Source organism: Myodes glareolus, chromosome 8 (assembly GCF_982192425.1).
Source record: "Myodes glareolus chromosome 8, mMyoGla1.1, whole genome shotgun sequence".
Classification (NCBI taxonomy): domain Eukaryota; kingdom Metazoa; phylum Chordata; class Mammalia; order Rodentia; family Cricetidae; genus Myodes; species Myodes glareolus.
Window position 1 is genome coordinate 20,375,729 of NC_142033.1, and position 72,089 is coordinate 20,447,817.

At 37.1% G+C, this 72,089-nt stretch overlaps 1 protein-coding gene and 2 pseudogenes across 3 annotated transcripts; all 3 read left to right on the forward strand.

Moving 5' to 3' along the window:
- Positions 1-14,368: 14,368 nt before the first annotated feature.
- LOC125402934 (UDP-glucuronosyltransferase 2B17-like) lies at positions 14,369-46,735 on the forward strand. 3 transcript variants are annotated; one of them, XM_085691693.2, is made up of 7 exons: positions 14,369-15,175; positions 16,617-16,765; positions 18,121-18,252; positions 25,338-25,425; positions 25,898-26,117; positions 27,426-27,507; positions 32,534-32,770. In XM_085691693.2, exons 1-6 carry the CDS (start codon positions 14,452-14,454, stop codon positions 27,487-27,489), a joined length of 1,377 nt encoding a protein of 458 aa, XP_085547819.2. In that variant the 5' UTR covers positions 14,369-14,451; the 3' UTR covers positions 27,490-27,507; positions 32,534-32,770. The 3 variants fall into 3 exon arrangements, with proteins under 3 accessions (XP_085547819.2, XP_085547820.2, XP_087765037.1); XM_085691694.2 differs by having other exon boundaries at positions 14,370-15,175; positions 27,463-27,507; XM_087908911.1 differs by lacking the exon at positions 27,426-27,507 and having other exon boundaries at positions 14,371-15,175; positions 32,534-46,735.
- Positions 18,259-21,521, forward strand: LOC148121125 (DNA-directed RNA polymerase III subunit RPC10 pseudogene; annotated as a pseudogene).
- On the forward strand, positions 45,827-46,735 carry LOC125402930 (sulfotransferase 2A1 pseudogene; annotated as a pseudogene).
- Positions 46,736-72,089: the final 25,354 nt, after the last annotated feature.

The following is a 72,089-nucleotide window of genomic DNA, read 5'->3' on the forward strand; positions in this document are numbered from 1 at the left end:
CATTCATCAGAAACTCACATGCATTTCTCTGAAAGAGAAGCAGTCTGTTCAAACACTTCAATTCACTGTATGAAGTGAATGGAGTGTTACTTCACTTTGTAAATGCTGTAGTTTCAGAGAAAATCACTTTCTTTTGAAAGTGTCTTTAAGCACACTGGACTGGCAGAAATGGTAAGATTGTTCATCATTTTATTTATAATAACATTTGAAAGAACTCCCTTCATATCTCGGCTGACAGAGATGTTAAGTAGCTGGACAGTCAAATTACCAAGGTCAGCAAAAGGCTCTAGGGATGAAAAGTCCCCTCCTTCATTAGAAAGAATCCATTGAAACCAGGACCAAGTATTTTTCTTATTAGTTTTCTGATTAGTCTGATTAGCAAGATTAAAATAATATCTTCCTAAAGAAGGGGTAAATTGAAAACCTGGTGCAATCTGCTTTGACTTGTGATCTTGGCTTTGACATGGTGTCCAATGAGGGGGGTACCCTAAATTAGGGACACAATAAGGTAATACTTGTTGAGCGGTGGAATTCCCTAATCCAAAGCGTGAACTTGAAGGCCAAAGCCCTTTCATTAACATCAATAAGGTAGTAATACTTGTGGCATTACGACCGCTTTTACCGCTGCCCATGCCTGAGGAAGCACTCATATTTATTGTTTTCAGTGCTTCCGTGAGCATGGTGAGAGGCACCTGATTATCGCTCAATGGGTCAAGCCAATTACCCACCGAGCTACTTTTCAACCATATACATGAGTTAGAATTGTTTTCAAGAGAAAAACATAAGGCTCCTTGAAGAGGAACATCAGTTGCATTATACATAGCCATGCTAGGGTCTAAATTTATGCAAGGTAAGCCTAATTCACAACTAGTAGAAAAAAAGAGAGGTAAAACTTTTGACATAGAATGAACAGGTATAGGAATTGGCCATGCTTTTGATATGGCCCACAAGATTTGTTCATTGGCCTGGATCAACAATGGGGACATCAGGACTGTCACCATCAGTAGGATCACAGTCTGAGGCTTCATCTTGTTTGTCATTCCTCTGTACTTGTACTTTTCTCACCAAGCACTTCGGTACCCAAAGAGGATCCAAATGATCCTGTGGAAAAACACAAACAGAGCCTCGTGCCCATGCCTCCAAGGGATCTGGGCCATGCCAGATCCCTGTCAGAGTGTCCTTCCATTTTATCAATCCTTTTAAAGGACTGGATGGGCAAGAATGCCTGTCCACTGCAGACTGATTGGTATAATCCAAATTTAAAAAATTAAGTGTAAACAAGGCTAAGGAAAGTATATTCTTGGGGGTATGTTGATGACCTAATCCCGCTTTTTGTTTTTGAAGCAATTCCTTTAAGGAACAATGAGCATGCTCTGCAATGCCTTGGCCTTGTGGATTATAAGGCAGTCCATGTATGAGTTGAACACCCATGCATTGGCAGAAGGAGGTGAACTTTTGTCCCATATAAGTGGGACCATTTTGTCTGTTTTCAGTTGGTGGGGTTTTCCCAGAATATGATGAAGGGTAAAATTATTCTTCTCTGTGGAACATGCTATATGCTAAGTAAAAAATATTGAGCTTCATTCCTTTGTATTAAGATCTATTTGTAGGCTATCAGCTTAAAAAATATATCTACACATTAAGGTATACATTTTAAATTACAAACAAAAGAAATAATACTAATGTCAAGTGCTTACTATCTGATTCAATTTCTGTATGTACTACTTCATCCTAGCTCGGGATTAAGTTATTAGGATTAATTAGGATACATTTAGGCAGAAAATCCTAATTATTTTTTGACTTAAAGTGTTGATACAAGCTGCCACATAGGCTAGATGGGTTCTCTTATACACAATTCCAAGAGGACTCAAATTATGTATTGAAGATTATTCGGAAGGGATAGGAAAACAGGGATGCAAGAAAAGGTCCAAAGTTAAATAATCCTTCTGCAAGAGCTTTAAAACTGGCAGAAAGATGAGTATCAGAAAACAGTTGGGGCTCTTCAGTGAGATGATTCAGTCCTACCAGGCAAAGGGATGTATCTACTCCTCAATGTTTATGAGAAGGAGTTTCTTCACTAACAACATGTTAATATGTGACCTGTGCAGTGTGGAAGAGGCAGAGGAGACACAGCCTATGGGAAATGACTTGCTCTTCGGGTAGGGCATTGGGAATGGTTATGGCATGGCCTATAAAACACAAGAGATTTGACTATTTTACTTTAATCTATAATGCAGGTTTTCTTTATATCTGAGCAATGAGAAAAACAGTGTAAATTATTGTCCTGTGTTAAAACCTCTTGGTTTAGGTCCTGATGGGGATATGTACCCTAACAATGTCCTTTTAAGAGTGACACTTTAATTCAGAGCAAAGAAACAATTTAAACTTTATCTGACTGCAACAAGGTCTCTCAACAATATTAAAAATTCCATTTAATGCAGAGCAGTGATGGTGTATGACTTTAACCCCAGCACTTGGAAGGCAAAGGTAATCAGATCTCTGTGCATTTGTGATCAGCTGGTCTACAGAGAGAGTTCCAGACCAGACTCCAAAGATACAAAGAAAAACCATGGCTCAAAAAAAGACATAGTTCATCCTTTTCACTTTTCATATTAAGTAAGGTTTCTACTACACATGCATATTCCAAGCTATTTGCAATGTTTTATTCACCATTTTGTGACATTAGAGGCAAAAAATGGAACTGAAAGTAGTTGCCTATTCAAATTAGGCCTGCAAATAGTTGATATAAGCAAGAAGACCATAATTTTAAAATCAGATGTCTACATAGTTAGAGGAACTGGAGAAGATGCGTTGGAGAGAAGTTTCAAAGTTGAATCATCCTTTAGGCAGAGAAATTTAACACTGGCTGATAGATATCAGAGCCCAGCAGGGTCCTCAGTAAGATGATTCAGTTTCATCAAAGGAAAAGAAATGTTTACTATTAAAGTTTATAAGGTTTATAATGGTGTACACAGAATACTGTCTCTAAAGAAGGGAGAGGTAGATAAAAAGAGAAGGAAGCAGCAAAGGAAGATGAGGCCCATTATCAGTTTGAATGGAATTTGCTACTCCAAACATGAGAATAATTTTCTTGAGAGACAATTTAAATAGCTCTGTTATTTTCTCAGTTACTATACGGAATGTCTTTGATAAACATGAGAACATGTCTATGAATACTAATAAAATTTTAAAAAATTGTTTTAAATATTTGAATAGTTTATTTGCCACTCCTAAATGAAACTTAACTTCTAATATTTTATATCTGCTTATTTTATTCTCATTCTATGACTATTTATTATCATATGATTGATAACAGATATAATCCTTTGAACAGTTGATCCTTTGTGGCTGTTTCTAATAGGCCCATATTAGATATGTTGATGTATCTATATATTAGTATGTCTCCTATACAGGTATTTTTCAACAAATTTTGCTATGATAAAACAATTTTTTGGTTGTTTTGTTTCAACTAAAACTTAAAGTCCCTATCATCTGTCTCATGGACTCTTGAAAACTAGAGCTCAGTGTACAACTTGAAGACAGCATGACAGGTTAGAACATGTCTCTACAAAGCTGCTCAGTTGTCCTGAAATGCTTCCAGACACCTTATATTGTCTCTCCTTCCTTTCAGTTATTCATATTGTAAGAGAGTATATCATAACAATTCTTACTGCTTATAAGATGTTATAGAGGGTCAAGTGAATCTAGTTGGTCTCAGAGAGTTCCTGAAATTTTCTGAATTGTTAACATCCTAGACTCAAGAAGCTGTCTTACAGGATAGGATGTTTTAGTATCACTCAGAACATCCTGACTCTAGAGAGCTTTCCTGTAGGATGGAATGTTTTTCCTCTCTCAAGATATTCTTAATCTTAAGGAACTTCCCTAAAAGATGGAAGGTTTTGTTGTAAAAACTGTGTTTTTAAACACTGTCTGGCCCATTATATCTAGCCTCTTCTTGGCTAACTCTCACATCTTGCTTTCAACCATATCTAGTATTCTGTGTAGCACCACGAGGTTGGTTGTGGCTTACCAGGAAAGATTCTGCTTGTCTAATACTGGCCACTTCATGGCAGCTCTCTATCTCTGCCTAGTTTCTCCCAGCATTCAGTCCTGTCTTCCTGGCCTATCTAAGTTCTGCCCAAACAAATGGCCTAGGCAGTTTCTTTATTTGACAAATGACAGCAACACATAGAAAGAAGACCCTCCTACACTACGATTTTATCTCAGAGAAAATTGCCACATGAAGACATCACAATTATCCCTCATAAAAGCCTAATGACAGGTGAAAGGTTTGGAGGGCCAATGGTCAGAGAAAAATAGCAGAAAGATAAGGCTGATAGAGGCCCATCCTTGGAAGTCATTTTCTCCTGTTATGTCACACATGTCTATTATTATAAACTCACTTTGTCTAAATAACTCAAAACAAGGAGCAATTTGTCCAAAAAAAGACTGCCAAAGAAAAATTTTATAGCATTTTCTCTCAAATTTCACACATAAAATCTGTTGGATGAATATAAATACACATTCTAATACAAGTAACACTCTGTTAGCTTGATTTAATGATGGGGAGAAGCCCAATAAAAACCACTTCTTTCCAGAGTAGAGACGTGGGAGAAATGAATACAAAAATCACATGACAGCACCAGGAGGGAATTTCGGTGATTATTCAATCTAGAAATCACCGTTGTTTATTTTTCAAACAGCTTTTATATAAAGGTAAAATGGGGGAGCTGGTAAATATTGCTTCATTAACAATCTATTGCTTAAGTTGCTTGGGTGAGTTCAGTCATATTTTACTCAAGTCCACTTAGTCAAGTAGGCAGAAAAAACCTCTTCCCCAGGTGACCTCATAGTTAAAATGGAAATAGTAGAATCATATTAGCATTCTACCTCATGATGGCACTGAGTTGACCCAACTTAAAAGAGGGCAGGCCACCACATTCTGTTTCTGGAGGTACAGATTTTGCCAGTTAGTCTCTCAGATTCTCTGACTGCCAGACAATGTGGGAAATGGGCCTGGATTTCTCAGCCCCCACATCTTAAAGATTTATTATCTGGCAGAATAAGTATTGGTTGTGGAATTGTACTGATAACATTAGAAGGGCCTTGTATATTGTCAGCTAGCAAGACAGGGAGATGGTTTATTGCACAAGAGTGAAGTGACACCTTTGGGCTCAGAGTGCTTCCAGTCAGAATCCAAGGTCTGTAACAGTTACTTGATGGTGGATACATTCTCATCAGTGAGTAGTCCTTCTGCTCCCTGGGGATGTAAATTTATGAACACTAACATATTGTTTCTCATGTTATTAGGTAGTGTTTCTGAGTATGAACTATTCACCCTCTTTTTTGGAACCAAATAAGGAAGGCTAGCTGAGTTCTTCATAGGAATGTAAAAGTTCCAACAGAGGTCAAAACAATCAGTCTAGCAATTGTGACAGCTCTGTAGGATAAGTAATTGGTGGATAAGACTACTTTTCTGCTTCTTTGGTCCTCTCTATAAAAAGACCCTCATGCCAGGATTTCTGAAAATTTTCCTATTGTTGAGCTATAGTATTTCTTCATTAATCTGCATATAATTAAGCTGAAACTTAAAATTGATACCTGGGCAACAGTGGAATAAAAAGGCATACTCATTTTTTCCTGAAGGCTCTCTACAGTTTGAACCAATTGGGATACAAAATTTTACTTCCTATAGAAGTCTGGAGGTAACAGAGCCCCCTGGCTTGTAAGACTGAATAAACTAAGCTGCTGATACAGTTAGCCAGCTACTTCACAGGTACCCTCCTAGGTAAAGTCCCAAGATGGTGATATGCAACAGGAACTGTAGTGAGATTATACAATTGAGTGGATTTTCCCAGTATAATATTCAATGTGATAAACTAATAAATCCGAAAAATGGGTTCAGAACTGGTATTAACCTATTGCTGTTTCTATTGCTGTGAGGAGACAAGATGACCATGGTAACTCTTAGAAAGAAAGACACTAATTTACAGTTCAGTGGTTCCGCTCATCATCATCGTGGTGGAACAAGGTAGCATGCAGGTAGACATGCAAGAGAAGAAGCTGAGAGTCCTGCATCTTGCAGTCAACAGAACTACTGTAAGTACATAAATGAAGAATTATATCATATTGCCTAGATATTTCTTAATCAACTAAACTTAGTAAACAAAACTAGCCAGCATGACTTCCTATTTTTAAAATCAATACACTTGACTTGCTCTGGGGACAAATCACAATATGCAGATAGAAAATTTCTGAAACAATAAGACAATAAATGGCTCTAAGGAAGAATCAGGCCTTTAAGAAATTAAAATTGTTGTGTTTTTATAAATATTATAATAAATTTAAAATAAGATATTGAGTTTATCATATCTAAAGAAAAATTAACCAAAAACAATATGGGATTAATCTATTATCATAACCCAACTTACTTACCCAGTGTTGATAACAGATTTTGCACAATAGATGTGGGATATATATTCTACCATCTGAGCATGTCACATTCTCCAGAATCTATCAATCATAAAGTAGGCTCACAAAACAATCCTCAGCAAGTTCTAAGAAACCTAAACATTCAATCTCTCACTATGTACAATCTTTTACAAATTCAATAAAATGGGCACTCTCACTTTTTTTGTGAAGTACCTTGGAGGTTTGACAGCCAGAAGAAAGACGATAGATGAAATCACAATGTTGTGAGTTTGGAAGTGTTCTATGTGACCTCCACAGATCCCATACAGCAAATAGCAGAAGTTGTGGTTCAAGGCTTCTGAATTTTAACTTCTGTTGCAGTTTGAGTTCGTTTCCTTGTGTTTGGTCTCATAGCACATAGTGTTTTCTTTGGTAGCAACTCAAGTTATGAATATCTCTTCATATATAATTCATTTTCCTTCCTCACTTACCTCATCTCATATTATATAGTGTGTGGATACATGTTTTAAATTAGGCTGTCATGTACTCTTCAGAAGAGTACGGTAAACAGACCGTCTTTTAGTTATCTGTATAACTAGTTAAAATTGCATATTAAAGAGACTTGGTTCCTTCCTTCCTTCCCCCCTCCCTCCCTCACTCCTTCCTTCCTTTCTGTCTTCATTCTTTTCTCCATTTAATCTTGATTTCTATTTCATTGTCTATATTTTCTACAGTTCTTCCCTAGAGGTTGGAGAGATACACTGGTGAGGCAACCATAGCACCAACAGTGACTGACTTCTCATTGTATGTGTCACACATGCCTCAAAAACATCACAGTTGCTTTTAAATAAAATTCTATTCCTATTCTTCTTTTAGTACTAAATATTGAAGTGCACTTGACTTGAATCTCTGACCTCTGTAGAACCATTAGAATGAAGATTATTTTGATTGTCACGAATTGTAGACTCTGAAAAACACTTAACGTTTATTGTCTAGGCAACAAATATTCTCCAAAGACAATTGGTAAACAATTACCTCTACAAAATAAGTATGGCAGGAGTTTCTCACAACCTGCTCCTCCCTATTACAGGAACTGCCACATTCTTTTTGTTCACCGATATTGTTGCCATTCAAACAAATAAGATTTCAGAGTTCAGATTCCATATTTGCTTTTAAAAGTAAGTCAGATGTGAAACATTCTCTAAATTTCTTCTACCAAACAACATATTCCATTGTTTTTTAATTTAATGTTATTCAAGTTCTCAGAACATAGATAAAACACAATCAGATTCTTCCCAAGAATAGAACATATAAGGCCCCTAGCACAACCCTGATGAATCATCATCATCTCACAAAACTCCATGAACCCAGCCTACATTGTTCACACTTTGTTTTTTTCATTTCTGGTCTTCTGGACTCATATCGAAGTGTCCCACAGAATTAGTTTACAGAATTATAGAGTCTTGCATTATCATATGTCCAGATTTTTCCATATTTCTTTGAAAAAGACCATAAGATGAAGATTTATGCACCTTAAAGAGAGGCTATCAAATTAAAAAGGCCACATATCATCATTAATTTCCTGTATTGACTACTATTCTCATTATCATAACCTAACAGCCTACAAAAAGTCTACTTAGAAGAAGAAGTGTTTACTTGCAAAGGCATTTCCAAAAAATATTCACCTTTTAGTTCCACAATATAAAAGGAATACTTCTTAAGGCTCTCACCAACATTAATATTCTCATGGATTCAATGATATGATGGACACCAAAAGCTCAAAATATGCTCCAACAAAAACCATTCCTGTTATATCTTCTTTTATTATCAGGCACTAGCCTTACGATGACACAAATAAGTGATGAGTGGATCTTATTTTTAAATAACAGAGACTTCTCAATAATGTCTTTTACTATGTTTAGATAGCTGTATGACCATCATTCTAAGAGTGTTTTAGAAGTGTCTGAACAAGAATCTTCAGCTGTAGTAAGTATTGATAATGGTGAATGTTTCTCTGTCCTACGCTGAATGGTTTGTGCACTTCTATTATAAGCTACTATTCAACTTTCTAACACTACTAGACTTAGCAAGGCATAACCAATTTTGAATATGTGAGAATTGTCATTTTCTATAGGTTATATAACATGTAGTCACCATGTTGAGTCCAGGAAGTTTCCTTCACGAATGTAATATGGTAGATAGGATAACAAACTGAAAGTTTACGGGATTGCTGAGTCTTACCAGGAGCCTGAGGTAAAACATGATGCAATTTAAAATTTTTCAGAAGATAATACTTGGAATATTTGTTGTTCAAAGATATGAATATGCACAGTGCTGATACCCATAAGTACAGGGTGATTATAACAGCAATGATTATCATCTGTGTGCTTAATCACTGGCAATTATCTCTCCAATAAAGCTTCAGTTTTCTCCTAGATTAGTAGTGATTTGAACAGCATTTTTCTGCTATTGATCTTCAATAATAAAACAATTTCTGTATACACAGGAAATGAAAGTGTTTTCACAGATCTCTGGGGAATAAGGTGTTGTGGTGTTTTCTCTGGGGTCAACGATCAATAGCACAACACAAGAGAAGACCAAGACTATTGCATCAGCCCTTGCACAGATTCCAAAAAGGTAAAATGAGGTCTCCAGGGAAGGCAAATATTTACTTAGTTTACTAAAGTCTTGAAGGAGCCTTTACATAAAATCAAGTATTATGATTGTCCTTAGTCAGGTTAGAAACAAAGATAAAGATAGTAGATTCTGCCGAATGTGTTTTTGATGACAATAACAGTGACATGAAACATCGTGATCACAGGGAAGCATGGTGAGTGAATGCAATCTAAACTTCTCTAGTCTGATGTTACTGGAAGCAAAATTACTCAGGGATAACAAAATTCTCAGTGGTCACTTAAAATTTTTCCTTGAGCCCTGTTTGAATCTAGACATTCAGTGGAAATGAAAGTTTATTTAAAAACTTTTTTAGCAGATTCAGAATAATATCTGTAGTATAGCATTAATTGTTTCCAGAGCTACAGTAGCATAGAGACTTCCCAGGTTTCCCTCCCCTCTTTATGAGAATGCTGAACGAGGATTGCTCAGTTACCACTCAGAAGACTTCTCAAAGAATGGAAAAAAAAAAAAAAACAGTTCCCCATCTCAGTCCCCTTGTGACCTGTTCATTGAGGAAAAAAAAAAACAGGAAGTATTGGCCATTCTACAATCTGTCAAACCTAAAACAGGACAATGTAAAAGAGAAAGTGAAATATTTCCCTGTCCTTATGGTGAACCACACACAGTCAAACATTGTCTATGGTACTTTGTCTCTAACCCAGAAGAGTAAAGTGTGTTTCATTTAGGAAGAAGTGGGAGCTAAGAGACAATACAGTAGAAATAGGACTGATACCAGGAAAGATGCAGCTGACTCTCTTCATAGGGTATAGGAAGATAACTTACCACATCTGAACTCTAATTTGGAGTACATAGGAACTATATTTTAGTGTTCTATCCCCTGAACATGATCATGTTCTATCCCACGAACATGTTCTATCTCCCTGTAATAACTCATTCTGGTTTTCCCTGTGATCCTGAAGAAATGTTTAAATTTATTATGGCAAACAGACATTGAACATGTAGGTGAAGCTTGCATTTATATGAGGGTAGTTTGGGATTTCTAAAATGAGCACCATTTGTGTGGTCTGGCTGTGGAACTGCTTGGCATTTCACAAAGTGCATTAACCCTGAAGTGTTTTGCCATCTATCATATGGGTCAGATGCAGCACCATTGGGGTTTTGAATGCTTTCTACAGCTACTGGCACTTAGGAGCAGTACAGCAGGTTCCTTTCCCACATGAAAGGAATATCCAGTCTCTGCAGCAGTGATATGACTTGTGTGATGAAGTGCTCTGTACTTCCTGTAATTCCTAAGTGAAACCGGTGCCTCAACCAACGATGAGTAATATTAGACTCATTTTTTTATATGTGAAAAAAATTATGTCAGTAGCTCTCTGTGGTTATTTTTGTGCTGGAGGCAAAATCTCCTCAATATGCAGAAGGGCACAAGCAAGTATGGGAAATTTTATGCCTTCAACTAAGTCACTGGTAGTTAGTGGACAACATAAACACATATACTCTGCGAGGTTATGGCCAGGATAGGATAGACGGAAACTCCATTCTCTGATTATTCATGGTGGCACCTTTTCCCAAAAACTTGTAAATGGAGAAAAATTGTTAATATGGAATATTTGCCAAAAATAAGTAATGAATAACAAAAAACAAGTGTTAAACCCTATTAAAATAGTAGTACAAATCAATATAAGTAAGATCTGTGCATTTTTTAAACTGACAAGAAATTAGTAATGGAAAATTAGAAGAACTGTAGTGAATATAAATAAAGTTCAATCATTCTTGCTTGCAGATGATGTATGAACATATAAACTTTTAAAAATATATTCATATTTCATTAACTCTCTCATGTGTGCACATAACTGAATATAAAAAATCATGATGATATTCGACCTGGTTATATGTAAAGAAAAACATAGATGGTGTTACCATACTCTGCCTTATATTTTGATAGCTTTTACTGTTTAATGTGTTTTATCCTGTTTTGAACACCGGTGATTCAAATGGCATTTAGCTACGCATTGTCTAATTCCTATAATACAATATTTTATGTTTTTATATCTGATATAAATCATTGTCTAACTTCTAAAATGTGTTTTGGAGATTTAAGGATATGAAACCAGATACGTTAGGTTCCAGTACCAGGATTTTCCAGTGTGTTCCCCAGAAGGACCTTCTGGGTAAGACTCTAGGAAACTTAATCCTGAGTAACAAGCTAAAGAGTGATAAGAAACAATCTGATTTGTTTTAGGAAAGTCAAAAATAAAGCCAACTTTTAATATTTTTTTTTGCTTGAAAGAGAATGAAATGTGAGCTAGTATTGTATCTTTGTATTCCAGGAAAAAATTGTGCATTGTAAAAGTATCTGCCTATTATATATAGGGAGCACTGTGTTCTTTTCTTGTCTTTTACAGATTCAGTTTTATACCTGTTCCCTTTTCTAAAGCAGTGATATTTCAAAAACCACTAAGAAACATTAATGATCAATGACATATTGCCAATCACAAAAAGTTGACAATGTTTATCATACAACAATGCAGCACACTGTTGTTGTTTTTTCACTACCGGGTTTCTCTGTAGCTTTGGAAATAGTCCTGGAAGTCGCTCTTGTCGACCAGACTGGCCCCAACTTACAGGGATCTGCCTGCCTCTGCCTCCTTACTGCAGGGATTCAAGGTGGGTGCCACCAATCCTGTCTACAATACAGCACTCTGATTGCCATGGTATTCCTGGATCAATCCAGCACTCTGGTTGTCATGGTTATCCTGAATGTCCTAAAAAGACTTGTTGTCAGTCTTAGTACATGAGTTATTAATTATTTTCCTTTGTGAAACACTTCATTTTTGAGGAAAACATATGCAGGTACTATATTCTCATCATATTTAGGATCATTTCTGTTTCCTTCAACTCCTGCTTTGCCCCTCTACCATATCACCATGCCACTGAGTTCTATTTTTGATGCATGTTATATACACGTGCTTAGGGCTGACAATGGAGTATTGCATATTAGATCAGGGAGGTCATACTGGAGAAACCTGGCACTCGCATCTTGACAGCCATTGATTGCCCAAAGTTTAGGACTTTGTGAAATTTTGCCCATCTATGTTGGCAGGTCAAATGAGGCAATGATTACGCAAGTCTTTTTCAGGCAATCACAATGGTGAGATTTCATGGAATTTATTATCCCTATGATATATATATCACCATTTTCTATTAGGCACCCTGGTCCCCTGGCTCTTATTCTCTTCTGATATCTTTTCCAAAATGTTTCCATTGCCTTTTATTTAGAAGTTGTGCTGTTCTAAGTGTACTTACTGGGTTTGGGAATCTAATGATCATTTATTCTCTTCCTTTTTGACCAGCTGAAGTTCTCTGCAATATTCACCACTTGCTGCATTAAAAGATTTTTGATGAGTTGTGAGAGCTTCAGTTACCTGTGATTATAATGATAAAGCTAGTAATAAAGTAAGATATTATACTTGTTTTGGAAAACAGCAGTAGGAGGCTCTACTTCTGGGATCTGTGATTTCTCCAGTCATGGACAGCTGACTCACTTTACAGAACCACTGGCCTCAAATCCAATTAGAGTTAGATTTATCTTGATTACACCTAAGATAAAAGTGTCACAATTTTGCTATTATGGATATCTTGCCATGGTGGTCATTGTTACAAGCCATAGGTCTGACAACTAATAGGACTACTGATTACATTTCTCCCTAGAGATCTTATGGAACCTCTTCAAATACTACGTAAATCCTCAGAGAGGAACTTTCTAGATCACTTGCTTCTCAATTGCTCTAGGTCCTAAGTATGAAGTGTATAATGCCTTCAGACATCTTATCTTCAAGATCTGGAAAGCAATCAAGGACAATGACAAGAATCTATATTTTTGGTAGGAATCAAGGACACCCCGACCCCACCAGACCAACAAATGAAAGTGAAGTTTTCCATTCCTTGCACTGGACATTTTGATAACAGTCTATGATTCCTGAGGCTAACAACATCCCTACATTTAACAAAACCTCTTCCAACCCGATGGACACAAGAGTATGCATGAGTATGAATGTATTCTTAAGAAAGCCTATATGACAGTGTTTCCCTACTGATTCTTCTAGTGACTTTGGTTCCATTTGGTACACTGGGGAAGAGGTAATGGAAACAAAAGAAAATGAAAGAAATGGATGACACTAAATCATGAACTCTTTAAGTTGATGAATTAAAACAAACATGATATTCTTAAACACTTAAGTTCTTTCCACAATGTACTCTGTGTGTTCAATTGAAAACCCCTTCTCTTTGTTTCAGTGTCATCATGTGCCACATCTGTCATTCATTCATAACTCCACTAATTCTCCTGTAAACCCTAGCATCACATTTAAAAGAAAACAAAAGGTGCAGCTCTCTCAGTTACACTACTTTGACTTCATGATTCTTGATGTGTGGCTTTAAAACAATTTAAATAATTCAATATAATTTTCAATGTTAAAAATACCCTGATCCTATGATCACTTGATTACAGATATTTACTTAAATCTAAGAGCTTGAATTAGTATATTTTTTGTTGTTCTTCTGATCCTAGGTCATCCAAAAACTAAAGTCACATGTCAAATTCAAGAATCTGCATGTGCAATCTTACAGAAACTGATGACCTCAGGAATTTTGGTCATAGCATTGAGAGGAAGGAAGGTAGATGCATGCACTCATCTACCTTTTAGAGCCTTTGGGGACTAGATTCTGATAACCAATTATTCAACTACTTCTTGGACTTATGAAAAACGATTGGACATGTAAGATGAACAAACTGACTGCTTTAGCAGATAATATCACTCAGGGTAGTCTATCAACTGTGAGTCAAACAACTCAATTGCTAGTCTTATATTACCCCAGGGACATGTATAAGAACAGGATCTTGTCTATCTTCTCCAAGGACTTCAGTCAACAGAGTTTGTTAGGTGCATTACCAAGCTATTTGAGAAATTATACATAAGTAAAAATGTTCATTAAATTCTTTTGAAAATTTCTTTAAAATGATATCAATAAAATACTAATAAGCTGTACAATTAATACATCTTTGGTTCTGTTTTGAGAAGAAATTTCTGACTATCCTCTAACTAACCAATGTTCTTGCTACTCTTCCAATATCTTAGAAACAGAACAGTTATGCAACCAGGTCATTGACTCCTGAATTTGCATCATTACAAAACATTTGTCATTAAACATTGACATGCAAATATGAATATTTAATATTTGCTTTTACTGTCTCCATTAGAACATCAGTTCAATGTGGTCATTTAGTGCCTTTGCCTTGATCAACTCCAGTTATATTTTAACTCAAGGCTTTTTCTTCTTAGATATCAGGATAAGCTATGACACAGGGGACACACTCTGAACAGAAGACTTTGATGACTCAGGATGACTGTGAAGTGGATGTCTGTTCTGCTGATCCTGCAAATGGGTTGTTACTTAAGATCTGGGAACTGTGGGAAGGTGTTGGTATGGCCAATGGAATACAGTCACTGGATGAATCTAAAGACAATACTGGATGAACTTGTACAGAGGGGACATGAAGTGACAGTTCTGAGACCTTCAGCTTCTATCTTCCTTGATCCCCAAAAGTCACCTGGTCTGAAATTTGAGAGTTTTCCTACGTCTATCAGTAAAGATGATCTAGACAAGGTTTTTACAAAGGCTGTGGATGTATGGACTAATGAAGTACCAAGAGAATTGTGTTTATCCTTCTCTCCTTTGCTACAAAACCTGTTTGAGGAATATTCTAATAGCTATCTAAAGATTTGCAAAGACACTGTTTCAAACAAACAACTTATGACAAAACTACAGGGATCCAAGTTTGATGTCCTTTTTTCAGATCCCATTGCTCCCTGTGGGGAGCTAATAGCTCAACTTCTCCAGATCCCTTTTCTGTACAGTCTTCGCGCCTCTTCTGGCTATACAATGGAAAAGTTCAGTGGAAGATTTCTATTCCCTCCCTCTTATGTACCTGTAATTATGTCAGGACTAGGTGGTCAAATGACATTCATGGAGAGGGTAAAAAATATGATGTGTATGCTGTATTTTGATTTTTGGTTGCAGATGTTTAACGAGAAGAAATGGAGTCAGTTTTACAGTGAAACATTGGGTAAGTTTTGTTTCTCCTCAGTAGTTCAATGACTTAAATTTCAAAAGTATTTAAATCTATAGTCATGTTCATGAAGTGCAAAATGAATTTGCCTTTTATAGGTGATCAAATGTAATATGATATTAGTTACCAAATGCACTGTAAAAGCTTACATTATTGATTAAAGAGAAGCAGACATCAGACCTGATACAGGACATTCTGCTGAGATACAGGGCTGCAAAGAGAAGCAAGTAGACTTTTCTTAAGTGGTCCTTCACTCATTTTCCTGTAATTTTTAATCTATTTTAATAAGTCACTATCTAGTTAAGCAAACTATAATTAATGTATATTAAGGAATGAATTGTTTTACACTTTCAATAAGTATATAAAATTGAAATTATTTTCTCTTGCATAGGCAACTCTCTTTATTTAACACTAAACTGTGGAGTCTGAAAATATAACCAAAATGTTCAGAGTTTCTTTCTGTTCATTTTGAGTACCTGAGTTCTGTTCCTAGCACCCACCCAGTCCAGTGTCTCAAAATTGCCTGTAATTTCTGCTTCATGGGACCTGTTGCCCTTTTATGATATCTGCCGATTGATGAATAAACTTACTATATATTTCCTCAGACAAACATATACATAAATAAAAATATAAATTATAAAATATTTTCTCTGTATTTCGTAAGGAATTCTTTACTCTTATAGATACTATGTTAGTTCCAAGACTTAAAAGTGGAACTGAGGTTTCTACTAACACCATATTTTTTATTGTATACTTTCCTAACATCCAACTTTTAAACACTACAGAAGCATGAATACACACATACAAGGTCTGTATTTTTTAAAGTCCTGTTTTTTTGTCCTCTTAAAAAATATTTCATAGCTTAGATTGGCCAAAATCTCTATTCTCATAATTTCTGAAAATATTGTGATTGTTTTTGTAAGATAAGCACCATTAAATTTCTTAATATGATACAAATGTAGAAGCACTAACCAAGAAATTCTACAATTCATAAACTTTACAGCTCCTTTAGCAAAACAAGGAAGAAGGAATGGCTACAAACTACAAGGATCCGGGGGAAGTCTGGCCATGGACTTTTGACTCTGGAATGTGTGTTTATATTTGCATTGTTCCTTTTAAAGATCCAGAGAGGAGTAAAATGTGTGCTCTTTAAATAGTGGCTTAGGAGGTATTACAAAAACTATTTCAAGTTAATGTAGAAACATTAATTAATTCTTACAGTTTGGTTTAAAAAAAGCCCAAACTGGCATTTTTGCATATTATGTGAGCAACAAATCATTACACTGCAAATTATGTTGCATATCAATAAACACTGGTTTTTAAATGCACATGTTCCATATCAAGCATATTTTCTTCCACCATTTAAGGAAATATGTTTTATATTCAAATGACAATCATTCAACTTTTCTCCTTCTCACTTGCTCATTTCTCCTTCTAGGAAGGTCCACTACCTTAACTGAGACAATAGGCAAAGCAGAAATGTGGCTCATTCGATCCTACTGGGATTTGGAGTTTCCTCGCCCAACATTACCAAATGCTGACTATGTTGGAGGTCTCCACTGCAAACCTGCTAAACCCTTGCCAAAGGTAAATACATTCTTTAGATCTCTTTCTTATTTGGTGTCCTTTCTAGTGAACATGATTCTACAGTTTTCATTAGATTTTTCTCCCAGGGATAGAGATATATAGGAAGTTGACTTAAGCATCCTACTAAGTAGGAGGTCAATAAACTCAGGAAATAATGTGATAGACCTGGGAAATATTCCGATCAATGAATTAAATATGGTCAGTTAGAGTACTTAGGTGGTTAGCAATTGGATAAAGTCCTTTCCTAGCAATTATGAAGACACATGTTTGAATCACAACATCCAGGTAAAAAGCTGGGTGTCCCAGCACAGTGCAATGACATTAGCACTGAGGTTGCAGACACAGGTTGATACTGGGAGCTTGGGGCCACTAGTCTTTTAAAAAATGATAGGATTTGTGTTCAATGTGAAACAGCCTCAAATCCTGTGTTGAAGATCATTAGAGGAAGACATTACATTTTTACTTTTGGCATCTATGTGCTTAACAAAGCCAAGGAATCTCCCCAGCAACCCCGACACACACACTTTCATACCCACACGTATAAGCACACATATGGGCAGAGACACATAAACACACATACACAAACACACACATTACACCCACGTATACACAAACACACATGCACAAACAAGCAAACACACATATAAACACATGACCAACGACACAGAAATTAAGTCAGTTAGACTCATCAATCAAAAACTGCTCATCACCAAAAGTTATGATTAACATATCCTAAGGAATTGTTTAATATCCGAACAAATAGATCAGACATAATTCTCTCCAACCAGCATATTTATATGTTAGCTTTGAAAATACCCTATTCATACACAATATCAGAAATTTTTTGTATATTTTTATCATGCAGTTATGATTATTTCACAGATTCAAACCATTGTATTAATCATGAAGGAAGTTTGTAAAAATTACCACAATGTACATAGTATAACTGAAATATTATTTTATCAAGCACTAGTTAATAATATCAAATCAGCCATTATATAAGTAAAAGAAAATAGCAAGCGAAAAAATAACAACCATTTCTGTAAGCAGAAACTTTGTAAATGAAACGACAATTTTTGAATGCTTATAGAATATGCTTACATTTTTGAGTTTTAATTTTGCCAGAGAAAAATATTTAGAATATCTGTTGGACAATGTGTGAGTATAGTTTGTGTGGATGATTACGAAGTTCAAAGTCTTTGCTATTGACATGTTGACCTTTTCTACATTTTAACATCACTATACTAAATATTCTTATAAACACTTCAGTTTTTATTCTCCTAGTTCTTCCATTAATGTTTCATAAGTGATTATTCTACAACTGTATTTTGTCATGAAGAAAATTCTCTTCACAGGAAATGGAAGACTTTGTCCAGACCGCTGGAGAGCATGGTGTCGTGGTGTTTTCTCTGGGGTCAATGGTCAGCAACATGTCAGAAGACAAAGCCAATGAAATCGCATGGGCCCTTGCCCAGATTCCACAAAAGGTGAGGGGAAGTATTCCATGGGAGGTGACTCTATACTAAGTCTGTGAACGTCCTTAAAAGGTCTGATTATAGAAATGATTGTGTGAAAGGTAAAGTTTTAAGGAAGCTCTAATTTTCCTTAGTCAAACAGATATCCATAACAGATGTTTCAATACTGCAGAAGGTGTTTTTGACTGAGAGTGAGTTGGATATAAACACAGTGATCAATATGGGCACATTCTGAAATTCTGGCATGATGATGACATTGCAATCAAGAGTGTGTAGACATAGCTAAATTCTTCAGAGTCACTTGTTCTATTTGTTCATTACTTAAAGTCACTGCAAACATTAGATTTTCAGGGGTGAGTTAATTTGTATCTAGTATTTCTACTAGAACAACAGTAAGCAGGTGTTGAAAAAGTTTGAAATGCAGCATGACTCTGAATCCTAATTTTGAAGTAGGCCTCTTCAGTGTTCAGTTGAAAGGGCCATTTAAAGGAGGGGAGCCTAGGCTCACCAACTGTCAAACAAAGTAAATTTTTGGCTAATTGAAAGAAAATGCAATAAAGGAAAAAAGATCTACTTTTTTTGTTTGGCCTGCCAGTATTTGTAGGAGAAATATCCAAAGGAAAAATAGAAACGGGTGCTTCCCTCATGGTGATGTCTGCATCATAAAAGATGAAACTCACCTCTCTGCTCTTAACCAGTCAGAGTGAAAGTCCTAATACACAAGGAAGAAATAGAGAGCTTGTGTCTAGGACACTACACAATATACAAATGCCTCTTTTAATTTAAAATCAAATAATTAGAATTCTTCTGTTACCACATAGGTTATGTTAACCAGGAGGGTCCCACGGGTAGGGAATGAAGGGTGAAGGGAAAACCATGCAGCCAGGTCAACTTTGCAAAATTAAATAAGGACCTTAGCAATTTTTCCGAAGTTTGAAACTAACTAATCAAAGCCCACCCAAGGGAAAGACTTCCTCACAGGCTCTAAATTATTTGCTGCATAGTATTGACAAATAATAGGGGATTTTGTTCTATCTTGGGTAAATACAATCCATTAATATCAAAATGACATCCCTTATGGTTGAATGAAGGAACAGAAAAGCTAAAATGCATCTTATTATGGGGATGAATGTGTATAGTAAAAACTATTTTTTACAAATGTAAAACTATTAAAGGCCACTAATAGCTGTCTTTAGGTAAACCAGCCTGTAAAGCTCCCATTGGCCACATAGTGGCATTAAAATTTCATAATTCAGAGCTCCAGACAGTAAGAACCTTTATGTTCAAACTGTAGCAATGCTTCTCTTCTTTCCGAGCTGAGGAAACGGGCTGATTGTGGAGGAAGGAGAGCGTTGCCATCGCTTTGCCTGTAACACTTGCCCTTACGTGCATAATATCACATGCAAGGTAAAAAACCGAAAGTATCCAAAGCTGAAAGAAGTGGAGGATGTGCTTGGTGGAGCAGCTGCCTGAGAGAACGTGGACTCTACCGCAGAGCCGTGTCCAAAATGTGAACATCCCCGTGCCTATTTCATGCAGCTTCAGACCCGTTCTGCAGATGAGACAATGACCACCTTCTCCAAGTGCCACAATGCTCAGTGAGGACATCACTGGAGAGACTAAGGGCAGGACTTACTCAGCTGCAGCCCTGAATTTTGTGTGCTGAAGGTCTTTGCTGTGTGATAGGAAGCTAACTCTTCTGTGGTGGAGGACCAGGGTGAAACAGGTCATCTGCAGGTCAGCAGATAAAGACCTTAAGGCACAGGGGCCTCCGTTCCTTGGGAAATTCACATGAGGATATTCACGTGGCTTCAGGTTCTATTCTATTCCTTCATCCTTTGTATTGATATAGTGGGTACTACCATTAGAACTAGAAACTTGGTTTATAGCCAAGGATAATCTTGAACCCTATCCTTCTTGCCTCTGTCTCAGAAGTATTAGAATTATAGGCATGTGAACTATGTCCATTCCACTCAATGCTGGGGATTGAATTCAGCCTCATGCATGCAGACAAGTACAGATAAGTAACTCAGTCATCTGAGCTAGATCTTCAGCCATTTAATCTTTAAGATAATTTTTGTTTTTTTTCTCTCTAGAAAAATTATAAAAATATCCATAAAATCATTAAAAAGCACTTTAAAATTCAGGATTGACATGATACAGTTTCTATGATTAATAACTAAACAAACCTATGTTATTTGAATTTTCTGAATAACGTTTATAGAAATTTAAAAGTAACCAAAAATATTTTCTATTTCCAGCTAGGGAGAAAGGGCCACAATAGAGCCTAAGCCTAACACTTACAAAAGTCTGTGTTTGAACCACATTCAAAAACCTATTAAAAATCTCAATAAATTTTAAAAAAATTTCATAAGTCAATCAACCATCTACATTTACCTGAGTATTTTTTAATTACAAAACCAGGAGAACTCCAGAGAGAAGGGGGATTCCATGTGTCTGCTTTTTACTGTTCTCTGATGACCTTGTGAATATCCTGTATCTTTTCCTTAGAAATCAGCCATCGAGATGTCTAGAAAGGGTCAATAGGTATTTATATAATTTATGACTCCTATGAAATGTTAAGTCATACTTATGTCCCCATGTCTTTGGAAATATAGGCCCCATAATCTCTTGCATCTGTTTTCCTAGTGTTTTTCATTTTTGACAACTTAAACTTTCATTAGAATTTTGATTGTGGAGAATGGGTATCATTAGATGTGGGAATATAGATCTCTGCATGAGTCTCTTGTAGAAAGCCTCTTTACCAAAATTAACCAGAATATGAGTAACACAAGGCTGGAGGATTTTCTTTATGTCTTGTAATTTTGTAGATGATTCTGTTTCATCTTTTAGAACTCAAAGTTTCCAACTTAATTAGGGTTGAATTTACCCCCCATAACAAGTCATTCAGGTGCCCATTATTCTATGGTTATAATAGAAACATCAGTCTCATCATAGCTAAATAATACTGTAAACATTTTTTCATTTACTTTTAAGTCCAATGATGGTTTATCATTTTCCTTTAGTAAGACTCTTAAATCTACATAGTCTTGCTTGTATTGAGTCCTTGCTCACAAACCATGTTTATTTGTGAAAGGCTTTATAGACATTAGTAAAAACTGCAATTATCCTTCTGGTTAAAGGACCAATTTGTAGGCACTGTATTCGTGACTGCAGTTTCCCCTGTTAAATCTTCATCACTGATTCTGTATGAACTATGATTGCATTCATGGATAAACTACTGAAACCCAATAAAAGTCCAACTCTTTGAGGCAGTATAAGTCCCCAATATTCTGTGTGTAACCTTAAAGGACATTGAAGAGAGGAAACAGTAATACGTAAGGGCGAGAACTACTAATAGCAGCACTTCCTTGAATGACATCTTGAAAAAAAAAAGACTAGTTTGATTATAATCTGAAGTCTGACATCAATGTTGTTATTTTTGCCTTAAAAGCCTCTAATTTTGTGGATTCCTTAGGAGACCCCTAAACATATTTTCCTACTGTTAACTAGTATTGTTTTTGTTTCCAGGCAATGTATTCCCATCCTTATCAAATCTGTTTCAACATTTCTTAACCCAATGTTTTCTTTCCTTGCATATAGTGTAAAACCTGGAACTCATTGAATCTGAACATACAATTGTAGGAGCAATTTACATTGCTTCTTCAAGTAGTCACTTTGCTAACATCTATTTTTGTAATGCATAAATGTTTATATCAGCTAATTTTGCTCTTTGATTGTAGATCCCTATATTCTAAAGTTAATTAACTTCGGAAAATCCAGAACATTTTCTATCTCTCTTTGAGGCATGATTAATCCTTGGCAATCTTTATCAACGTTTTCAAAAGCTAAGTGTTTTAATAATAACGCTCGATTTTTTCCCCTTCTGCTAAATTTTTAATAGCATCTTTGAGTTTCTCTATGAAAACAGCCATAAGGCAGAGAGGAACTTTCCATTTTTACTACTTTCTTAGGCCTGATCAGATTCCATTTCAGCTAAATCTAGGAGGCCATAGCTACATCTCTAATGTGGGAGAAGCTGTCAAAAGCATATTATGCACCTGATAATCTATTGATACCAATCTACCAATCTCTGTCAGCATTTCATATGTGATATTTAGGATTACCCCAGTCCTTGCATTTGAACTTTTTATGGGCTTTCTCTGCAAATCACACTTGCCACTGAAGAAGTCTGAAAGGGTTAAGAACCATTTTAGCAAATATATGGAAATCATACAGCAACCGTAGTGCATTATTGTTCCAACCAAAAAGATTCATAACGTCATAAAGCAGTAGATCCACAGAAAGAGCAAGCCTTCCAAAAATCCTTCATTTTATCCATGTGTAGCCCATGCTAAACACTTTTATTTTGTTGAAATTACACTGAAACACCAAGCTGAGCTCATGAGGTCAAGGAATTGGTAAATTAATTTCTTTTCCTCTCATGCCATAGCTTGTCAAGGTTGTAAACTTAAGCTTTTTCATAAATTCTCAGAAATCCTCATCAAAAAGTAGAAAGAATGCAAGGTTAGGTTGAATATCAGATTACTTACCCTATGCATCAGGAGTGCCTTTAGAGAATACAGGAAACATTTTTAAAGGAGACTCCAAAGATTGAGCTGAGGGAGCCATCACCCGCATAGTTGACAGTGGTGCTGTATTTACTTTGATATTACCTACAATGGGAAATTTTTCTCAATTTTCCTTCTTTCCTAATTTTATGATGTTATCAGCAAGTTTATATTTATGCAAGGAATTAGTCATTTCTTCCTCTTGATTAATAACCTCCTTATCTTCATTTAGTATTTTATAATAATTCAAATGAATGCCTAAGTGACCCAAATTAAATGGGGATATCTTCCCCTTATTTATATGCTTTTCCAATATTCATTCAACTATGCGAGATATTTCTTCATCTAAAGCACTTTCTCCTGGAAACTTGAGGTTATAATCATAAGCAATAGTTAACTCTAATCAGAGAATCAGACAATGTACAATTTGAGGGTTTAGAAAGGTCATATGATCAAGAATCACAGGAGTTGAAGTTGTATACAATCAGTATGACAAGCCTGTGTGACAAAAAAAAAGTTTTTCCATAGAGTCTTGTTTAGGATTTTATTGCTATGTAGAGACAACATGATCATGGCATCTGTAATAAAAAATGCACTTAAATGTGGTAGCTCATTTAACCATTATCATTATAAAGGGAAGTATGGTACTATGCAAGCAAACATGGTGCTGAACCTGAGCATGCTACATTTTGCAGAGAAAAAGGAAGTCCCAAGTTTGAATTTAACAAAGATAATCCTGAGGATCTGCCTCTTTCACAGGCTCTAAAACCTTTCCTGCATAGTATTGACACATAATAGGGAATTATGTCATGCCTTGAAAGTAATAAATTGCAGATATCAGAGTTCAGTTTCTTATGAATAAACGAAGACAGAAAAAACCCAAAATGTACCTTATTATCAGAATGAATATGTATAGTATAAAAGCAATCTTTTAAATGCAAAACTATTAAAGGCCAATCTTTAACAATAACTGTCTCTAGGTAAACCAGACTGTAAAGCTCCCATTGGCCACAAGGTGGCAATAACATTTCAAAAGTCATTCAGTCATGTTCATTTTCCAGATTATTTTTTAATTATAAAATCAGGAGAATTTCAAGGAAAAAAAGAGGTCTTTATGTGCCTATTCTCCACTGTTCTCTGATGACCCTGTGAAAAGCCCATATCTTTTCTTTAGAAACAGACCAGACAGGGTCACTAGATTTCATTTAATTTTGACTCTTATGAAAAACTCAAGTCATGTTTATAATCATGTCCACGTGGGAATATAGGTTCCATAATCCCTTGTAATTCTTCCTAGTCCTTTCATTTTCAAAAACTCAGTAATTTCTTTAGCACTTCTGCTTGTGAGGTTGACTGAAAGTTACACTGATATAAACTTGAGGCAAAGAGATCTCAAAGCCCACCCCATAGTGACTTACTTTATCCAGCAAAACCACACCTCCTGATATTGCCACTCCCTTAGGGGTCCATTTTCTGTCAAACCAGAACAGAAATGCACAAAGGGCAGTTTAAACTTTATCTGGATGACAATAGTAAGCAGTAATGGTTAACCTAAAATAGATCCACTCTATCTGTTATACCTGAAAGGAGGGTAAAATACACTGACCAAAAGCAATCTAGCATTTTGAAGAAATTGAGGTCACAAGACTCTTGTCTTGTTTTCTTAGAGTGTTTTCTCAACCACTCAGAATTCTGCTCATGTGACTCCATTTCTGGATCATGTTCCAAAACAACACTATGCAAAACTACTCTTTGGATGGAGAAGATGATTCCATATTGTTATTAATCAACACATTGACATTGTTTCAAAGAACTTCAGACCAAAGAGAATTGTGGATCAGGAATATTTGTCATGAATAAGTAATCAAAGCCTAAAAACTTGAAATTCAATGAAAATAACATATAAGAAGTTAATAAATGTAAAAGACCAAAAGCATTTAAAATATAATAGTGTTAAAAGTAGACTATTAGAACTGTCAAAATATGTTCATATAAAATATTAGTCATTAATAATGTGCCACTCTTCTCTGAGATTGAATTATATCACCATGGGAGTATATTAAATATTTTCATTCATCATTAGCTATCTCATTTGTCTAAAAATCTCTGCTTAGAAAAATGATGATTATGTTCAGCCTGCCTGAATGTAAAAATAAGCACAGACTCTGCTGTCACAATCTTCTTCTCAGTCTCACTAGAGTTCTCAATATTTACCCTTTCTGATGTCTTCATCCATTTTTATGGGAGGTATTTACCTGTGTTATATTTAAACATAAAAAGATCTATTTTTAAAATTTCTCTTTTTAAATTATAATAAAATTGCATCATTTCTCCCTTTTCACTGTTTCTCCAAAACCTCTTATATTCATTCTCCTTGCTCTCTTTCAAATTTATAGCATCATTTTTATTATTGTTGTTACATACATATATGCATATTATATATATTTATACTCCTAAATATAATATATTTAGTCTGTAGAATGCTAAATTTGGTTCTAGCAATAAACATGATCTAATCTTTAACAGGTTCTTTGGAGATTTGAGGGCAAAATACCAGACACCTTAGGACCCAATACCAGAGTTTACAAATGGCTCCCCCAGAATGACCTTCTAGGTAAGACACTCAGAACAAACATATCCTAGTTGACTTCAAAATCCTTTATATTACACTTAGTGAATGTATTATTTATTAAAAACAACAAGTTCTGGTATTCAGTTGATCGCTTTTAACATTCATTTTCTCATAGCTACCATGTACCCCATGTGTTCATCTGTAAATTAGAATTTCATAGTTCAACTCTCAAGTACAAAGCAATTCTGCAAAATATCTCTCTGCAAATTTAGTTTCTTCTCACTGTGAGAGAAGAAAATGTTTCATCCAGGTTATGAATTCTAGAATCTTCACATACCTTTTTTGAGGATGAAAAGTGAGGTGAAACAGAAGTTGTATGGCAAACTAAATTAATAAATTGAATTAAATAAAATTAATCTTCATGTAGAAAATCTTTCAGTTCCTAATACTGCACATTTCTCATTTCATGTCTAAAAATGCTAATAAATGTCAACCTGAATTCGTCTTATTCTAGGTCATCCAAAAACCAAAGCCTTTGTAACTCATGGTGGAGCCAATGGAATCTATGAGGCGATCCATTTTGGAATCCCTATGGTTGGCATTCCTTTGTTTGGAGATCAACATGATAACATTGCCTACATAGTAGCCAAAGGAGCAGCTGTTTCTTTAGATTTCAGAACAATGAAGAGGGCAGATTTGCTCAATGCACTGGAGGCTGTCATAGATAATCCTTTGTAAGTATACCTTTTGAAATGTATATATGTTGGTATTTGTTTATCATTAATTATGATTCTCACTGAAGTCCTAAGGAGCAAGAATTATCCTGAAGGCAAAAATAATGGAGTTACAGAGAAAAATTAGTGTACGATTCAGTGTCAGAGGTTTTTTATTCCAACTTTTATTATTATTATTTTTTATTTCCATGTTGTGCTTTATATTTCTTAACCATGTAAATTATACTTTTCCTCAATGTGTAATCCTTCTACTTAATCCTCCAAGCCGCTTGTCCAACAGGCATATGCCACCAGCTATGGACAATTTTTAATTTCAATTCTTTTAGTAAAGTAATTGGTCAGAGTTTAAAGGATAGTATAAAACTTAAATAGCCAATAAGTAAAGTGAAATAAAATATTGATGGGGAGACCCATTTATTTGTTCCTTGCCACCTACACCTGAAATAATCACACAGAAATTATATTAATTAAATCACTGCTTGGAGCATTATCTCTAGCTTTTCAATGGCTAACTCTTACATCTTAATTTAATCCATTTCTGTTAATCTGAATATCACAATATAGCAGTGGTTTAAAGGCAAAGTTTCAGCTCATCTGTCTCCAGAGTCAGCTCCATGGTGTTTCTCTGACTCCACCTTCTTCCTCCCATGCTATAGGCCAAACCATTCCCTTATTCACTAACCAATAAAAGCAACATACAGTGACAGAAGAACCTCCAACACCATTTTCCCTTTTCTGTTTAAACAAAAAGGAAGGCTTTAACATAGTAAAATGTATTAAATAAACAGTCATCAAGCAAGAATTATAGTGGTGTAGGATGTCCTTCTGTTTGTGTGTTGCTTTCATTGGTTAATCAATAAAGAAACTGTTTGGCCTGATAGGGCAGATCTTAGGTAGGCAGAAAAGACAGACCTGAATGTTGTGAAGAAGGGCAAAGTGGTAGATGTCATAGATCCCCTTCCTGAGATGGATGCTGGTTAGAAACTTCCCAGTAAGCCACTGTCATGTGACAACACACAGATTAATGGAAATGGGTTCAATTAAGACGCATGAATTAGCCAGTAAGAAATTAGAGCTAATTGGCCAAGCAGTAATTTCATTAATACAGTGTCTGTGTGATTATTTTAAGTGTAAGTTAGCTGGGTGGCTGAAACAGAACAAAGTAATCTCGTCTCCCACCATTCCTCCTTTTCTGTTTAAACAAAAAGAAATGCTTTAACATAGTAAAATTACATTCAATAAAACAGTTCTCAAGCAAGAATTATAGTTACAATTTCTCTATCTATTTTATCTTTTATCATGACTAAGGAAAACTATAATTATAAATTCTTCAACTCCATCAAAGACTCCAGAAGGATATGACATTGTCTAAGTAAACAGGAGGTGCAATGTAAGTAATTTCTAAAACTGTAGAATTGAAGGGACATCTTGCTGCCTAGAAGTCACCCAAGGTTCTTCTGTATTGTTGGGGCATCTTTGGCCTACAGGCCCATAGTACCCAGCACACTTTGTCATGAAGCAGGAAATCTTAAAGATACTTCTGCCTATATTGTCAGTTTGCCAGTAACATTATTCTGTGTCCTGCAGAATGTCTGGCAGACTCTTTCATGTAGCAGCAACTCCAAAGAATCATCTCACCTTTAGGCAAGTTCAGCAGTCATTTCTCTGCACATCCTGCATGTCCGTTTATGTGGCCACACAAGCATAGTTTCTTGCCCAACTGACTAACAAACTTCATTAGCAGCCACTTTGATGCCCATCTTTTTCTTGTAGTAGTTTGTGCTGCCAGGTGGAGAGGTATCTCATTGTCATGAAAAGTCCTAATTTCTTAAAACATTCAAATGTCATTTACTGAAGATCTCTGAAAGATTTGAAGAATACCTAAATGAAATCTCTCTCTCTCTCTCTCTCTCTCTCTCTCTCTCTCTCTCTTTCTCTCTCTCTCTCTACATATATATATATATATATATATATATATGTAACATGACTACAAGCTTGACTATTATAGTTGACTATTAACCTATATTTCTTACTTATACATTACATTATTAAATGAACAACACAATCACAATACCTTAATCAAGAGCATAAATATACATATAATTAGTTTGACCTTAGTTTGCATCAATAACTGAGATCTACACAAGTGAAAATCTCTATAGCATATCCCCCTTTAAATATAAAGACAAATTAATAAATAATATTTAGGAATTTGAAAGTAATTTTTCTCCAAACTGCTTCCTGCTTTTTATTGGACAAAGTAATTTTTGAGTGAAGTTCAAAGCAACCTTTCAGGGCTTCTTGGTCTATCAACAACACCAGTCTGGAAGCAATCCATAGGTTCTCAACCTCTGTGAAAACAAAAAAAGAACCTCTTTTCTATGGAAACACATCCTTAAACTCAAATTTGCAAATTGTGATACCTTTATAATATACATGCTGGTTTAGCTTAGCAGCCCATACAATGAAATATCTCTCTGTACTTAGCTCCTTTACAGTCAAAAATATCAAAGAAAATATAATAATTTTACATTATCTTTATGTGGCTTATTTTTCTTTACTCCTTTTACTCTATGACTGTCTATTCTGTCTCTTTAAAGGTTTTGTTTTTTATATGATTTCCTTATTTCCAACTCTCTACACACTTTTCTGTCTCTCTCCCTAGGCTGCGTGCATTTATCCAAGACTGTGATCCATTTAGACATCTTTTATTTCTGAATCTGTCCTATTTTGTATCTATAATTCTTTACTGTCTAGGTGTACTTCTTAAATTGCTCAGTGCTTCTTAAACTTAAACTGCACCATTCCTCTGGTATATATGGTATTATCGGCTTGCCTGCCCAGTCTAAAACTCAAGCTTCACAATTACTATGTTATATATAGAACTAACTGCTTCCTTGGAACAGTCCAGCATGGCAGAGCTGTTTGTTGCTTCTGAGAGCCATGCCCACAGCCCCATTCTCAGGCACACCGTCAGTCCATGCTGCCATTAAGCAAGTTGCAGCAGTATGATCACAAACCCTATCCAAATATCTGTCTCCCAAAAGAGCTAGGGATCACAGTGCCAGCAAGACCAGAAAGCTGGCATTTCACAATGGTCACAACAAAATAAGGAAATCCTCTTGTAAGGGAGCTGCAACACACTGCCAGCAAACAGCAAGAAACTGTGTTAAACTCTATATTTTTGTGTATAGAATTCCTTTTCAAGCTTCCTCACATTTTACATGAATTTTAGTCCACCACACTGACACCAATTTGTTGGAGGGGAGAGCCACTTGTTGGTTCCCAGCTGTCTAGAACCAAAATAATCACACAGAAAGTGTATTAATTAAATCACTTCTTGTCCCATTAACTCTAGCCTCTTATTGGCTAACTCTTATTAATTTAACCCATTTCTCTTGACCTATATCTTACCATAAGGTCATGGCCTACCAACAAAGTTTCAGCACATCTATTTCTAGTGGCTTCATGGCATCTCTCTGATTCTACCTTCCTTCTCCCATCATACAGCCTAGGTTTCCCTGCCTAATTGTTTTTTTCCCTGCCATAGGCTCAAAAGGTTTATACATTAACCAAGAAAAGCAATACATAGACAAAATGAACTCCCACACCATTTCCCCTTTTCTAGATATAGAGATGCTGGAACTTTGCTGGTAAGCCACTGCTGCATGATGATATAAAGATTAATCGAAATAGGTTAAATTAATGTGTAAGAGTTATCCAATAAGAAGCAAGAGCTAATGGGACAAGAAATGATTTAATTAATGCAGTTTCTATTTTTGGTCTAAGCTACCTAGGTGACCAGGTACCAACAAGCAGACCTCCTTGCAACAATGAAATATTAGAGGTAGTACCAGATATCGTACACCTAGAAGTCACAGGAACATATTACAACAGAGAAATTGACTGTTTTGAAAGAGATAGGTAACTTTATGAAAGTTGTAATACATCAAAATAGCATAAACATTAACATAAAAGTAAGTATATGGTTAGATATTTAAATATGCAACCGGTCTTAGGATAAATTTAAATAAGGAGAATTTATTACTATGAAAAAATGAACATGTGGATAATTATTTTTCTTTGATTACAATACCGCTATTCCTATAAGCTAATGCACATTTTTTTTGCTAGCTCTAATTTCTTAAATTAACTCATTTCAATTAATCTGTGTATCACCATGTGGTTTGGGCTTACTAGTAAAGGCCTGATATTTATCTCCTTCAGAGGTTTTATGACTTCTTTCTGACCCTACTTTCTTTCTCCCAGAATTCAGCTTAGTTTTACCTGCCTAGATCTGTTCAGCCCTGTCTTGGGCCCAAGTCACTTCTTTATTAACCAATTTTATTCACAGAATACTGTGATAATACTATGTAATTATTTTTAATGTTCATACAAAAAGATCTACATCAAGTACTTGCTTAGGGACTTATTTGGTTGAGAACAAATATCGATGTCCTACTTATTCAGATTTTGATAGGGTTATGTTTTTGAGAATGACTACAGAAGTGATATTTATTCAGATTTTGCTAGGGACCTATGTTTTTGAGAATGAGTATAGGTTTCCTACTTATTCTAATTTTGTTAGGGACCTATGTTGTTAAAAAGACTATAGGTGTCATCTTATTCGGATCTTGTTCAGGTACACATGTTGTTGAGACTTAGATGAGTTTAGTTTATCAAAGAAACAACTTCACAGCACTTCCCTCTGGCTTTTAAAATCTTTCAATCCTCTCTACTGTCTTATACCACAAAATTTAGTTTTCAGGTGGGGGATGTCAAGTCAGTACCAACTGAGAGGTCTCTGGACTCTACTTCTGAATTGAATGCTCATTCAGAAATAAAAACTTACCTTCCACCATTGGAGAATAAGCACCACCAATAGGTTCTATGTTTAGGGAGTTTCTTTGACAGACTTGGCCAATCTCTTAAAAAGAGGATTTCTCATATTTGGTATTGAGGTTTGTATAAGGTGCTCTTTGACTCTTCGATTGAGTACCATCAGTACAGAAGAGGAAAAAAATCACTAAAATCATATATGTATATTTATGCATAAAACTGTATGTGTTTTGGGAGAATTTAATAAATTATTAAGAGTAAAATTTTTCATGGCCTTTTCTGATATCTTTATTGGTACTTTGTTACTGTCTGCCTTACTTTTGTATTAACCTTCCTACTGTTCCCTAAGGAGTTTACCCATTTCTCATTTCCTAATCATATAAGTTACAAATTAAATTTTAAATAAATGTAACATACAGACTAAGAAGTGATGATTATTTAATGAGAATAAATTAATAATTCTCTCATTTTTCTTTGTAAATAAAAAGACAGTAAGTTACCATTATTACAATTGCTACTTTTGCTTCATTAAACTGATATTAGAGTTAATGACTTGTCTTTGTAACCCTTCTCCTTTATATGCTCATCAATAATTATTTCAGCATTAAAATCAACTACATCAAATATATGATCTTCAGTGTGAATTTTTTACAACTCATACTACTAAAATTACAATGCTAACAGAAAATGTATATCAACAATAAGAGTAAAACTTAGTCTTGAACAATGGCTCTGTGGATAAGGGAAGATTTGCACCAGCAGTGGACCAGAGTTCTGTTCCCAACACTTACATCAGTTGGTTGCAAACATCTGTAACTCTTACTCCAGCAGATCTCATAATAAACATAAACCAACACGCACACAAACAATTACACACACAGTTTACACACGTTAAGCACATACTCTCTCACACTCATATTTAAAAGTAAAAGCAAAAATTTATTGTGATTATACTTAACAAAAAGCATAATAAATGTAATAAAAAGTTCAATAGAGTAACAGAGTTGAAAATTATTCTTCCTATTAGTTTAATCAAATATTTGATGACCTTAATTAGAAAAATGTAAAAGCACTGAGAAGCAGCTATTAGAGCTAATTAATAAGAACCAGGACACATTTGTAATTAAAACCACTAATCATTGATAGATGTACCAAAAAAAAATCTCATTTTAATCTTTATCAAATTTACACAGATATACACCACCATGAGGACTCAAGAGTGATTTGTCTTCTACTTATACATCCTGAAACTAGTACACATTTTTCACACAAATATTACTAATAATTGCTTATGGATAACTGAGTCTTTATATACTCAAATAATATCTCACTTTGATTTATTTTATATTTAAGACTTAGCTGTGTCTAAACTCTACTTTAGGAATATTTGATCTTTATTATTTTTCTTTTTAAATGCCTAATATTGCATGCTCAATGAATTCAGACATGCCTCTGAACATGAAACGAAATATATTTTACTTCTATATGGTATGATTAACTTTAATGTTTACACAAAAGTTTACACGTGTGCATTTTTCATTTCTTATGTAAGTTAATGTCTGTTTTCCTTCTATCAGCTATAAAAAGAATGCTATGTGGTTGTCAACCATTCATCATGACCAGCCCATGAAACCCCTGGACAGAGCCATCTTCTGGATTGAGTTTGTCATGCGCCACAAAGGGGCCAAGCACCTGAGGCCACTGGCACACAACCTCACCTGGTACCAGTACCACTCTCTGGATGTGATTGGATTCCTACTGGCGTGTGTGGCAGTCATGGCTTTTCTTTCCATAAAATCCTTCTTATTCATTTATCGAAAGTTTTTAAAGACAGGAAAGAAAACAAAGAGTGAGTAGAGCTCATTGAGAAGGCACATGAACTACATTTCAGCATCGTTCTAATTTATGAACGGCCATCTGGACATTCACTGATTACTCTGTCAAGGCATATCTTTATTAGAGAAGGGAAAAATAATGCAATTATATTATAATTTCACAAAATAAAGGACATTATGAAAAAAAAAGCTGAGCAAATGATAAGAAACATCTTAGTAAGCACATTTCCTCTATGGTATCTGCTTCAGTCCTACCTCCTAAGTCCTGCTTTGAACACCTGGCCTACATTTCCTCAGTTATGGACAGGAAGTTATAAGATGAAATAAAACCTTTTCTTTATCAAACAAAAACAAAAAAAAATGAAAATTTGAAAGCTAAGGAGAGGCCTCGGCATGATATAGGGCATGCAGCATTATGATAAGCAAATATGTGGTGAAGAGGTGAGACAGAAAGGGAAGTGGGAGCAGTTTGTTCTCTGTGAAGACAAGTAGGACTGTAGACCTGAAGACAACAAGGAATGGCCTGATGAGAGAGGCCTGTATTGCTATCGGAGGCCATGGTGTTATTTGGACTAAGACGAGAACAGTTGCCAGTCAGAAAATGCTCCCACAGGGTAGCCTTGGGGAATCTCCACCCATGAGGAAGCTTAGGAAACAATATTTGGTCTGGACCCATGCCATGGTGAAGTCCTTCAGCTGTGTCAGGTTAGCACAGGAGGGAGTCCCAAGATCCTGAGAGCACAAGGGGAACGTGTGAACTAAGCAACAGTGCCTGAAGTTCGATGGTGACTAAAGCTAGGGTCACACAGAGTATAGTTTCAAAGTCTTCAACACAAAATCTTGAGGAACTGCTTCTCAGGGGGATCACGTCATGTGATCTACAATCTGACCATTTTTTGAACTGCTTGCATATTGGAACAGTCAGGTCCATGTGCTTCTTAAAGAACGATACAGAGAGAAAGATCGACAAACTGTGCTCTGAGTCCAAGTATCTATCCAGCCAAATGTATTTAAGGCACCAAATCAGACACAAAAGAAAGGCTAGCTTTATCATTGTCTGAAGGAGGAAGATATAAGATAAAAGTAAAAGCAAATGATAATGTTAGAGCAGGTCATAAAATCTATTACAGTACCAAACAACAGATAATATTTTGACGGACTAAACACTAACCTTTAGATTATTGTCCTAGTGATGTGCTAAGATTTAATACCTGCAACATATCTCTGTGTTATTGCTTTCTGTTTCTGATTAGAGCTCACAGTTCTGAGAAGTCAAGTGGAATTAGTGTATGGCTATAGGAATTTGAGAATTTGACCTGAGGATATGTTAAATCCAATGCGTCATTTTATACTCTTACGCATATATTAATTCCCTGTCTCATGGACTATTGAAAACTAGAGCTCAGTGCATAACTTGAAGGCAGCATGACAGGTTAGAAAATGTCTGTACAAAGATGCTCAGTTGTCCTGAAACTCTTCCAGACAGCTCGTACTGTCTCTTCCTTCTTCAGGTTATGCATCTTGTAAGAGAATATATCATAAAAAGTCTTACTGCTTATAAGATTTTTTATTTTTTTATTTTTATTTTTTTAAAGTTTATTAAATTATAAAGTTTCCATTTCCGCCCCTCCTCCCAACACCCTCCCACTTCCCCCACTCCCTCTCCTCCTCCCTCTCCATCCCTAAGAGTAGTCAGGGTTTCCTGCCCTGTGGGAAGTTCAAGTTCCTCCCCCCTCCCTCCAGGTCCAGGAAGGTGAGTATCCAAACAGACTGGATCCCAAAAATCCAGTAAATGCAGAGGAAACAAGTCCCAGTGTCATTGTCAATGGCTTTTCAGAAAGACTCCGGGCCAGCCACATCCAGAGAATCCGGTCACATTCAGAGAATCTGGTTAGATCATGCGCTCATTCAGTTCCAGTCCAGCTGGCCTTGGTGAACTCTCATTAGATCAGTCCCCTTGTATCAGTGGGTGATGGCGCCCATCGCAGTCCTGATTTCTTTTTTCATTTTCTTCATCCTTCTGCTCCTCATTTGGACCGCGGAGGGTTCCATCTGGTGCTCCAATATGGGTCTCCATCTGTATCGCCATCCAACGTTGGATGAAGGTTTCCTCTGCTCTTGCCCTCTTTGTTCACGTTCTCCTTCCTTCTGTCTCTCGTTTGGACCTAGGGAGCTAGGTCCAGTGTTTCGACGTGGGTCTCTGCCTCCATCTCCCTCCATCGCCAGATGAGAGTTCTGGAACTCTTGTCTATTTCCAATCTCCAGAAGGATAGCTACATGATTTTCGTCAGGTTCACCTTCTTATTTAACTTCTCTAGGATCACGAATAATAGGCTCAAAGACCTTTAATTACGATTAGAATCCACTTATGAGTGAATACATACCGTGTTCCTCTTTTTGGGTCTGGCTTACCTCACTCAGTAAAGCGTTTTCTATTTCTATCCATTTGCATGCAAAAGTCAAGATGTCATTGTTTTTTACCTCTGAGTAAAACTCTAATGTACATATGTTCCACACCTTTTTTAACCATTCTTCTATTGAGGGGCACCTAGGTTGTTTCCAGGTTCTGGCTATTACAAATAATGCTGCTATGAACATAGTTGAACAAATGCTTTTGTAGTATGTTAGGTCATCTCTTGGGTATATTACCAAGTGAGGGAGGCTGAATCCCAGTTTCCTGAGAAACCGCCACACTGATTTCCACAGTGGCTGCACAAGTTTGCATTCCCACCAACAATGGATGAGTGTTCCCCTTATTCCACATCCTCTCCAGCATAGGCTATCATTGGTGTTTTTGAGTTTGGCTATTCTGACAGGTGTAAGATGATACCTCAAAGTTGTTTTGATTTGCATTTCCCTGATCACTAAGGAGGTTGAGCATGACCTTAAGTACTTTTAAGCCATTCGAAGTTCATCTGTTGTTATGCCAATACCAAGCTGTTTTCAATACTGTTGCTCTGTAATAGAGTTTGAAGTCAGGGATGGTAATGCCTCCAGAAGTTCCTTTATTGTATAAGATTGCTTTGGCTATCCTGGGCTTTTTGTTTTTCCATATAAACTTGATTATTGTTCTCTCCAGGTCTGTGAAGAAGTTTGATGGGATTTTGATGGGAATTGCATTGAATCTATAGATTGCTTTTGGTAGAATTGCCATTTTTACTATGTTGATTCTCCCAATCCAAGAGCAGGGGAGGTCTTTCCATTTTCTGGTATCCTCCTCAATTTCTTTCTTCAAAGACTTAATGTTCTTATCAAATAGGTCATTCACTTCCTTGGTTAGAGTTACCCCAAGATACTTTATGCTATTTGTGGTTATCATGAAAGGTGATGTTTCTCTGATTTCCCTCTCTGCTTCTTTATCCATTGTGGATAGGAGGGCTACTGATTTTTTGGAGTTGATCTTGTATCCTGCCACATTACTAAAGGTGTTTATCAACTGTAGGAGTTCTTTAGTAGAGTTTTTGGGATCGCTTATGTACACTATCATATCGTCAGCAAATAATGAAAGTTTAACTTCATCCTTTCCAATTCGTATCCCCTTAATCCCCTTATGTTGTATTATTGCTATTGCTAGAACTTCAAGCACTATATTGAAGAGGTATGGTGAGAGTGGACAGCCTTGTCATGTTCCTGATTTTAGAGGAAAGGCTATGAGTTTCTCTCCATTCAATTTGATGTTAGCTGACGGCTTGCTGTATATTGCTTTTATTATATTTAGGTATGATCCTTGTATCCCCAGTCTCTCCAACACCTTTATCATAAATGGGTGTTGAATTTTGTCAAACGCTTTTTCAGCATCCAATGAAATGATCATATGTTTTTTTTCTTTCAGTTTATTTATATGATGGATTACATTGATAGATTTGCGTATGTTGAACCAGCCCTGCATCTCTGGGATGAAGCCCACTTGATCATAATGGATAATTTTTCTAATGTATTTTTGGATTCGGTTTGCCAGTATTTTATTGAGTATTTTTGCGTCAATGTTCATGAGTGAGATTGGTCTGTAATTCTCTTTCTTGGTCGTGTCTTTGTGTGGTTTTGGTATCACGGTAACTGTAGCCTCATAAAAAGGGTTTGGCAATGATTCTTCTGTTTCTATATTGTGAAATACATTAAGGAGTATAGGTATTAGCTCTTCCTGGAAGTTCTGGTAGAATTCTGCATTGAAACCATCTGGTCCCGGCCTTTTTTTGGTAGGGAGATTTTTAATAACAGCTTCTAATTCTTCACGACTGACAGGTCTTTTTAGACTGTTCAACTGGTCTTGGTTCAACTTTGGTATATGCTACTTATCTAAAAAAAATGTCCATTTCTTGTACATTTTCCAACTTCGTGGCATATAAATTTTTGTAGTAAGATCTAATGATTCTCTGAATTTCCTCTGCATCTGTGGTTATGTCCCCCTTTTCATTTCTGATCTTATTAATTTGCATGTTCTCTCTCCGCTGTTTGATTAATTTGGATAGGGGCTTGTCGATCTTGTTGATTTTCTCCAAGAACCAGCTTTTTGATTCATTGATTCTTTGGATTGTTTTCTCTGTTTCTATTTTGTTGATTTCAGCCCTCAGTTTGATTATTTCCAGTCTTCTACTCCTCCTGGGTGAATCAGCTTCTTTTTTTTTCTAGAGCTTTCAAGTGTGCTGTTAAGTCTCCAATGTGTGCTTTCTCCGTTTTCTTTAATTGGGCACTTAGTGCTATGAAGTTTCCTCTTAGCACTGCTTTCATAGTTTTGAGTATGTTGAGTATTTTGTGTCTTTATTTTCATTAAATTCAAGGAAGACTTTAATTTCTTTCTTTATCTTCCTTGACCCGGGGGTGATTCAGTAGTTGACTGTTCAACTTCCATGAATTTGTTGGCTTCCTGGGGGTAGCATTGTTGTTGAATTCTAACTTTAATCCATGGTGGTCTGACAAGACACAGGTGGTTACTAATATTTTTTTGTATCTGTGGAAGTTTGCTTTCTTACCCAGTATGTGGTCAATTTTCGAGAAGGTTCCATGAGCTGCAGAGAAGAAGGTATATTGTTTCCTATTTGGGAGGAACATTCTATAGATGTCTGTTAAGTCCATTTGATTCAATACCTCCAATAATTCTCTTATTTCTCTGTTAGGTTTCTGTCTGATTGACCTGTCCATTGGTGAGCGAGGAGTGTTGAAGTCTCCTACTATTAGTGTGTGTGGTGTGATGACTGCCTTGAGTTCTAGAAGTGTTTCTTTTACATAAGTAGGAGGCTTTATATTAGGGGCATAGATATTCAGGATTGAGACTTCCTCCTGATGAATTGTTCCTGTTATGAGTATAAAATGTCCATCTCCATCTCTTCTGATTGATTTTAGTTTGAAGTCAATTTTGTTGGAATTTAAAATGGCCACACCTGCTTGTTCCTTAGGTCCGTTTGCTTGAAAAACCTTTTCCCAACCCTTTACTCTGAGTAGATGTCTATCTTTGTGATTGAGGTGTGTTTCTTGTAAACAGCAGAATGTTGGATCCTGTTTTCGTATCCAATCTCTTAGTCTGTGCCTTTTTATAGGTGAATTGAGACCATTAATATTAAGTGATATTAATGACCAGTGGTTGTTGACTCCGGTTATTATGATTTTTTGTTTATTTGTTTAATAGAGTTTGTATGTGTCCCTTTTTTGAGTTAAGCTCGTGAAGGGTCGCTAGATGTATGAGTTAGTGTAGGTAATGATGGCAATGTTGGATTCCTTGGGTTGCGATTTTCCTTCTATTACTTTCAGTAAGGCTGGGTTTGTGGCTATGAATTGTTTAAATTTGTTCTTATCTTGGAATATTTTGTTTTCTCCATTGATAGTGAACAATAGCTTGGCTGGGTATAGTAGTCTGGGCTTGCATCCATGGTCTCTTAGTTTCTGCAGTACCTCTATCCAGGACCTTCTGGCTTTCATGGTTTCCATAGAGAAGTCCGGTGTAAGTCTGATAGGTTTCCCTTTATAAGTTACTTGCCCTTTTTCCTTTGCAGCTCTTAATATTCTTTCTTTAATCTGTATGTTTTGTGTTTTGATTATTATATGGCGAGGGGATTTTTTTTTTTTGATCAAGTCTATTCGTTGTTCTGTATGCTTCTTGAACCTTCATAGGAATATCATTCTTTATGTTGGGAAAGTTTTCTTCTATAATTTTGTTGAATATATTTTCTGGTCCTTTGATCTGCAGTTCTTCTCCTTCTTCCATCCCTATTATTCTTAGATTTGGTTTTTTTATTTTGTCTCAGATTTCTTGAAAGTTTTGTGATGAGAATTTATTGGATTTGCTATTTTCTTTGATCAGAGCATTTATTTTCTCTATGGTATCTTCAGACTCTGAGATTCATTCTTCTATCTCTTGTATCCTATTGGTTATGTTTGATTCTGTAGTCTCTGTTTGTTTACCTAGATTTTCCATATCTAGCCGGCCCTCATTTTGTGTTTTCTTCATTGACTCCATTTCAGTTTTCAATTCTTGAACTGTTTCCATTACCTGTTTGATTGTTTTTTCTTGGTTTCCCAGTGTATTATTCATGGATTTACTCATTTCTTCGAACTTTTTGTTATATTTCTCATCCAGTTGTTTACTCATTTCTTCAATCTTTTTGTTGTACTTCTCATCTAGTTCTTTAAGGGAGTTATTCATATCCTGTTTAAGGGACTCTATTGCTTTCATAATGGCATTTTTTCTGCTTCTTCTGAATTAAGAGGTTCAAGACCTTCTATTGTAGGGTCATTGGTATCTGGTGTTTTCATGTTGTTTTTTAGATTGTTGGAGGAGTTCTTGCCTTGGTGTCTGCCCATCTCTTCCTTCAAATTCTCTCTATTGGATCTTCTGGTACCAGGTCAGGTTCCCTTGTTGGGCAGGGACTTCACTGACAGAAGGTCTACCTTTCGGCAGGTAGTCTATTGAAACACAGGCACTCTGTCCTGCCGGGTTGCACTTACAGCCCCGGCCCAGTGCGTAAGGGAGCTGCTCTGGGGCGATCTTGTGGCTCCAGAGGGAAGGAGGGAAGAGAGAAAGGTGTGCCTGGATAAAGACTGGGACAGTATTTGGGAGAGCTCTGCAGGGAGGAGTCTCCTCTGCCTGGTGACCAGATAGTCGAGGGGGGCGGGGAAAGTCTGAAGTCCTCCTAGCCAAAGCCCTCGGGACAGGAGAAAACTCACCCCTTCTCCAATGGATGTCTGCTAGAAGATCACTGTCTCTTGCTGGCCAGGCGTGTGGCTGAGCTGAGACAGAGCTTACCTGTCCTCAGGCAGGCTCTCAAAGCAAAGGAAATGCCCCTGCTGGCCTGAGCCCACAGTCCAGGCCTAGTGTGCAAGGGAGCAGCTCTGGGGAGATCTTGAGGCCCCAGAGGGGAGGGGGGAAGAGAGGAAGGTGTACCTGGATAAAGGCTAGGACAGGATTCGGGAGAGCTCCGCAGGGAGGGCCCGCATCTGCCTGGTGACCAGAAAGTCCTGTAAGATTTTTTAGAGGGTCAAGTGAATCTATTGGACTCAGAGAGTCCTGAAACTTTTTGAGTTGTTAACTTCCTAGACTCAAGATGCTGTCTTATAGGATAGGATGTTTCAGTATCTCTCAGAACATCCTAAGTCTTAGAGAGCTTTCCTGTAGGATTGGATGTTTTTCATCTCTCAAGATATTCTAGTTCTTAAGGAACCTCCCTCAAAGATGGAAGATTTTGTCTCAGACAAAATTGCCACATGAAGGCCTCACAATTATCCCTCATTGAAACCTAATGACAGGTGAAAGGTTGTGAGGGCCAATGGTCAGGGGAAAATAGCAGGAAGATGAGCCTGATAGAGGCCCATCCTTGGAAGTCTCTTTTCTCCTGTTAAGTCACATATGTGTATTATCATAAATTCACTTCATTCCAAAGAGCATTCATATCTCATCTACATAACCCAAAACAGGGAACAATTTGTTAAAAGCAGACTGCCAAAGCAGAATTTTATACCATTTTCTCTCAAATTTCACTTATAAAATTTGTGGGATGAAAATAAATACAGGCTCTAATGCAAATTACACCCTGTTAGCTTGGTTTTATGTTGGGGACCAGCACAATAAAATCCACTTCTTCCCAGGGTGGAGATGTGTGAAAAATGAAGACAAAAGTCACATGACAGTACCAGCAGGAAATTTCAGTGATTATTCAGACCCCCAAATCACCTGCATTTATTTTTTCCAACAGCTTTTATATGATGGTAAAGTCGGGGAGAACATAACTATTGCTTCATTAACATTCTGTTGTCTAGGTTGCTGGGTGACTTAAGTCATGTTTTACTCAAGTCCACTTGGTAAATTATGCAGAAAAATCCTCTTCCCCAGGTGACCTCATAATTTAAATAGAAGGAGCAGAATCGTATTAGTATCCTACCTCAGGATGGCACTCAGCTTACCCAACTTTAAAAGAGGTCAAGCTGCAATATCCTGTGTCTGTCTCTCAGATTCTCTGACTGACAGACAATGTGGGAAATGGGCCTGCATTTCTCAGCCCTCACATCTTAAACATTTATTATCTGGCCGAATAAGTAGTGGTTGGAGTTTTGTACTGATAACATTTGAAGGACTTGTATATTGCCAGCTAGCAAGATAGGGTGATGGTTTATTGCACAAGAGTGAAGTGATACTAGAGTGCTTCAAGTCAGAATCCAAGATCTGTAACAGTTTTTTAAAGGTGGACACATTCTCGTCAGTGAGTAGTTCTTTTGTTCCATGGGGATGTAAATTTATGAACACTAACACTTTGTTTCTCATATTATTAGGTAGTGTTTCTGAGTATGAACTATTCATCCTTTTTTGGGTCCAAATAAATATTAAGGCTAGCTGAGATCTTCATAGGAATGTAAGAGTTTCAACAGAGGTCAAAACAATCAGGCTAATAGTTGTGACAGCTCCCTAGGATTCGTAATCTGTGGATAGGACTACTTTTCTGCTTCTTTGAACCTCCCCTTGCAAACACCCTCATGCCAGGATTTATGACAATTTTGTTGTTTTTGAAGCTATAGTATTTCTTCATCAGTCTGCTGATAAGTAAGCAGAAAGTTTGCACTGATACCTGGGCAACAGTGGAATAAAATGGCATACTCATTTTTTTCTGAAAGCTCTCTACAGTTTGAGCCAATTGGGTTACAAAGTTGTACTTCCTATGGCAATGTGGAGGTGTCAGAGCCCATGGCTTATTGTAAAACTGAATAAAGTAAGCTGCTGATACAGTTATCCAGCTACTTCACAGGAACCCTCCTAGGTAGAGTCCCAAGATGGTGATATGGAACAGGAACTGTAGTGAGAATATGCAATTGAGTGAACATTCTCAGTATAGTATTCAATATGATATATTAATAACTCCTAAAAATGGGCTCAGAACTGGTATTAACCTATTGCTCTACCTATTGTTGTGAGGAGACACCATGACCATGGTAACTGTTATAAAGAAAGACACTCATTTACGGTTCAGTGGTTCAGTTCATCATCATCATGGTGGGGCAAGGTGGCATGAACCAGACATGATAGAGAAGAAGCTAGGAGTCCTGCATCTTGCAGTCAACAGGACTATTGTACAAACATAAATGAAGAATTATATCATATTGCCTAGATATTTCTTAATCAACTAAACTTAGTAAACAAAACTAGACAACATGACTTCCTATTTATAAAATCAATACAGTTGACTTGCTCTGTGAACAAATCACAATATACAGATACAAAATTTCTGAAACAATAAGACAATATATGGCTCTAAGGGAGAATCAGGCCTTTAAGAAATTAAAATTGTTGTTCTTTTATTAATATTATAATAAATTTAAAATAAGATATTGAGTTTATCATATCTACAAAGAAAGTCAACAATCGCAAAGTGGGATTAAGCTATTAACATAACCTAACTGGCTTACCCAGTGTTGATAACAGATTTTACACAATAGATGTGGGATATATATTCTATCATCAGAACATGACACATTCTTCAGAATCTATCAATCATAAAGTAGGCTCACAAAACAAACCTCAGTAAATTCAGGAAACCTAAACATTCAATCTCTCATTATGTACAATATTTTACAATATCAATAAAATGGGCACTCTCACTTTTTTTCTGAAGTGCCTCGGTGGTTTGACAGCCCGAAGAAAGATGATAGATGAAACCAGAACGTTGTGAGTTTGGAAGTGTTCTATGTGACCTCCACAGATCCCACACCGACTGTACAGCTTCTCAAGAATATTGCAGATGTTTTGGTTCTGGGCTTCTGAATTTTAACCTCTGTGGCAGCTTGAGTTCATTTCCATTGCTTCTGGTTTCCCAGCACATTGTCTTTGTTTGGTAGCAACTCAAGTTATGAATATCTCTCCATATGAAATTCATTTTCCTTCCTCAGTTACCTCCTCTTATATTGTATAGTGTGTACATGTGTTTGACATTAGGCTGTCATGTAATCTTCAGAAGAGTACAGAAAACAGGCCATCATTTAATGATCTGTATCACTAGCTAAAATTGCATATTAAAGAGACTTAGTTCCTTCCTTCCTTCCCCCCTCCCTCCAATGCTCCTTCCTTCCTCTCTTCCTTTTGTTCTCCTTTTAGTATGGATATCTATTTCATTGTCTTTATTTTCATACAGTGCTTGCCTAGAGATTGGAGAGATACACTGGTAAGGCAAGCATTGCAACAAACAGTAAATGATATCTCATTGTTAAAGTTACACATACATCAACACCATCACAGTAACTTTATATAAAATTCTATTCTTATTCTTCTTTGAGTGCCAAATCTCAAAGTGCACTGGACTTGAATCTCTGACTAGTGTATAACAATTAAAATGAAGATTATTTTCAAATGAAGAAATTGTAACCTCTGAAAAACACTCAACATTTATTGACTAGGCAACAAACATCCTCTAAAGACAATGGATAAACAATTACCCCTACAAAATATATATGGCAGGAGTGTCTCTGTTCTTTGAAACTACCAAATTCTTTGTCTTCACTGACATTGGTGCCAATCAAACAAATAAGATTTCAGAGTTCAGATTCCATATTTATATTTAAAAGTAGGTCAGATGTGAAACATTCTCTAAATTCTATTGCTTTTGAATTTAGTGTTACTCAAGTTCTCAGAACATATATAAAGCACAATCAGGATGTGTTTTTGATGACAATAACAGTGAAATAAGCATTGTGATCACAGGGAAGCATGGTGAGTGAGTGTAATCTAAACTTTTCTAGTTTGATGATACTGGGAGCAAAACTGCACAAGAATAACTAAATTCTCAGAGGTCACTTAAATCTTTTTCTTGAGCTTTGTTTGAATCTAGACATTCAGGGAAAATGAAAGTTTATATAAAAACTTTGTTAGCAGATAATAGAAAAATATCTGAAGTATATTACAAAAGCATTTGTTCATCTATATTCATAGTAGCATTATTTGTAATAGCCAGAACTTGGAAACAACCTAGGTGTCCCTCAATAGAAGAATGGTTAAAGAAGCTGTGGAACATAAACACATTGGAGTGTTGCTCAGCGGTAAAAAACAATGACATCTTGAATTTTATATGCAAATGGATGGAAATAGAAAAAGCTTTACTGAGTGAGGTAACCCAGACCCCAAAAGAGGTTTCACTCACTCATAGGTGGATTCTAGCCATAATTAAAGGACATTGAGCCTATAATTCGTGATCCTAGAAAAGCTAAATAAGAAGGTGAACCCTAAGAAAAATCATACAGTTATCCTCCTGGATATTGGAAGGAGATAAGATTGCCAGGCAAAAGTTGGGTGCACGGGGGTGTGGGAGGGGTGGATGTAAGAGAAGACAGGTAGAGAGAAGGGAGAAGGGGAGGATTCAGGAGAGCTTGGGAGAACGGGATGGGTGGGATGGAAGAAGGATGGATATGGGAGCAGGAAAGTAAATATCTTAATTAAGGGAGCCATTTTAGTGTTTGTAAGATATTTGACTCTAGAGGGGTTCCCAGGTCCAAGGAGAGGTCCCGAGATTTTTCCCTGGGCAGCACAGAAGAGGGTGCCTGAACTGACCTTGTCCCATAGCCACACAGATGAATATCTTGCATATCACAATAGAACCTTTATCTGGCAACGGAAGAAGACAAGAGAGAGACCCACAGTGGAGCACTGGACTGAGTTCCCAAGGTCCAAAGGAAGAGCAGAAGGAGGGAGAACCTGAGCAAGGAAGTCAGGACCGCAAGGGGTACTTCCACCCCCTGAGACAGTTTGACTGATCTAATGGGAGCTCACTAAGGCTAGCTGGACTGTGAGTGATGGAGCATGTGATCAAAATGGACACTCTGAACGTGGCTGGCAATAAAAGCTGACTGAGAAGCCAAGGACAATGGCACTGGGTTTGATTTTACCGCAGGGACTGACTTGTGGGAGCCTGATTTGTTTGCATGCTCACCTTTATAGACCTGGATGGAGCGGGGAGGACCTTGGACTTCACAGGGGGCAGGGAACCCTGACTGCTCTTAGGACTAGAGAAGGACGGTGAGGTGGGGAGGGGGAAGAAAAAGGGTGGCTGGGAGGAGGTAGAAATTTTTAATAAATAAATAAAATATTTCAATATTAAAGAACACATAAATATGGGAAATAAAGAGATGGTTGTATAGGGAGATGGAGAAAGTTGGAGTCATATATGCAGCTAATGAAATATGAGTTTCTGAGAAGACAACCACTATTTAAAAAAGAAATTACATGTTGCAACATTTTGTGTGATCTCTGTAATTTTTTCACACATTTGAAACCACTCTGATAGCTAAACTGAATTATGAAGCATGATAAGTAAGTCCCATTTCTATGACCTAGCATGTATTATTGAGTTTGTAGTTTAGAGTCATGAACTCAGGCTCAGAAATGCTAGAGAGTGATCTCTGTATGAGTCACAGTTGCTTAATACAACAACGTTTGACTTATTGTTACAATATATCTTTCTTCCTTTCAGTAGTTAGTTTTGAAATAAACTACTGTCTGTTAATGATTTCTTTTCATTGTACTATAAACGTTAGATCTCAAGATTAGCTAGAAGCTGTACAGGTGGCTAAAGTTGGGATCCTAACAGCACTTACAAAGAGCTCTTTGCCTTGTCAGACTTCCTTTTGTTTGAAGGAATAGCTTTCCCTGAATTAGGGTTTGAAACAGAAATACTTGAAGAAATCAGTGATAAGTTTGTGGTTAGAGATGAAGACACAGTCATATTGACTTACCCCAAATCAGGACCTAACTGGCTGATTGAGATTGTCTGCTTGATTCAGACCAAGGGGAATCTCAAGTGAATTCAATCTGTGCCCATCTGGGAATGCTCACCCTGGGAAGAGACTCAAATAGGATATCAAATTTTAATCAATCAGGAAGGACTATGCCTCATCAGCTCTCATCTTTCCTTCCACCTTTTCCTCAAGTCTTCCTTCAGTTCCAAGGCCAAGATGATCTATGTCATCAGAAATCCCAGAGATGTTCTTGTGTCTGGTTATTTTTTTCTTTCATAAGACAAACCTTGTTAAGAATCCAGAGTTTCTGATAAATTATTTTGAATTGTTCCTCAAAGGAAATGTTTTATATGGATCATAATTTGAGCACACCCATGCCTGACTGTCCATGAGAGAAAGGGACAACTTCCTGCTTTTGAGCTATGAAGACCTGAAACAGGACACAGAAGACATAGAGAAGATCTGTGACATCCTATGAAAGAAGTTAGAGAAAAATGAAATGGATCTGGTCCTCAAGTACAGTTCTTTCCAAGTCATGAAAGAAAATAAAATGTCCAATTTTAGCATCATCCCAGAAGATATGGTTACTAATGGTTCAATCTCATGAGGAAAGGCATGACTGGAGACTGGAAGAATCACTTTACTGTAGCCCAAGGTGAAGGGTTTGATAAAGTATTCCAGGAGAAAATGATTGGTTTCCCACCAGAACTGTTCCCATGGCAATAAATTCTTAAAACTTTTAAATCATGTATTTGTACTGTGAATGACTGGGTGTGGTCAAAGAATAAATCGTATAATATAAAAATATATCTGTAGTATAGCATTAACTGTTTCCAAAATTGCAGTAGCATAGAGATTTCCCATGTTTCCCTACCGTCTTTATTAGAATGCTGAACTAGGATTGTTTAGTAACCACTCAGAAGACTTCTCAGAGAATGGATAAAGCAGTTCACCACCTCAGTTGTTTGTACCCTGTTTATTCAGAAAAAAAATAAGGATTGTCTATTCTAGAATGTGACAAACCTAAAACAAGACACTGTAAACAAGAAGCTGGAATGGTCCCTGCCCTTTTAGTGAACTAGACACAATCAAATATTGTCTATGGTACTTTGTCTCTAACCCAGAAGAGTAAAGTGTGTTTCATTTAGGAAGAAGTGGGAGCTAAGAGATAATGCATGAGTGTTCCCCTCACTCCACATCCTTTCCAGCATAGGCTATCATTGGTGTTTTTGCTTTTAGCTATTCGGACAGGTGTAAGATGATATCTCAAAGTGGTTTTGATTTGCATTTCTCTGATCACTACGGAGGTTGAGCATGACCTTAAGTGTCATTTGGCCATTCGAAGTTTATCTATTGTGAATTCTCTATTCAGTTCAGTACCCCATTTTTTAATTGGGTTAATTAGAGTTTTGGTGTCTAGTTTCTTGAGTTCTTTGTATATTTTGGAGATCAGACTTTTGTCTGATGAGGGGTTGGTGAAGATCTTCTCCCAGTCAGAAGGTAGTCTTTTTGTCTTACTGACAGTGTCCTTTGCTTTACAAAAGCTTCTCAGTTTCAGTAGGTCCCATTTATTCATTGATTCTCTTATTGTCTATGCTACTGGGGTTCTACTTAGGAAGTGGTCTCCTGTGCCTATACCTTGTAGACTACTCCCCACTTTCTCTTCTATCAGGTTCAAAGTGGACAGATTTATGTTGATGTCTTTAATCCATTTGGACTTGAGTTTTGTGCGTCGTGATAGATATGGATCTACTTTCATTCTTCTACAGGTTGACATTCAGTTATGCCAGCACCTGTTGGTGGGAATCCAAACTTGTGCAGCCACTATGGAAATCAGTGTGGCAGTTTCTCAGGAAACTGGGAGTCAACCTCCCTCGGGACCCAACAATTCCACTCTTGGGAATATACCCAAGAGATGCCCTATCATACTACAAAAGTATATGTTCAACTATGTTCATAGCTGCACTATTTGTAATAGCCAGAACATGGAAACAATCTAGGTGCCCCTCAATAGAAGAATGGTTAAAAAAGATGTGGAACATATACACATTAGACTTTTACTCAGCGGTGAAAAACAATGACATCTTGAATTTTGCATGCAAATGGATGGAAGTAGAAAACGCTTTACTGAGTAAGGTAACCCAGACCCAAAAAGAGGAATATGGTATGTACTCACTCATAGTGGATTCTAGCCATAGTTAAATGTCTTTGAGTCTATAATACGTGATCCTAGAGAAGCTAAATAAGAAGGTGAACCTGAAGAAAATCATATAGATATCCTCCTGGATATTAGAAGTAGACAAGATTTCCAGGCAAGCTTGGGTGCACGGGGGCATGGAGGGGTGGAAGTAAGGGGAGATAGTTAGGGAGAGGGGAGAGGGGGAGGATTGGGAATGACTTGGGGGAATGGGAGGTGGGGAAGGGAGGAAGGATGGTTATGGGAGCAGGGAAGTTTATATCTCAACTAAGGGAGCCATTTTAGGGTTTGCAAGAGACTTGATTCTGGAGGGGTTCCCAGGCCCAAGGAGAAGTCCCCAGATTGTTCCCTGGGCAGCAGAGGAGAGGGTGCCTGAACTGGCCTTGGCCCATAACCATACTGATGAATATTTGGCATGTCACCACAGAACCTGCATCTGGCGAAGGATGGAGATAGAGACAGAGACACATATTGGAACACTAGACTTAACTCCCTAGGTCCAAATGTGTAGCAGACGGAGGGAGAACGTGAGCAAGGAAGGCTGAACCAGAGGGAAACTTCATCCGATGATGGATGGAGATAGAGACAGAGACCCACATTGGAGCACTGGACTAAGCCCCCAAGGTCCAAATGAAGAGCAGAAGAAAGAAAAACATGAAAAAGGAAGTCAGGACAGCGAAGGGTGCGTTCACCCACTGATACAAGGGGACTGATCCAATGAGAGCTCACCAAAGCCACCTGGACAGGGACTGAAGGAGCTTGTGATCAAACCGGATTTTATGAATGTGGCTGGCATGGGGGCTGACTGAGAAGCCATTGACAATGGCTCTGGGACTTGTTTCGTCTGCATGTACTGGCTTTTTGGGATCCTGGTCTGTTTGGATGCTCACCTTCCTGGACCTGGAGGGAGGGGGGAGGAACTTGGACTTCTCACAGGGCAGGAGACCCTGACTGCTCTTGGGATTGGAGAGGGAGGAGTAGAGGGAGTAGGGGGAGCAGAAGGGTATTGGGAGGAGGAGAGGAAGTGGAAATTCTTATAAATAAATAGATAGATATATAAATAAATAAATAAGGAAAAAAGAGATAATGCAGTAGAAATAAGATTGATGACAGAAAAGGTCCTGTTGAGTCTCTTCATAGGGTATATGAAGATAACTTACCACATCTGAACTTTAATCTGGAGTATGTATGAACTAGATTTTAGTTTCCTATCCCATGAAGTCTCCCTGTAGTAACTCATGCTGGGTTTCCCTGAGATCCTGAAGAAATATTTAAATTTATTGTAGCAAACAGATATTGAACATGTAGGTGAAGCTCACATTTACAAGGGTAGTTTAGGATTCCTAATTTGAGCACCATTTGTGTGGTCTGGCTGTGGAACTGGTTGTCATTTCAGAAAGTCCATTAACCCTGAAGTGTTTTGCCATCTATCATATTTGTTCAGATGCAGCACCATTGGGATTTTGAATGTTTTCTACAGCTACTGGCACTTAGGAGCAGCACAGCAGGTTCCTTTCCCACATGAAAGGAATATCCAGTCTCAGCAACAGTGATATGACTCGTGTGATGAAGTGCTCTGCACTTCCTGTGATTCCTAAGTAAAATCAGTGTCTCAATTAATTATGAGTAATATTAGACTTCTTTTTTATATGTTAAAAGAAATTATGTCAGTTGCTCTTTGTGGTTGTTATTTTTGTACTGGAAGCAAAATCTCCTCAATATGCAGAAGGGCACAAGCAAGTATGGGGAATTTTATGCCAGCAACAAAGTCACTAGTAGTTAGCGAACAACTTAAATATATATACTCTGTGAAATTAAGGTTGGGTTAGGATAGACAGAAACTCTATTCTCTAACGATCCATTGTGGCACCTTCTCCAAAACACTTGAAAATGAAGAGAAATTTTAAACATGGAATATTTGCCAAAAATAAGTGAGGAATAACAAAAACGAGTGTCAAACCCTTTTAAAATTTAAGAAAAATGAATATAAGTAAGATCTGTGTTTTTTTTAACTGACATGAATTTAATAATGGAAAATTAGAAGAATTGTAGTAAATACACAAAAGTTTAATCATTCTTCCTTGCAGATGATTTATGATCACATCGACTTTTAAAAATATATTCTTATTTTTTAATTCTCTAATATATGCACATAACTGCACATAAAATGTCATGATGACATTCGACCTGATTAAATGTAAAGAAAAGCATAGACGGTATTGCCATACTCTGCCTTATGTTTTGATAGTTCTTATTGTCTAATGTCTCTTTACATGTTTTGCACACTGGGTTTTCAAATGGCATTTTGTTTTGCAATGTCTAATTTCTAACATACTTTTTTTAAGTTTTGAAATATGATATAACCACTAACAGGAGTTTTGGAGATTTAAGGATATGAAACCAGATACTTTATGTGCCAGTACCAGGATTTGCCAGTGGTTTTCCAGAAGGACCTTCTGGGTAAGACTCTGGGAAACTGAAGCATGAGTAACAAACTAAAGAGTGATAGGAAGCAATCTGATTTGTTTAAGAGAAGTCAAAAATAAAACCAATTTTTAATTTTTTTGTTTGAAAGAGAATGAAATGTGAGCTAGTATTTTATTTTTGTATTCAAGGAACAAATTGGGCATTGTAAAAGTATCTGCCTATTATAGGGAGCACTGTGTTCTTTCCTTGTCTTTTACAGATTCAATTTTATACTTGTTCCCTTTTCTAAAGCAGGAATATTTCAAAAACCACTAAGTAACATTAATGATCAATGACATATTGTACATCACAAAAAGTTTACACTGTTTATCATACAACAATACAGCACACTGTTCTTGTTTTTACATTACAGAGTTTCTTTGTATTTTTGCAGCCAGTCCTGGAAGTAGCTCTTGTAGACCAGGCTGGCCCCAAACTCACTGAGATCTACCTGCCTCTGCCTCCTGACTGCAGGGATTCAAGGTGTGTGTCACCAATTCTGTCTACAATACAGCACTCTGGTTGTCATGGTTGTCCTGAATGCCCTAAAAAGACTTGTGTCAATCTTAGTACATGTGTTTTCAGTCATTTTCCTTTGAGAAATACTTCATTTTTGAGGAAAACATATGCAGGTACTATATTTTCATTATTTTCAGGCTCATTTCTGTTTCCTTCAATTCCTGCTTTACCCTCTACCATATCTACATGCTACTGATTTCTATTTTTGATGCATATTATATACACATGCTTAGGACTGACAATGGAGTATTGGACAGTAGATCAGAGGGGTCATACTGGAGAAACCTGGCACTCCCATCTTGACAGCCATTGATTGCCCATAGATTTCCCTACAGGAATAGGACTTTGTGAAATTTTCCCAATCTATGTTGTCAGGTCAAATGGTGCTGTCATTAGGCAGGTCTTATTTAGGCAATCACACTGGTGAGATTTCATGGATGCAATATCTCAATAATACAAATATATGTATATATGTGTGTGTGTGTGTGTGTGTGTGTGTGTGTGTGTGTGTTACCATCTTCCATCAGGCATCCTGGTCCCCTGGCTCTTATGCTCTTCTGATATCTTTTCCAAAATGTTTCCATTGCCTTTGATTTAGAAGTTGTGCTGCTCTAAGTGTACTTACTGGATTCAGGAATCCAATGATCATTTATTCTCTTCCTTTTTGACCAGCTTTGGATCTCTGCAATATTCTCCACTTGCTGCAATAAAAGATTTTTGATGAGTTGTGAGAGTTACAGTTACCTGTGATTATAAGGATAAAGCTAATAATATAGTTAGGAATGATACTTGTTTTGGAAAACAGTAGTAGGAGGTTCTACTTCTGGGGTCTGTGATTTATCCAGTCTGGGCAGCTGACTCACTTTACAGTACCACACATGAATTTCTTGACACTCAGTTAGCCTCAAGTTCTATCAGAGTTAGATTTATCTGATTACACCTAAGATAAAAGTGCCACATTTTGTTATTATGAATATCTTGCTATGCCAGTTATTGTTATAAGTCATAGGTCTGACAGCCAATAGGACTATTGATTACATTTCTATCTAGAGATCTTATGTAGCCTCTTCTAATACTATGAAAATTCTCAAAGAGGATGTTTCCAGATCAATTGCTTCTCAATTGCTCCAAGTCCTAAGTCTGAAGTGTATAATGTCTTCAGACATCTTGTCTTCAAGATCTGGGAAGCAAGCAAGGACAATTGCTAGAATCTATATTTTTGGGAAGAGTCCAAACAAATGAAAGTCCACCAGTCCAACAAATGAAAGTGAAGTTTTTTTATTCCTTGCACTGGATATTTTGATAGCAGTCTATGATTCCTGAGGCTAACAACATCACTACAGTTGACAAAACCTTTTCCAACCCCCTAGACACATGAGTACGCATGTACTAATGAGCAAGCCTTTATGATAATGTTTCCCTACTGATTTCTCGAGTGACTTTGATTCTATTTGTTATGCTGGGGAAGAGAGTAATGGAATAAAAGAAGCAAGAAAGAAATCGACCTGAGAATTTGGAAATAAATTTACTTTTCTTATTACATATTAAACATACTCATCAGTGAAAATTTTTATAAATATCACTGAAGTAACTCCAGAACTTCTCTCTGTGTGCACACCCAACTTGCCTACATATCTATTAAATCCCATTCAGAACATGCATAACATGTATTGTCATTTATACTTAGACAACTTAAGTCACCATAAAGATGTAGACATTGTAATTGGATTCAAGAATAAGATAAGTCAGTGGCTCGGCACTGGTTATACTGATAGAGTATACCAATTTCACTTGACTAATAAGAGACCTGCTGATTTGGGAAGGAAGAACATGAAATGTTTAATTCTATTAACAGGTTCATGCTGTGTTATTCTCTCTCCTTATGGAGACTTTGTTGAGCGCTGTGTTTGTATTAAGCTCTACACCAGGTGCCAGCTCTGAGTAACTATCCCACCCTCTTAGTTTGCATTAACATGGAGGCCTTGAACCTCGGCTTCCTGCCTCTGCTCCTGGCTTTCAGGTAGGTAGGCAGGTAGGATCTTGTTAATCATTTGCCTGGGCCTTGAACTCTTAGGTGAAGCATTCAAAGTATGGAAAGAATTCTTCTAAGAATTGCCTTGCCTATTGATCATCTACAGCTAAGAACTGTTAAAGGGCCAGCTTGATTAAACTGTCCATGAAGTCCTCAAAGGGAGTCTTCTCACCTAGTTCATGAGAAACATTAAATCCTTGTTTTTTTTTCTGAACTAAGTTATGAGTTATAGCTGAGGGGGATTAATAAAGGACTCAGGTTCCAGAGTCAGTCCCACCCTTCACTGGCCCTGGGATATCTGGCCCTGCCCCTTGCTGGCCACTGCAGCAGGAGAGCTGGCCTTGTCCCTCATGGGAAAGTTGGGCCCCCATATCAGGAGAGTTGGCTCCGCCTCTCACCATGGGTATGGGAGAGATGACCCTGATGACATGAGCCGAGGAGATAGCTGACTCCACACCTTACCAGAAGGAGGTGATTCCAGCAGCCCAGATTGACCTGCTCAGTTACCACCCAGACCAAATCCTGGGCCTTGAACTGGTTCACTCTAACATCTACCCCATCGTGACCTGCTGGAGTGCAAGAAGGAATTGGTCTCCCGGAATGGTAGTCACAGAATCTCGATAACTCAGGTTAACAATATGATGGTGGGCCAGAGGCCTTGAACTCATTACAGTGAACATTTGTATAAGTGGCAAATTGACAAAGGGATAGAATGCCTGACACACTGTAGCTTCAAAAACTACTAGGACAAATAAAGAGGTATTGGAAAGGTGGGAAAAATGAAGGAACGAGGTGGTTTTTATTTTCTTTGCTTTGTTTTATTTTTGATTAATTTTGGGAGGGTTTCCTTTTGGCAGAGGGATAGTGCAGTGGTGAGGGGCAGACACGGAGGGATAAGAAGGTCAGCACAATTGAAACGAGTTGGATGATGTGAAATCCCCAAAGAATCAATAAAGAATTATGTTATTTAAAAAAAAGAAATAAAGAAAGAAATCGGTGGTATTAACATATCAACTCTTTAAGCTGAAAAGTTAAAAGAAACATGATATTCTTGAACATTCAATTTCTTATATTCAGAATGTACTTTAATAGTTCATTTGAAAACCCCTTCTCATTGTTACAGCGTCATCACATGCCACATCTGTCATTCATCCATCACTCAACTAATTCTCCTGTAAACCTTTAAAGAAAACAAAAGGTGCAGCTCTCTCAGTTGTTTGCTTTGATCTTGTATGATGCTTGCTGTGAGGAATGAAGACTCTAAGGGCAACTGGATTATAGGCCATTTAAATCATATTTTGTCAAAGAATCTGGCTGATTCTGCTCATGTGCTGAGAAGCTGATTGAAGACAAATTAAAAAGTAGATAACTGATTTGTTTGGCAGAAGAAATTTTAAGCCAAATTGCATCAGGATATGGTATCACCACTTCTTGCTGCTATAATTCAGCTCTGCACTGAAATATAGTAGACAGTTATGAAAAATGGAAAAGTTGGCAAGGAAAGCAGTATGAGAAAGTTTTCAGTTGCCAGCAAGAAGGGTACTAAAGATGTAGTTGTAATTGTTGAACAGGTTTGCACCATTAGGAAGAAATCATGTGCCTTTTACTGGTCCCACTTGAAAAGTGCTTTGAGGGCATAACTCACTCATTGAAAGCTCTGTCTTATGAAAACTCAAAGCAATTAGAAAAGAGTCTAAATTAAGACTACAGAACAAAGTGCACCTTCACAGAAACAAGAGAGAAGAAACATATTTAGCTAGTTTTTGTATGTCTTCAGATACAGCTATTGTCCAAGGTGTTTGGGGCACATACTTATCTCAAAATCTGGAAGCAACATTTACATAGTGGTAGTTTTGCAGATATAAGCGCTACAACATTAAGATGATAATGAAGACATTTCTGGACTTGGTTATATAAATCCCCTATTTTTTATTTATTAAAAATTACCACCTCCTCCCATTTTCTTCCCCGTTCCTCCCTCCCCCTCCCCTTTCTCATTCCCACCTCCCTCTACAGTTCTAAGAGAATTCAAGGTGCCCTGCCCTGTGGTAAGTCCAAGGCCCTCCCCACTCCATTCAGGTCTAGGGAGGAGAGCATCCAAACAGACTAGGCTCCCAAAAAACCATGAGCATTCAAGTGCCACTCATTCTCAGCATATTGAGCAGACATGCTTCTTTTATAGTTGTTCATTGCAAAGAGGGGCTTCTCTGATTAAGGATGAGAGTAACATTTGTCCATGTATCTAAACATTGAGTCCGGAAATCTGTCAATGTTGGCTAAGAAGCAGAATATAATGAAGGGAAAAATTTTTCTTCTCTGTGGAACATGCTACTTGCTAAGTAAAAAAATTCGCCTTCATTCCTTTGTAGTAAGATGTATTTGTAGACTGTCAGCTTACAAAATATATCTACAAATTAAGGTATACATTTTATATGTACAGACCAAAGAAATAATACTAAGGTCAAGTGCTTACTATCTGACTCAATTTCTGTATGTACTACTTATTTCTAGCTCAGGATTAAATTATTATTTAATAATAATTAAATAATTATTAAAATAATTTAATAATTATTAAATTATTGAATTAATAATCAAATTAATTATTAATTTAATTATTAATTAAATCAGAAAATCCTTATCATTTTCTGACTTAAAGTGTTGATACAAGCTGCCACATAGTCTAGATGGATTCTCTTACACACAATTCCAAGAGGACTCAAATTATGTATTGACAATTATTCGGAAGGGATAGGAAAATAGGGGTGCAAGAGAAGGTCCAAAGTTGAATAATCTTCAGCAAGAGCTTTAAAACTGGCAGACAATTGAGTATCAGAAAACAGTTAGGTCTCTTCAGTGAGATGATTCAGTCCCACTAGGCACACGGTTGTATCTACTCCTCAAAGTTTATGAGAAGGAGTTTCTGCACTAATAACCTTTTTGATATATGACCTGTGCAGTGGAAGAGGCAGAGGAGACATAGGCTATGGGGCACGGCTTATTTTTGGGTAGGGCATAGGGAATAAACATAGTTTGGCCTATAAGACATAAATTTAATCAGGCTTGTGTGGAAACTATTGCAGCCAATAGCTTTGACTTTTTATTTTAATCTGCAATGCAAGTTTTCTTTGGATCTGAGCAAAGAGGAGAACAGTGTAAATTATTGTCTGTGTTAAACCTTTTTGGTTTAGATCTTGATGGGGCTATGTTCCCAAACAATGTCCTTTTAAGCGTGGCAGTCTAATTCAGAGTAAAGAAACAATTTAAACTTTATCTGACTGCAAGAACGTATCTCAACAATATTAAAAATTCTCTTTAAATGCAGAGCAGTGTTGGTGCATGACTTTAATCCCAGCACTTGGGAGGCAGAGGTAATCAGATCTCTGTGCATTTGTGACCAGCTTGGTCAACAGAAAGTTCCAGAACTCCAATGATACAAAGAAAAACCGTGCCTCAAAAAAAAAAAAAAAAAGACATAGTTCATCATTTTCACTTTACATATCAAGTAAGGTTTCTACTACACATGCATATTCCAAGTTACTTGCAATGTTTTATTCACCATTTTGTGACATTAGAAGCAAAAGATGGAGCTGAAAGTAGTTGCTTATTCAAATTAGTACAGCATATAGTTGGTATAATCAAGAAGACCAGAATTTTAAAGTCAGATAGTTACGTAGCTAGAGGAACTGGAGAAGATGGATTGAAGAGAAGTTTCAAAGTTGAATCATCCTTTAGGCAGAAAACTTTAACACTGGCTAATAGATATCAGAGCCTAGCAGGGTCCTCAGTAAGATGATTCACTTTCATCAAGGGAAAAGAAATGTTTACTCTTAAAGTTTATAAGGTTTGTAAGGTTAGCTTGGATGGTGTACATGGGACACTGTCTCAAAAGAAAGAAGCGGTTGAGGAAAGGAAAAGGAGGAGGCAAAGGAAGATGAGGCCCAACATCAGTTTGAATAGAGTTTGCTAGTCCAAACATCAGAATAATTTTCTTGAGGGACAATTTAAATAACTCTATTATTTTCTTTGTTTCTATAGGGAATGTCTCTGATAAGCTTGAGAACATGTCTCTGAACACTAATAAAGTTTAAAATAATTCTTTGTTTTAAATATTTGAGTAGTTTATTTGACACTCTTAAATGAAACTTATAATAATTTCTGTTTGTTTATTCTAGTCTCATCCAATAACACTTTATTATCATATGATTGATATCAGATATCCTTTGAACAATCGATCCTTTGGGCTCTTTCTAATAGGCCCATATTAGACATGTTAATATATCCATATATTACTATGTCTCTCATGTAGCTATTTTAATACTTTTGTCAACAAATGTTACTATGCTAAAACAATTTTGTGGTTGTTCTGTTTCAACTGAAACTTAAAGTCCCTATCATCAGTCTCATGAAGTCTTGAAAACTAGAGGACAACTTGAAGGCAGCTTGACAGGTTAGAACATGTCTCTACAAAGCTGCTCAGTTGTCCTGAAACTCTCCAGACAGCTAGGATGGTCTCTTCCATCTTCAGGTTATTCATCTTGTAAGAGAGTATATCATAAAAATTCTTACTGCTTATAAGACGTTATAGAGTGTCAAGTGAATCTAGTTGGTCTCAGATAGTAACTGAAAATTTTGAATTGTTAACGTCATAGACTCAAGAAGCTGTCTTACAGAGTAGGATGTTTCAGTATCCGGCAGAACATCCTGAGTCTTAGAGAGCTTTCCTGTAGGGCAAAATGTTTTTCCTCTCTCAAGATATTCTAGATCTTAAGGAACTTCCCAAAAAGATGAAGATTTTATTTCAGAGAAACTTGCCACATGACGGCATCACAATTATCCCTCAGTAAAGACTAATGACAGGTGAATGGTTAGGAGGGTCTATGGTCAGGGGAAAATAGCAGGAAGATGAACCTGATTAAGGCCCATCCTTGGAAGTCTGTTTTCTCCTGTTAAGTCACACATGTCTATTGTCAAAAATTCACTTCATTCTCAAAGAGCATCCATATGTCATGTACATAACCCAAACAGGGAGCAATTTGTTAAAAACAGATTACCAAAGCAGAATTGTACAGCATTTTCTCTCAAATTTCACTTATAAAATTTGTGGGATGAAAATAAATACAGACTCTAACGCAAGTTACACCCTGTTAGCTTGGTTTTATGTTGGGGACCAGCACAATAAAATCCACTTCTTCCCAGGGTGGAGATGTGTGAAAAATGAAGACAAAAGTCACATGACAGTACCAGCAGGGAATTTCAGTGATTATTCAGATCCCAAAATCACCTGCGTTTGTTTTTTCCAACAGCTTTTAAATGATGGTAAAGTCCGGGAGTACATAACTATTGCTTCATTAACATTCTGTTGTCTAGGTTGCTGGGTGACTCAAGTCATGTTTTACTCAAGTCCACTTGGTAAATTATGCAGAAAAATCCTCTTCCCCAGGTGACCTCATAGTTAAAATAGAAGGAGCAAAATCTTATTAGTATTCTACGCCGGGATGGCACTCAGTTTACCCAACTTTAAAAGAGACCAGGCGACCATATCCTGTGTCTGTCTCTCAGATTCTCTACCGCCAGACAATGTGGAAATGGGCCTGCATTTCTCAGCCCTCACATCTTAAATATTTATTATCTGGCCGAATAAGTAGTGGTTGGAGCTTTGTACTGATAACAAAGTACAAGCTTTGTATAGTGAAGGGCTTGTATATTGCCAGCTAGCAAGATAGGGTGATGGTTTATTGCACAAGAGTGAAGTGACACCTTTGGGCCCAGAGTGCTTCCAGTTATACTCCAAGGTCTGTAACAGTTTTTTGAAGGTGGACACATTCTCATCAGTGAGTAGCCCTGTTGTTCCATGGGGATGCAAATTTATGAACACTAACATCTTGTTCCTCGTGTTATTATGTCGTGTTTCTGAGTATGAACTACTCACCCTCTTTTTGGGTTCAAATAAGGAAAGCTAGCTGAGTTCTTCAAAGAAATGAAGAGTTTTAACAAAGGTCAAAACAATCATACTAGCAGTTGTGACAGCTCCCAAAGATAAGTAATCGGTGGATGGGCCTACTTTTCTGTTTCTTTGGACCTCTCAGAGCAAACACCCTCATGTCAGGATTTCTTACAATTTTATTGTTGTTGAAGCTATAGTATTTCTTAATCAGTCTGCAGATAAGTAAGCAGAAAGTCCTCTAAAGACAATGGATAAACAATTACCCCTACAAAATATATATGGTAAGAGTGTCTCTGTTCTTTGCAACTGACACATTCTTTGTCTTCACTGACATTGGTGCCATTCAAACAAATAAGATTTCAGAGTTCAGATTCCGTATTTGCATTTAAAGTTAGGTCAGATGTAAAACATTTTCTAAATTCCATTGCTTTTGAATTTAGTGTTACTCAAGTTCTCAAAACAGATAAAACACAATCAGATTCTTCACAAGAACAGATCATAAAGGCCACCAACACAGACCCTGATGAATCATCATCATCTACCAAAACTCCATGAACCCAGTCTACACTGTTCACACTTTGGTTTTTCAATTTCTGGTCTTCTGGACTCCAATCTAAATGTCCCACAGAATTTCCTTACAGGAATGTAGAGCCTTGCATTATCATATGTCCAGATTTTTCCATATTTCTTTGAAAAAATCATTAGACAAAGAATTATTACCTTAAAGAGAGGATATCAAGGTAAAAATACCACTTATCAACATTAATTTCCTATATTGGTTACTATTCTCATTATCATAACCTAACAGTACACAAAATGTCAACTAAGAAGAGGAAGCGTATACTTCTATGGGTATTTCCAAAAAATAGATACCTTTTAGTGCCACAATACAAGAGGAATAGCTGTGAAGACTCTCACCACCATGAACAGTGTTATGGATTTAATGACATGATGTACACCAAAAGCTCAAACTATGCCCCAACAAAAACCATTCCTCCTATAGCTTTCTGTTTGGTCATGCACTAACCTAATGATGACACAAATAATTAATGAGTGGATCTTATTTTTAAATAATAAAGACTTCTCAATATTGCCTTTACAGTATTTAGGTAACTGTATGACTACCATTCTAAGGGAGTGTTTAAGAAATGTCTGTACAGCTTAGTAATTAATGATATTGGTGAAGTAATCTTCAGCTTAGTAATTAATGATATTGGTGAATGTTTTCTGTTCTAGGTTGAATGGGTTGTGCACTTCTATCACAAGGTACTATATAACTTTCTAACACTACTAGTGTTAGCAAGGCATAATCAGTTCTGGATATGTGAGAATTGTCATTTTATAGAGGTTGTATAGCATGGGCTCACCATGTTGAGTCCAGGAAGTTTCCTTCATGAATGAAATATAATAGATAAAATTCCACACTGAAAGTTTATGAGATTGCTGGGCCATACCAGGAGCCTGAGGCAGAATGTAGTGCAATTTAAAAATTTTCAAAGATAATTCTTGGAATATTTGTTGTTCAAAGATATGAAAATGCACAGTACTGATACCCACGATTACGGGGTGATTATGACAGCAATGATTATCATCTCTGCTTGATCAGTGGTGCTTATTTCTCTAATAATGATCCATAATTGGTAGTGATTTGAACAATATTTTATCTGCTATTGATCTTCAATAATAAAGCAATTTCTGTACCCACAGGAAATGGAAGAGTTTGCACAGATCTCTGGGGAACATGGTTTCGTGGTGATTTCTCTTGGGTCAATGATCAATAACACAACACAAGAAAGGGCCAAGACTATTGTATCAGCCCTTGCACAAATTCCACAAAAGGTAAAAAGAGGTCCCCATGAAAGGTAATTATCTACTTAGTTTACTGAAGTCTAGTAAGGAGCGACACTGAAAGATTCCTTTATGTAAAATCAAGAATTATGATTGCCGGTACCAGAAGACACAATGGAGGGGTAAGTGTTTTCCTGACCACCACACAAGTCCGGAAAGGGAACACACAATCTTCCCACCATCCTTATCTCCCTGGCTACTCCAAAGGGGCGGCTTCCCCCAGCTAAACCCTCTCTCCTCCCATGCCATCCCGGCTTTCGGCCTGGAACCCCTACGGTTCCTCTCTCCCTTTTTCAGAGCTTAAATTCCTCCAACTCAGCCAGGGTCAGTGGCATGGCCGGGAAGGGTGGTGAGTGCAAACGGGAGGGAGTTCCTTTGTTTTAATAGCCTGCCTACAGCAAGGTAGGACTGCAGGCAAAGTGATTCATGGATAGCAAGGGGCACTAATCCTGTAGCAGAAGACCCAGTGGAGGGAAGAGCCATTGGAGAGCATCTGAAGGAAGAGATGGGCAGGCGTCAAGGCAAGAATTCCTCCAACAATCTGAAAAACAACATGAAAACACCAGATCCCAGCGATCTTACGACAGAAGGACTTGAACACCCTGTTCCAGAAGAAGTGGAAAACAGTGTCATTATGAAAGCAATAGAGTCTCTTAAACAGGGTATGAATAACTCACTTAAAGAAATAGAACAGAAATATAACAAAAAGATGGAAGAAATGAGTAAAGAAATGGAAGAGAAATATAACAAAAAGTTTGAAGAAATGAGTAAATTCGTAAATGATACCCTGGGAAACCAAGAAAAAAACAATCAAACAGGTAATGGAATCAATTCAAGAATTGAAAACTGAAATGGAGGCAGTGAAGAAAACACAAAACGAGGGATGGCTGGATATGGAAAATCTAGGTACAAACAGAGACTTCAGGAACAAGCATAACCAAAAGAACACAAGAGATAGAAGAACGAATCTCAGATTATGAAGACACCATAGAGAAAATAAACGCTCTGACCAAAGAAAACAGCAAATCCAACAAATTCTCATCACAAAACATTCAGGAAATATGGGACATAATAAAAAAAAAAAAACTAAGAATAATAGGAGTAGAAGAAGGAGAAGAATTGCAGATCAAAGGTCCATAAAATATATTCAACAAAATTATAGAAGAAAACTTTCCCATCCTAATGAACGATATTCCTATGAAGGTTCAAGAAGCATACAGAACACCGAATAGACTGGATCAGAAAAAAATTCCCCTCGCCATATAATAATCAAAACACAAAGCATCCAGATTAAAGAAAGGATATTAAGAGCTGCAAAGGAAAAAGGTCAAGTAACTTATAAAGGTAAACCGATCAGACTTACACCAGACTTCTCTATGGAAACCATGAAAGCCAGAAGGTCCTGAATAGAGGTACTGTAGAAACTAAGAGACCATGGATGCAAGCCCAGATTACTATACCCAGCCAAGCTATTGTTCACTATCAACGGAGAAAACAAAATATTTCAGGATAAAAACAAATTTAAACAATACGTAGCTACTAATCCAGCCTTACAGAGAATATTGGAAGGAAAATCACAACCCAAGGAATCCAACATTCCCAACACTGCTTACAATAACTCAAACATTTAGCGACCATTCACAAGTACAAATCAAAGAAGGAAAACACATACACTCTACTACCTAAAAAAAAATGACTGGAGTCAACAACCACTGGTTATTAATATCACTTAATATCAATGGACTCAATTCACCTAAAAAGAGGCACAGACTTAGAGATTGGATACGAAAACAGGATCCAACATTCTGCTGTTTACAAGAAACACACCTCAACCACAAAGACAGACACCTACTCAGAGTAAAGGGTTGGGAAAAGGTTTTCCAAGCAAATGGACCTAAGAAACAAGCGGGCGTGGCCATTCTAATATCTAACAAAATCGACTTCAAACTAAAATCAATCAGAAGAAATGGAGATGGACATTTCATACTCATAACTGGAACAATTCATCAGGAGGAAGTCTCAATCCTGAATATCTATGCTCCTAATATAAAGGCACCCACATATGTAAAAGAAACTCTTCTAGAACTCAAGGCAGTTATCAAACCACACACACGAATAGTAGGAGACTTCAACACTCCTCTCTCACCAATGTACAGGTCAATCAGACAGAAACCAAACAGAGAATTAAGAGATTTATTGGAGGTATTGAATCAAATGGACTTAACAGACATCTATAGAACACTCCACCCAAATAGGAAAGAATATACTTTTTCCCTGCAGCTCATGGAACCTTCTTGAAAATTGACCACATACTTGGTAACAAAGCAAACTTGACAGATACAAAAAATTTTAGTAACCACCTGTGTCTTGTCAGATCACCATGGACTAAAATTAGAATTCAACAACAATGCATCCCCCAGGAAGCCAACAAACTCATGGAAATTGAACAGTCAACTACTAAATCACCCCTGGGTCAAGGAAGAAATAAAGAAAGAAATTAAACTCTTCCTTGAATTTAATGAAAACAAAGATACAACATACTCAAACCTATGGGACACTATGAAAGCAGTGCTAAGAGGAGTGTTCATAGCACTAAGTGCCCAATTAAAGAAAACGGAGAAAGCACACATTGAAGACTTAACAACACACTTGAAAGCTCTAGAAAAAAAGAAACTGATTGACCCAGGAGGTCTAGAAGACTGGAAATAATCAAACTGAGGGCTGAAATCAACAAAATAGAAACACAGAAAACAATCCAAAGAATCAATGAATCAAAAAGCTGGTTCTTGGAGAAAATCAACAAGATTAACAAACCCCTATCCAAATTAATCAAACGACAGAGAGAGAACATGCAAATTAATAAGATCAGAAATGAAAAGGGGGACATAACCACAGACACAGAGGAAATTCAGAGAATCATTGGATCTTACTATGAAAGTTTATATGCCACAAAGTTGGAAAATGTAAAAGAAATGGACATTTTTTTAGATAAGTACCATACACCAAAGTTTAACCAAGAACAGGTGAACAATCTAAATAGACCTGTTAGTCGCGAAGAATTAGAAGCTGTTATAAAAAATCTCCCTATCAAAAAAAGCTCAGGACCAGATGGTTTCAATGCAGAATTCTACCAGAACTTCCAGGAAGAGCTAATACCTATACTCTTTAACGTATTCCACAATATAGAAACAGAAGAGTCATTGCCTAACTCCTTTAATTAAGCTACAGTTACCCTAATACCAAAACCACACAAAGACACAACCAAGAAAGAGAATTACAGGCCAATCTCACTCATGAACATCGACGTGAAAATTCTCAATAAAATACTGGCAAACCGAATCCAAGAACACATTAGAAAAATTATCTATTATGATCAGTCGGCTTCATTCCAGAGATGCAGGGCTGGTTCAACATACGCAAATCTAACAATGTAATCCATCATATAAATAAACTGAAAGAAAAAAACCATATGATCATCTCACTAGATGCTGAAAAAGCGTTTGACAAAATTCAACACCCATTTATGATAAAGGTGTTGGAGAGACTGGGGATACAAGGATCATACTTAAATATAATAAAAGCAATATACAGCAAGCCGAGAGCAAACATCAGACTAAATGGAGAGAAACTCAAAGCCTTTCCACTAAAATCAGGAGTGCGACAAGGCTGTCCACTCTCTCCATACCTCTTCAATGTAGTGCTTGAAGTTCTAGCAATAGCAATAAGACAACATAAGGAGATCAAGGGGATTGGTATTGGAAAGGATGAAGTTAAACTTTCGTTATTTGCTGACGATATGATAGTATACATAAGTGACCCCAAAAACTCTACCAAAGAACTCCTACAGCTGATAAACACCTTTAGTAACGTGGCAGGATACAAGATCAACTCCAAAAAATCAGTGGCCCTCCTATACACAAAGGATAAAGAAGCTGAGATGGAAATCAGAGAAACATCACCTTTCATGATAGCCACAAATAGCATAAAATATCTTGGGGTAACTCTAATCAAGGAAGTGAAAGATCTATTTGACAAGAACTTTAAGTCTTTGAAGAAAGAAATTGAGGAGGATACCAGAAAATGGAAAGACCTCCCCTGCTCTTGGATTGGGAGAATCAACATAGTAAAAATGGCAATTCTACCAAAAGCAATCTATAGACACAATGCAATCCCCATCAAAATCCCATCAAACTTCTTCACAGTTTGAGAGAATAATAATCAAGTTTATATGGCAACACAAAAAACCCAGGATAGCCAAAACAATTTTATACAATAAAGGAACTTCTGGAGGCATTACCATCCCTGACTTCAAACTCTATTACAGAGCAACAGTATTGAAAACAGCTTGGTATTGGCATAACAACAGAGAAGTCGACCTATGGAATCGTATAGAAGACCCAGATATTAACCCACAAACCTATGAACACCTAATTTTCGACAAGGGAGCTAAAGGTATATAATGGAAGAAGGAAAGCATCTTTAACAAATGGTGCTGGCATAACTGGATATCAACCTGTAGAAGAATGAAAATAGATCCATATCTATCATCATGCACAAAAATCAAGTCCAAATGGATTAAAGACATCAACATTAATCTGTCCACTTTGAACCTGATAGAAGAGAAAGTGGGAATTAGTCTACAAGATATACGCACAGGAGGCCTCTTCCTAAGTAGGACCCCAGTAGCACAGACAATAAGAGAAACAATGAAAAAATGGGATCTACTGAAACTGAGAAGCTTCTGTAAAGCAAAGGACACTGTCAGTAAGACAAAAAGCCTGCCTTCTGACTGGGAGAAGATCTTCACCAACCCCTCATCAGACAAAGATCTGATCTCCAAAATATACAAAGAACTCAAGAAACTAGACACTAAAACTCGAATTAGCCCAATTAAAAAATGGGGTACTGAACTGAACAGAGAATTCACAACAGATGAACTTCGAATGGCCAAAACACACTTAAGGTCATGCTCAACCTCCTTATCGATCAGGGAAATGCAAATCAAAACCACTTTGAGATACCATCTTACACCTGTCAGAATAGCTAAAGTCAAAAACACCAATGATAGCCTATGCTGGAGAGGATGTGGGGTGAGGGGAACACTCATCCATTGTTGGTGGGAATGCAAACTTGTGTAGCCACTGTGGAAATCAGTGTGGCGGTTTCTCAGGAAACTGGGAGTCAACCTCCCTCAGGACCCAGCAATTCCACTCTTGGGAATATACCCTAGAGATTCCCTAACATACTACAAAAGCATTTGTTCTACTATGTTCATAGCAGCACTATTGGTAATAGCCAGAACCTGGAAACAGTCTAGGTGCCCCTCAATAGAAGAATGGTTAAAAAAGGTGTGGAACATATACACAGTAGAGTTTTACTCAGCTGTAAAAAACAATGACAACTTGAATTTTGCATGCAAATGGATGGAAATAGAAAACTCTTTACTGAGTGAGGTAAGCCAGACCCAAAAACAGGAACACTCATAAGTGGATTCTAACCATAATTAAAGATCTTTGAGCCTATTATTCGTGATCCTAGAGAAGATAAATAAGATGATCCTGATGAAGATTATTTAGCTATCCACCAGGAAGTAGGAAATAGACAATAGTCCCAGGTAACCTCGGGTGCATGGGGGGAGGGTGGGAGGGTTGTTGAAAGGGGAGAGGGTTAGAGAGAAGGGAGTAGGGAAGGAATGGGGAAAGCTCGGTGGTCTGGGATGGGGGGGAGGGAGGAAGGATGAATATGGGATCAGGGAAGAATATATTTCAACTAAGGGAATCATTTTAGGGTTTACAGGAGACTTGATTATATATGGGATCCCAGGTCCAAGGAGAGATCCCAAGATTGTCCTCTGGACAGAGAAGAGGGTGCCTGAACTGGCCTTGGCCCATAACCATACTGATGAATATTTTGCTTATTACCATAGATCCTTCATCTGGCGAAGGACGGCGATACAGACGGAGACCCACATTGGAGCACCAGACTGAGCCCCCCAAGGTCCAAATGAGGAGCAGAAGGAGGAAGAACATGAAAAAGGAAATCAGGACTGCGAGGGATGCTATCACCAACTGATACAAGGGGACGGATCTAATGAGAGTTTACCAAGGCCAGTTGGACTGGAACTGAACAAGGACGTGATCTAACCAGATTCTCGGAATTTGGCCGGATTCTCTGAATGTGGCTGGCCCGAAGTCTTTCTGAAAAGCCATTGACTATGACACTGGGATTTGTTTCCTCTGCATATACTGGATTTTGGGGATCCAGTCTGTTTGGATACTCACCTTCCTGGACCTGGAGGGAGGGGGGAGGAACTTGAACTTCCCACAGGGCAGGAAACCCTGACTGCCCTAAGGAACGAAGAGGGAGGAGGAGAGGGAGTGGGGGGAGTAGGAGAGTGTTGGGAAGAGGGGCGGAAATGGAAACTTTTATAATTTAATAAAATTACTTTCAAAAAAAAACATTTATGGGATGAAAATAAATACAGACTCTAAAGCAAGTTACACCCTGTTAGCTTGGTTTTATGTTGGGGACCAGCACAATAAAATCCACTTCTTCCCAGGGTGGAGATGTGTGAAAAATGAAGACAAAAGTCACATGACAGTACCAGCAGGGAATTTCAGTGATTATTCATTCCCAAAATCACCTGCGTTTGTTTTTTCCAACAGCTTTTAAATGATGGTAAAGTCGGGGAGTACATAACCTGTGCTTCATTAACATTCTGTTGTCTAGGTTGCTGGGTGACTCAAGTCATGTTTTACTCAAGTCCACTTGGTAAATTATGCAGAAAAATCCTCTTCCCCAGGTGACCTCATAGTTAAAATAGAAGGAGCAAAATCTTAGTATCCTACACCGGGATGGCACTCAGTTTACCCAACTTTAAAAGAGACCAGGCGACCATATCCTGTGTCTGTCTCTCAGATTCTCTACCGCCAGACAATGTGGAAATGGGCCTGCATTTCTCAGCCCTCACATCTTAAATATTTATTATCTGGCCGAATAAGTAGTGGTTGGAGCTTTGTACTGATAACAAAGTACAAGCTTTGTATAGTGAAGGGCTTGTATATTGCCAGCTAGCAAGATAGGGTGATGGTTTATTGCACAAGAGTGAAGTGACACCTTTGGGCCCAGAGTGCTTCCAGTCATACTCCAAGGTCTGTAACAGTTTTTTGAAGGTGGACACATTCTCATCAGTGAGTAGCCCTGCTGTTCCATGGGGATGCAAATTTATGAACACTAACATCTTGTTCCTCGTGTTATTATGTCGTGTTTCTGAGTATGAACTACTCACCCTCTTTTTGGGTTCAAATAAGGAAAGCTAGCTGAGTTCTTCAAAGAAATGAAGAGTTTTAACAAAGGTCAAAACAATCATGCTAGCAGTTGTGACAGCTCCCAAAGATAAGTAATCGGTGGATGGGCCTACTTTTCTGCTTCTTTGGACCTCTCAGAGCAAACACCCTCATGTCAGGATTTCTTACAATTTTATTGTTGTTGAAGCTATAGTATTTCTTAATCAGTCTGCAGATAAGTAAGCAGAAAGTCCTCTAAAGACAATGGATAAACAATTACCCCTACAAAATATATATGGTAAGAGTGTCTCTGTTCTTTGCAACTGACACATTCTTTGTCTTCACTGACATTGGTGCCATTCAAACAAATAAGATTTCAGAGTTCAGATTCCGTATTTGCATTTAAAGTTAGGTCAGATGTGAAACATTCTCTAAATTCCATTGCTTTTGAATTTAGTGTTACTCAAGTTCTCAGACCATAGATAAAGCACAATCAGATTCTTCACAAGAACAAATCATAAAGGTCACCAACACAGACCCTGATGAATCATCATTATCTACCAAAACTCCATGACCCCAGTCTAAACTGTTCACATTTTGGTTTTTCAAATTCTGGTCTTCTGGACTCCAATCTAAATGTCCCACAGAATTTCCTTACAGGAATGTAGAGCCTTGCATTATCATATGTCCAGATTTTTCCATATTTCTTTGAAAAAATCATTTGACAAATAATTATTACCTTAAAGAGAGGATGTCAAGGTAAAAAGACCACTTATCAACATTAATTTCCTATATTGGTTACTATTCTCATTATCATAACCTAACAGTCCAGAAAAAGTCAACTAAGAAGAGGAAGCGTTTACTTCTACAGGTATTTCCAAAAAAAATAGCCTCCTTTTAGTGCCACAATACAAGAGGAGTAGCTGTTAAGGCTCTCATCACCATGAACAATCTTATGAATTTAATGACATGATGTACATCAAAAGCTCAAAATATGCTCCAACAAAAACCATTCCTCCTATAATTTCCTTTTGTGTCAGGCAGTAACCTAATGATGACACAAAAAATTAATGAGTGGATCTTATTTTTAAATAATAAAGACTTCTCAATATTGTCTTTACAGTATTTAGGTAACTGTATGACTATCATTCAAAGGGAGTGTTTAAGAAGTGTCTGTATAGCATCTTCAGCTTAGTAAGTACTGATATTGGTGAATGTTTTCTGTCCTAGGTTGAATGGGTTGTGCACTTCTATCACAAGTTACTATTCAGCTTTCTAACACTACTAGTGTTAGCAAGGCATAACCAGTTCTGGAAATGTGAGAATTGTCATTTTATAGAGGTTGTATAGCATGGGCTCACAATGTTGTGTCCAGGAAGTTTCTGTCATGAATGTAATATAATAGATAAAATTCCAAACTAAAAGTTTACGGGATTGCTGGGCCACAACAGGAGCCTGAGGTAGAACGTAGTGCAATTTAAAAATTTTCAAAGATAATTCGTGGAATATTTGTGTTCAAAGATATGAATATGCAGAGTGATGCTACCCATGACTACAAGATGATTATGACAGCAATGATTATCATCTGTGCTAGATCAAGGGTGCTTATCTCTCCAATAATGCTTCATTTTTCTCCATAATTAGTAGTGATTTGAACAACATTTTATCTGCTATTGTTCTTCAATAATAAAACAATTTCTGTATATACAAGAAATGTAAGAGTTTGCACAGAGTTCTGGGGAACATGGTGTTGTAGTGCTTTCTCTTGTGTCAATGACCAATAACTCAACACAAGAAAAGGCCAAGACTCTGGCATCAGCCGTTGCACAAATTTCATAAAAGGTAAAATGAGGTCCCCATGGAAGGCAATTATCTAATTAGTTTTACGGAAGTCTGGAAAGGGGTGACACTGGAAGGTCCCTTTATGGAAAATAAAGAATTATGATTGCCGTTAGTTAGGTTAAGAAACAAAGATAAATATAGCAGATTCTACAGAATGTGTTTTTGGTGACAATAACAGTGACATAAACATTGTGATCACAGGGAAGTGTGGTGAGTGAGTGCAATCTAAACATTTCTAGTTTGATGATACTGGGAGCAAAACTATACAAGAATAAGTAAATTCTCAGTGGTCACTTAAACCTTGTTCTTGAGTTTTGTTTGAATCTAGACATTCAGGGAAAAGGAAAGTTTATATAAAAACTTTGGTAGCAGATAATAGAAAAATATCTGTAGTATATTACAAAAGCATTTGTTCAACTATGTTCATAGCAGCACTATTTGTAATAGCCAGAAACTGCAAAAAACCTAGGTGTCCCTCAATAGAAGAATGGTTAAAGAAGGTGTGGAACATATACACATTGGAGTTTTACTCAGCGGTAAAAAACAATGACATCTTGAATTTTGCATGCAAACTGTTGGAAATAGAAAATGCTTTACTGAGTGAGGTAAGAGAGACCCCAAAAGAGGTATGTGGTATGTACTCATTCATAAGTGGCTTCTAGTCAAAATTAAATTGCATTGAGACTATAATTTGTGATCCTAGAGAAACTAAAGAAGAAGGTGAACCCAAAGAAGATCATATAGTTATCTTCCTGGATATTGGAAGTAGACAAGATTGTCAGGATAATGTTGGGTGCAAGGGATTGTGGGGGATTGAATGTAAGGGAATGTGGGTAGAGTGGAGGGAGAAGGAGAGGATTTGGGAGAGCTTGGTGAAATGGGATGGGTGGGATGGAGAAAGGGTGGATATAGGAACAGGGAAGTAAATATCTTAATTAAAAGAGCCATTTTAGGGTTTGCAAGAGACTTGATTCTAGAGGGATTCCCAGGTCCAAGGAGAGGTCCCCAGATTGTTCCTTGGGTTGCAAAGGAGAGGGTGTCTGAACTGGCCTTGTCCCATAGTCACACTGATGAATATCTTACATATCATCATAGAACCTTCATCTGGCGATGTTTAGAGACATAGACAGAGACCCAGATTGGAGCACTGGGGTGAGCGCCCAAGGTCCAAATGAGGAGCAGAAGGAGGAAGAACATGAGCAGGGAAGTCAGGACCGCAAGGGGTGCGTCCACCCACTGAGATGGTGGGACTGATCTAATGGGAGCTCACCAAGGCTAGCTGGACTGGGAGTGATGGGGCATGTGATCAGATTGGACATTCTGAACGTGGCTCTCAATAAAAGCTGACTGAGAAGCCAAGGAAAATGACAGTGGGCTTTTATTCTACTGCGTGGACTGACTTGTGGGAGCCTGGTTTGTTTGGATGCTCACCTTTATAGATGTGGATGGAGGGGGGAGGACCTGGGACTTCCCAGGGTCAAAGAAACCCTGACTGCTCTTAGGACTAGAGAGAGAGGGTGAGGTGGGGAGGGAGAAGGAAAAATGAAGCAGGGAGGAGGTGGAAATTTTTAATAAATGAATAAACAATATAAATATTAAAGATACATAAATATGGGAAATAAAGGGTTGGTTGTATGAGGAGAGGGCGAAAGTTGGAGTCATATATGCAGCTAAGGAAATATGAGTTTCTGAAAATACAACCACTATTTAAAAAAGAAATCGCATGTTGCAACATTTTGTATGATCTCTGTAATTTTTTCACACATTTGAAACCACTCTGATAGCTAAACTGAATTAGAAAGCATGATAAGTAAGTCCCATTTCTATAACCTAGCATGTATTATTGAGTTTGTAGTTTGGAGTCATGAACTCAGGCTCAGAAATGCTAGAGAGTGATCTCTGTATGAGTCACAGTTGCTTAATAGAACAACCTTTGACTTATTGTTACAATATCTCTTTCTTCC

Coding starts and splice junctions, on each gene's coding strand:
- LOC125402934 (XM_087908911.1), top strand. CDS start 14,452: ATGACTGTGAAGTGGATGTCTGTTCTGCTGATCCTGCAAATGGGTTGT. Junction 15,176..16,616: donor GTTTTACAGTGAAACATTGG/GTAAGTTTTGTT, acceptor TTCTCCTTCTAG/GAAGGTCCACTACCTTAACT. Junction 18,253..25,337: donor TTGCCCAGATTCCACAAAAG/GTGAGGGGAAGT, acceptor AATCTTTAACAG/GTTCTTTGGAGATTTGAGGG.